Source organism: Ranitomeya imitator, chromosome 2, assembly GCF_032444005.1.
Source record: "Ranitomeya imitator isolate aRanImi1 chromosome 2, aRanImi1.pri, whole genome shotgun sequence".
Taxonomy (NCBI): domain Eukaryota; kingdom Metazoa; phylum Chordata; class Amphibia; order Anura; family Dendrobatidae; genus Ranitomeya; species Ranitomeya imitator.
Window position 1 is genome coordinate 317,248,047 of NC_091283.1, and position 72,089 is coordinate 317,320,135.

The 72,089-nt window shown below is 44.8% G+C and overlaps 1 protein-coding gene across 1 annotated transcript; it reads right to left on the reverse strand.

Moving 5' to 3' along the window:
* Positions 1–9,144: 9,144 nt before the first annotated feature.
* Positions 9,145–45,307, reverse strand: LOC138666468 (zinc finger protein 605-like). The gene is made up of 12 exons (XM_069754689.1): positions 45,162–45,307; positions 44,853–45,032; positions 44,646–44,769; positions 44,469–44,566; positions 21,439–21,629; positions 18,485–18,500; positions 18,231–18,374; positions 17,922–18,101; positions 17,715–17,838; positions 17,540–17,631; positions 17,251–17,341; positions 9,145–10,946 (listed from the first exon to the last, which is right to left on the reverse strand). The coding sequence occupies exons 1-12, from the start codon at positions 45,231–45,233 to the stop codon at positions 9,256–9,258; spliced, it is 3,003 nt and encodes a 1,000-aa protein (XP_069610790.1). The 5' UTR covers positions 45,234–45,307; the 3' UTR covers positions 9,145–9,255.
* Positions 45,308–72,089: the final 26,782 nt, after the last annotated feature.

The window sequence follows — 72,089 nt, forward strand, 5'->3', positions numbered from 1 at the left end:
ATCACACCCTTCAGACTGTACGAGTCCACGGTCATGCCCTTCGGCATGAAGAATGCCAATGCCACTTTCCAGCGGATGGTCAAGCGCCTGCTTCAGGGACTAGAGAAGTGGTGGTGTACTTGGATGACATTGCCATCTTCAGTTCCTCCTGGGACGAACACCTGCAGCATCTTCAGGAGGTTCTCAGGCGAATTCACCAAGCCAGTCTGACCATCAAGCTGTGAAAGTACTAGATGGGCATGAGAGACGTCCACTACCTGGGGCACTGGGTAGGTGGGAAATCCATAAGGCCAGAGCCTGGAAAAGTGGATGCGATCGCGTCCTGGCCCACCCCCAGGACCAACAAACAGGTGATGTCCTTCCTGGGCACTGCACGGTACTATAAGCACTTAGTACAGAACTATAGTAGCCTGGCAAAGCCCTTGACGGACCTCACCAGGAAGAAGATACCTTAAATAGTCAACTGGACCGACGGCGGTGAGTGGGCTTTCCAGGCATTGACAACAGCCCTGTTCAACTCTCCTGTGTTACAAGCAGTCGACTGTTCCTGGTGCAGACTGACACCAGCGTGTTTGACCTCGGTGCTGTGCTCAGCCAGGTCGACTCAGGGAACCAAGAGCACCCTGTGTTGTATATGAGCCTGGAAGCTTATGCCGAAGGAAGTGACCTATTCCATCATCGAGGAGTGCTTGGCCATAGTCTGGGCCCTGCAACATTTGCAGCCCTATCTGTATGGTCACACCTTCACTGTGGTGACTGACCACAACCTCTGCGCTGGCTACAAGCCATGTGCGGAACCAACGGAAGGTTGCTATTCTGGAGCCTTGCCCTCCAGCAGTACGACTTTACAGTCAAACACCAAATGGGCAAGGAGCATGGCAATGCAGATTTATTGTTCTGCCAGGGCTAACCTTCCGAAGTGCGCATGGAGGAGTACCGAGAGGTTCTGCATCAATAGCATAGTCAAAAATTGGAGATGTCAGGAAATAGAACTTCTGATTACTCAATTACCCATACAGAGCTCTCAGCTGCAGTTTCCTGTGCTGCCAGCACAAGGCTGGAATTCTAAGCCACTAGACTAGCTGACAACTCCGCCGAAGAATTTTTGTGGCCTCGAGCTGCAAGCAGGTCTCCCTATACTACTCATTCCCCCTCCCACTTGGTACTGGTTAAAAATGTTACAGAAAGCATGAGATTCTATTGTTCTCTTAAGGTTATGTCTATTGGCACAGATCAGGGCTAGAGATATAAGAATTATATATTCCAGATGTCCATCGAGGGATCGATCTATGACTCCTTGAAATCGCTAGAACCTAAATCCAACGAGTGCAAAGAACGGTTTTCTCCGTAAGTGGATCATGTAATTACACCGTGTTTACACTTAAAAGAATCCCCCTGATGTGGGGCACATCCTGATCAGAGATGGATACAGCGAGCTAGGCACAAAAATGGTGGCCATGACTCAGTAAAGGGGAGGTTTCAGACTTTAAGTGAAGTCACCACAGGGGAGTGCCTGGGTTTTAAGCTAGGAAATAAGTGAGTGAAGCAGCAGTCTTCACGTGTCTTTGTCTGGGGCCCTGCTGAGAGACAGGGGTGATGCATCTGGATATATGCTCGTCCTTCCACCCACAGCACACGGTCAGCCATAAGATGATATGACATAACGAAATGTAAGTGTTTTTCAACTTTAATCCCATTTTATTTGTAATTGTATTGTACATATGATATTTGTCTTCTTTATAATATATTTTTATACCTCTGTAAACACTGCCTACCTTTTTTGAAGCAAATTATAGAACAAGGAGAGACAAGCTAGTAATTTTTATAACGTACTGTCACGTCCTCTGAAGTGAATTACGCCATTAATCTGGGTTGGCTCCGGACCAGTTAATAATTAAGAAAATCGGAGCTGGTGGCAGCGGGATTTGTTCTGTGCGATTGGGAGGCTTTGTAGCGACCGGCAGCGTTGATAATTATTGTTCCCGCCTGAGTGGGAGTAGTCATATTGCCCTCGCTGCAGCATGGCCAATAGCCAGTACATAGCAAGCAGCCTTTCTGTTGACTAATTACCCTAGGTGAGGTATCCTGACTGGCCTGAGGGTAAGGGGGCGCCAGAGAGCTGCAAGTTCCAAACTGGAACTTGGAAGTGGGATATACATAAATCCCCTTCAGAAAGAACAAGGGGCAACCAAACAGCCCCGGTTCATGACAAATTGGTGTGAGTGGTGGAGATGATAAAAGTTATCCTCCCCATGAACCGGGACTACACATACACATACATAGTGGGCCATTTATATGGATACACCTACAAAATGGGAATGGTTGGCGATATCAACTTCCTGTTTGTGGCATATTAGTATATGGAAGGGGGAAACTTTTCAAGATGGGTGGTGACCATGGCAGCCATTTTGAAGTCGGCCATTTTGGATCCAACTTTATTTTTTTCAATGGGAAGAGGATCATGTGACACATCAAACTTATTGAGAATTTCACAAAAAAACAATAGTGTATTTGGTTTTAACGTAACTTTATTCTTTCATGAGTTCTTTACAGGTTTGACAACTTAAAAAATGTGCTCAAAGTGCTGCCTATTGTGTTGGATTGTCAATGCAACCCTCTTCTCCCACTCTTGACACACTGATAGCAACACCACAGAATAAATGCTAGCACAGGCTTCCAAAATGGCAGACTTAAAAATGGCCACCATGGTCACCATACATCTTGAAAAGTTTTCCCCCTCCCATATACAGGGTGGAGCGCGGTAATTTGCTGATTTGGGAATGAAATAAAAAAATTATGATCATTAGAAAAATTTATTTTATATTTTAATTATACTGAACAGTAATGGAATTTTTAAATTACATGGTTTTAAATAGTGTATCTGGCAAATGTCGACCTTCGCTATCCACACACTGCTGCATACGTTTTCTGAAGTTTTCATGAACTCTAACAAGCATGTCCACTGGTATTCTGCCAATTTCAGCTTCAATATTGTTCCTTAGGTCTTCCAAGGTGTTGGGACGGTTGATATACACCTTAGACTTCAGGTAACCCCAAAGGAAAAAATCGCATGGGGCTAAATCTGGTGAGCGTGCTGGCCAGTTCACATCTCCCCTCAAAGAGTACTAATGTGCCACAAACAGGAAGTTGATATCACCAACCATTCCCATTTTATTTAGGTGTATCCATATAAATGGCCCACCCTGTACACCACTTATTATTTATTAGTATCCAAGTCTGACCTCTCTATAGAATAATATACACCGCTTATTAGTATCCAAGTGTGACCTATCTATAGAATAATAATATATACCGGTTCATTTTTAGCTTAGTCTATCATAACCGCATTTTTTGGAGTCTATTATAAATGGTGTTTCTTTCCTTACTACATTGCTCTTGTTCTGAGGAATTTCTTTTTGCATGGATCATTTCACCCACAGGAATCCCTAATTTATTGTGTCTGGGGTGGTGAGAATCAGATCTTAGGATGGAGTTACCAGAAATTTATTACAATAATTAAATTTAATTATTAACAAATTAGAAATTATTAACAAATCTCTTCCTATGTGGTACAGTGATAGCCGACTACATCGGATATTACGAGATGGTTGTTTGTTCTCAGCCACAAACCCTTGACCTTTCCACAACTCCTGTCTCCTAGTTTACTTAGTTTAGTTTTTGTATGCTTTATGGCCAATGTGAACATGCGTTTATGTGCTGCATGCATACCAAGTTCAATTTTTGTATTTTTTGGCCTCCCTCTCCTTAGCTGGAAATGACGTTTAACAGGTCAGGACCCAGTCCTTTTGTCTGCCCTTAAACACACACGGATTTCAACTCTGATACATGGTAAGGTATTTAATATTAGTCAGCGTTGGACTGTCCCTATCAGGGTCACCTTGTCGACGTTGGGATGGCTTTTATGCTATTTTTGATCAAAAACAGTATTACTAGGAACTCTGTTATTTAAATGCACTTTTGCTTTTTACTTATTTAGTTACAGCAGGGTTTTTGCTCATTTTGTTTCTTGTGGGTTTTATATCTCCTAGTTTACTAGTAAGAGAAACACATAAGAGAACCCGGCTCACCCCTATGGGTTCTCACAAATGTGGCAGTGATAAATGTTCACCTTGTAAACATGAGAAACAAAAAAAATAGATTTAATCATATTAATAAAAACATTTAATTACACAATTTATTACCTGTAGTAAATGTGTAGTATATTGTATTCTGTGTGTGGGAGATTGTTTTGTAAAGTATTCACAGATTGTGAAGAATAAATAAACGTTCACAAGATAATTGAGCAATCAAAATTTAATTTACTTAATAAATAATAGGATTAAACAATAAAGTACATTATTAATACAATACATTATTATGGTAGAAGTCATCAGGCTCTCTCTATATTTCACATCTCTCCTCTGTATCTGTGTCCCCTCTAAAAAGTTCAGTTCTCTTTTATATCCTAATGCATCCAATGTATTTCAGCTAAAAGGTTTGATCCAATGAAGATTGGAGTGCCAGGGAGAAACCTCCTTAAGGGTATGTGCACACGTTTCGGATTTGGCTGTGGATTTTTCCACACAGAATCCGCATTTCTTGGCAGAAAACTAAGGTCATGTGTTTTTTGATGTGCAGATTTGCTCTCTCTCGTCCCTGGAATATGAAATCCCAAATCTACACGACAAAAACTCAAAGGCAGCGCATCCGTCATAACACTGGATGCATTGCGTATGTTTTAACACTATTTTCTACACATCCGTCGGTACGTCTTCCCGACGCATTAGGACGGGACACTGCCGATGGAAGTGTGAAAGAGGCGTTACTAACAACAAATACTGGTCAGTTACTGACAACATATACATTTACTAATAACTAAATGACCGGCCATTTGCATTCCTTGTTCAGTTGACCATCTGGTTGAACATTTAACCCTCAATGACCTTTTGCTAACCTCCCTGAAAGTATAATATATATTATAACTGATTGAATCCATATCAATATATTAGGAACTAGTATTAATTAATTGGAGTGTTAAAACTATTTAAAAATAACTTACTACACAGAGATAATGTCAGATCTGTTGGCTGCACCATCGGTAAATTACAGCAGAGAATTAATGAGCACATAGGAGACCCCACTAATCCTGAGGCCATTAACCCCTCCAATGTGTCCAAACATTTCCTAAGAGAACACAATGGTGACTTAAAGGACTTTCAGTTTTGTGGCATTGAAAGGGTAAATTGTTCATCCAGAAGGGAAGATCACAGACTGGCATTACTGAACTGTGAAGCTCACTGGATCCTCAGGCTGAATACATCGTACTGGAGGGTTTACACAGAGGACGGATCTACGACGCCAATACAGTTGAAGGCAATAATGAAGTAGAATGCGTCACATGACACTCCCTCTCCCATCATCTCCCCTCTGTATCTGATGCAGCCATGGAGCTGCTAAGGTGAGGAGCCACACTGCAGCGGGGATTGAGGAGAGAATTGCAGTTATTTATTTTTCAAATCAGTCAGTCAGTGAATACGTGGTGGCCATAATACTGAAGGACTATAGTGGCTGCTCCTTCCGTATTTCAAAAGGTGCAGTCAGTGTTCAGAGACCTGATATGGTGCAAGCGAAATACAAGGATAAAACTGCCGTCACTTCAAAGGGACAAAACTGAGGGAGGTTTGAAGAATCCAGATCCATGGATCTATTTCATGGCTTCGCAGATATAACATTTTCATGGGTAAAAAAAAAAAAGAAGAGTCTACACAAGAATGGTTGTCATGTCCTTCAAGCCAAAAAATGTGTGTGTCACCCATATACGTGCTGGAGGTGGGCACTAAGTACAGATAGAGAAACCGACCTTAGCAATGATGTACAAGGTGGGACAGGGAAAGAGACTGGTCGGGATTAGGGAATACTCTAATTTTACCCTATTATGGCAAAATCAGTGACTGGTGGAGTTTGACAAATTTACTGGTTTCTGAAGTTGGCAATAAAGGGGAATTCAGACTTCAGATCAGTTAGTAGAAAATGGAACATTTAAAAGCTTTAACAAACTATAACAAAAGTTTGGATTGCCTCACGGCCTCGTCTTTCGATACCTACAAATTAGGCATGCCTATCTGACTCAGCTTAGCGCTGCGGCACCGGATTTGCAGAAAAAATATTTACTAGACTCAATAACGGAGGCAAAATACATGACCGGTTTAACTCTCACAGTCTCGCATGGGAGACCATCCCCTGATAGCTATATTAAAATAGGAAGCAGATGTGAGACTTATGGAGGTTTTGAATCCCCGATCTCTTTCCTGAACATTGTCTCAAGCTTGCAAACTTATTGCACAACATTGGCCAGATGCTCAACCACCAACAGTTAATGAGTTAATAAATAAGCTAAACAATATTATTTGGTTGGAAATTTGACATCAGGGGATCCTGGTTGAAAGTTCCTGGCCTACCATCTGGAGTACTCCTGAGAAATAACATATGGCGATTTCTGGCTTCAGGAACACTTGTGGTATGATCAATCCAGGTTAAATGATATAAGCAGGGCCAGTACACATGCAAACTAATTATTATAACTGAACGGCAGATACTGTAAAGTATACACATCATAAAAAATAATAATATGAATACAGATTTCTCTGGAGTGTTATCGGGGAAGGGGGGTTATATTAGTTTGAATGAAAAAAAAAAAATCGAATCCTTGGAAGAAGATGACAACTTTATACTTTATTGTTATACATAAAATACAATAGTGATACCATGTAACATTGAAAATATCAAAACATCTTTGCTCTACTGATGTCTCTTTGTAAAAACTTTGTGTAATTTTAATAAAAGTGATCTAATTTAAAAAAAAAAAAAAAAAGAAAAAGGAATTCGACCTACTGGTAATTCTATTTCCAGAATTCCCTCAGGACAGCACCATGGAGGTAGTCCTTCCTTGACCTAGAGTGGGACAGGATCACAGAGAGGATGAAAGGCCCCTCCCTTCTCCACCCTCCAGTGTTTTTTCAAAGTAGCATAGAAAGATGGATGGAAATAGTATAAACGTAGAATGTAAGTCCGCAAGGACAGGGTCCTCTCCCCTCTGTACCAGTCTGTCATCTGTAAACAATATCTATAACTTTGTACGTAACCCCTTCTCATGTGCACTCAAGGGCAGTAGCTCACTTGAGATTTCTGTTCCAAACAGAAGAAATACTAAATTACTAGGCCAATCCGAGCACAGCTGTTCCCTCGTTCAAACCCAGTTGCAAAGAATGAAGCAACCGAAGCTGGATCTGTGTCCAGAAACACGAGGACTCTATAACCAGAGTTGAGGCCAGAGACAAAATGTGAAGTGGTAGGCCGACGATACAAGGTGTGGCCACGCTGCCGAAGTAACGAGGCACAAGGCAGAAGGTCTAAGCCAGAGGCCCACAGCCAGAGGCAAAAAGCCACAATGCCAGAGGTACTATGAAGTACAGAGGCACCATGATGCACTATGATGCAATATGATTCAGAGGCACTATGATGCACAGAGATACTATGAAGCACTATGATGCACAGAGGCACTATAAGGAACAGACACACTATGGCCATTCTTGAAGGTACCAAACAAGAGACCAGGCCCACAGTTACATTCTAGAGAGCAATCTATCAGAATTCAGGATAATCCTCCACTTGCCAGACTGGCCCCACCTGAAGGAGCTAAATAATGAGCTGCAGTTGGAGGGCAGTCTTCATGGAGACAATGTGCTGCATTAACACCATGTGTTCTGCTATGGCTGGAGTAGTTAGGTTTGAAAGAACAGTGAAGCACTTGTTTATTAAGCCAAAAATGGGAACCAAGCTTCACAAAAGTCACTCTAAAGCCCGATGATAAGGCCCTGTGCAGACATGACATGCAACTGAAGTCAAATCATGAGATGTAGCCCGGACATATGGCCTTACGATAGCCTAGAGGTCAAAGGCTTAGCTGCATATACTGTATGTGAAATCAAACCTCAACACATGAGGCTCTAGGCCCAGTTTTGGCACAAAGGCATGAGACCAGCATTAGCCCAGAGGCTTAGGCCATCAACACAACATTCCACCGTGCACTTTCCTGTGCTGGCTCCACACCCGCTAGAAAAACAGGGGGAGCTGGTAATGCCGAGAACCCACCATGGAGGGAAGCTGTGTCACATCAGGAATACTGCATTACTGCCAATGATGCACAGGCTGGCTGAGGGACTTCTCTCAGAGATGTGTCGGCCACAGACCGCTTGACAGGGGGAAGGGAAGGACGAGACCCCCCCCCCCCCACCCGAGTCTACACTGGTACAGCTACTGATGGCTGAGGGACCTCCATTCAGAGAAGAGGTGTCAGCCACGGACTGATTGACAGGGGAAAGGAAGGCAGAGATCCCCCTTAGCCTGTGGACATTGTACGGACTATGTTCACTCTAGAAGCAACCTCTCTCATACAACCATCCCCTGTAGGGACAGGGAAAACCACTGGAGGGTGGAGAAGGGAGGGGCCATTTAACCTCTCTGCAATCCTGTCCCTCTACAGGTCAAGGAAGGAGTACGTCTATGGTGCTGTCTGGAGGGACATAATGGAAAAGTGTGTTGTATAGTCCAAGAAATATGGTAAGTTCTAAAGTAATTTCCCTTTCTCAACCAATAATACTTATGGCTGTTCTATGTTTTTGTACAATTTTTCAATAACGAATATTGTTTCTCCGAGTTACTTTTGATGGTCAACAAAATACGATTTTTCCAGTAATTCATATTTCACACTTTAGGTATTATAATATCTTCTCCTCTGTGTGAGATTTTTACTTCTAATTCCTCATGTTTGGTCCTGTTAAAATAAAAAAAACTTGTATAAACCTCCCATGCTGGTGCGGATCCAGCAGTGTCAGCACTTGCGTTTTGGGGGCTCAGGTTATTATGTCACGCGAGCCCTGCGTACAATTAGCGCTGGCTTCACTGTTCTCACCTTCAGACAAAATCAAACAATACGAGGAAGTCAAAGAGAAATTGCAGACCTGGCTTCCAGTTGATGTTCAATACATTTCAGGGTAGGGACAGTGAAACTGGGGCTGATTGGGTACAGGGCTCGTGCTATGTAACAACCTCAGAGCCCAAGGAACATGATTGCCGATTCCACTGGAACAGCACTGACATGGAAGGTGAATATGATTTTTTTGATATTTTAACAAGGCCAAACATGATAACAACCCATTTAAGAAAATACCATTTCTGTTTAAAAGATTTTCCACATTAAGAACATACTAAAAGCTCCCCTGTGTGAATTCTCTGGCATTTAAGCAAATCTGACTTATGGTTAAAACATTTCCCACATTCTGAACAGGAAAAAGGCGTCTCCCTTCTGTGAGTTCTCTGGTGGCTAGCCAGACGCGTTTTACGGTTAAAACACTTCCCACATTCTGAACAGGAAAAAGGCTTCTCCCCTGTGTGAGTTCTGTGGTGTATAACAAAATCTGATTTCTGGTTAAACCATTTCCCACATTCGGAACAGGAAAAAAGCTTCTCCCCTGTGTGAATTCTCTGGTGCTTACGCAAACCTGATTTCTGGTTAAAACATTTCCCACATTCGGAACAGGAAAAAGGCTTCTCCCCTGTGTGAGTTCTGTGGTGTATGACAAAATCTGATTTCTGGTTAAAACATTTCCCACATTCGGAACAGGAAAAAGGCTTCTCCCCTGTGTGAGTTCTGTGGTGTATAACAAAATCTGATTTCTGGTTAAAACATTTCCCACATTCTGAACAGGAAAAAGGCTTCTGCCCTGTGTGAGTTCTCTGGTGGCTAGCCAGATGTGTTTTACGGTTAAAACATTTCCCACATTCTGAACAAGAAAAAGGCTTCTCCCCTGTGTGAGTTCTGTGATGTATAACAAAATCTGATTTCTGGTTAAAACATTTCCCACATTCTGAACAAGAAAAAGGCTTCTCCCCTGTGTGAATTCTCTGGTGCTTACGCAAACCTGATTTCTGGTTAAAACATTTCCCACATTCGGAACAGGAAAAAGGCTTCTCCCCTGTGTGAGTTCTGTGGTGTATAACAAAATCTGATTTCTGGTTAAAACATTTCCCACATTCTGAACAGGAAAAAGGATTCTTCCCTGTGTGAATTATCTGGTGATTAAGAAAATATGATTTCTGGTTAAAACATTTCCCACATTCTGAACAGGAAAAAGGCTTCTGCCCTGTGTGAATTCTCTGGTGCATACACAAACCTGATTTTTGGTTAAAACATTTCCCACATTCAGAACAGGAAAAAGGCTTCTCCCCTGTGTGAATTCTCTGGTGCTTATGCAAATCTGATTTCTGGTTAAAACATTTCCCACATTCTGAACAGGAAAAAGGCTTCTCCCCTGTGTGAATTCTCTGGTGCATACGCAAACCTGATTTTTGGTTAAAACATTTCCCACATTCTGAACAGGAAAAAGGCTTCTCCCCTGTGTGAATTCTCTGGTGCTTACGCAAATCTGATTTCTGGTTAAACCATTTCCCACATTCAGAACAGGAAAAAGGCTTCTCCCCTGTGTGAGTTCTGTGGTGTATAACAAAATCCGATTTCTGGTTAAAACATTTCCCACTCTTGGAACAAGAAAATCTGTTCTCTGCTGTGTGAATTGTTTGATGTTTAAGAAAAGACTTTTCAAGGGGAAAGCTATTTCCATATTCTGAAGGTGAAAACGGCTTCTTTGATTTAGGAGGAGCTCGTTTTTTAATGCTTATTTTAAATATTTGATTTTCCTTAGTAGTCGGTAATGAATCAGAAGACAGGACCCGTTTCAAAGGATCAGATGACAGACAGATACTGTGAAGGGATGATGGTATATCTGGAATAATTGCATTCACTTCAATTGCATCCTGTGGGATCTCAAGATTATCTGATTTAAAAATTGAAGATGTCAGCTGTCCCTCTGATCTCCTGGTACAGTCATCTGCCAAAAATAAAACCAATTATTTTTCAATTAAATATCCCCACACTTAAAGGGACACTGTCACCTGAATTTGGAGGGAACAATCTTCAGCCATGGAGGCGGGGTTTTCGGGTGTTTGATTCACCCTTTCCTTACCCGCCGGCTGCATGCTGGCTGCAATATTGGATTGAAGTTCATTCTCTGTCCTCCGTAGCACACGCCTGCGCAAGGCAAGATTGCAGCCAGCATGCAGCCGGCGGGTAAGGAAAGGGTGAATCAAACACCCGAGAACCCCGCCTCCATGGCTGAAGATTGTTCCCTCCAAATTCAGGTGACAGTGTCCCTTTAATATTTTGAACATTTCAATTTAAACTGTCAATAAAAATGGCAAGTTATGCAAACAATTCGAATTATTCACCAAGAAAATGACAGTTCTCAGTCTAATAGAAAACCTCATAGGATGAACCAGTAGAGCGTGGTGTTGAACTGATTGTTCATTCTGCCTCCCAAATATGGAATAAAAAGCCACCAAGCAATGTTTGTAGAAAAAAAAAATACTACCAATAAAAAGTTCTACTCATCTTACAAAAACAACAAGTCCCCACTCAGGTCCATCATAACAGGTTTCTACATTATTAGTGGTTCAAAGACTCATCAAAAGCAACATGGCTTCCATAAACCAATCCAGCAAAATCCACTCTCCCAAAGTCAAATTTCCCCCTCGCTTCTGAGTCTTGCAGTGTGCTCAAACCACATTTAGAACCAATGTATTTGGCATTTACAGTCAAGAAACGGGGTGCTCACTGTTGAATGGGTGCTCTGGAGTAAAAAGTCAATAGATCAAAATGGTAGAACTCCGGCACATGATAAAAATTTAACGTTTTGTTGTGCTGAAACAAGAAAATCCACAATTTCAGATAATAAACCCATATGAATACAGAGTTGTTTAAATCATCAACATTTTCGGTGCGAATCTGCCTCTCTGAAGATACATCAGTTTTTACAGGTTCAGGGTCCCCAAGTGGTGGAGTAAGGTGTCCATGTGCATTGGTATTCACATGGCACATGGAAACCTTATGCCATCACCTATACATCATCCAATTCTGGGATGTATTAACAGAAGTATACAATCTAGATCACGTGAAGTCATTATTGCCCTCTACTCCTGTTTGGTCAGACCTCACGTGGAATTCTGTGTCCAGTTTTGGGCACCACATTTAAAAAAAAGACATCAACAAACTGGAGCAAGTTCAGAGAAGAGCGACCAGAATGGTGACCAGTCTGCAAACCATGTCCTATGAGGAATAGTTGCAGGATTTGAGAATGGTTAGCTTGCAGAAAAGAAGACTGAGCGGAGACTTAATAGCGGTCAACAAATATCCCAAGGGCTGCCACATTGTAAAAGGATCATTTTTATTTTCATTTGCACAAGGAAAGACTAGAAGCCATGAGATGAAACTGAATGGGGGGAAACACAGATTAGATAATAGAAAAAACTTTTTGACAGTTAGGGTAAACAATGAGTGGAACAGGCTGCCACGAGAGGTGGCGAGTTCTCCGTCCATGCAAGTTTTCAAACAGGCTGGACAGAAATCTGTCTGGGATGATTTAGTGAATCCTGCTTTGAGCAGTGGGTTGGACAGATGACCCAGGAGGTCCCTTCCAACTATCATTCTATGGTTCTATGATCTTTAGAAAGACAGATTTGTGCCAAAACATTGAAGATTTAAACACATCTGTATTCATTTGGGTCTATTATCCGAAATTGTGGATTTTCTTGTGTCTGCACAAAAAATTGTTAAAAATGTATCTATCGTCTGCCAGAGTTCTACCATTTTAATGTATTTGGCATTACTATAGCGAGAAGAACCCACTTAATTTAAAGTGCATGTGTTTTCTGAAGAACAATCTGGGCACTATGTGTTGGTTAATAAAATGGTATATTTTCATTTTTACTCTCCAACATCCACTGCGCGCTAATTACCGGAAAGTGGCTGTGGAGTCAAAATTGTCACTACTCCTATAGATTAACTCACTGAGGGTTAGACTGTCCAAAATGGAGTCTCTTATGGAGATTTCTACTGCTCTGGTTTTCTGACGTTTTGTCATATTAGGGCTTTTACAAATGCTATGTCCCATCTCCTCTGGGATATGACGTCTGCTTATTCATTCTGCAGGCGGCGCTGCTAATGGAGGAGACATCAGAACCAGAAGCTCTGGGGGCACAGACTCTGTCCAGCCACTAAGATTAAGGAGCCTGCGACCTGTGGTACCATCCATTCTGGCAGATTGGGTGTGTACGCTGTCCAGTTAAAGTGATCTGCTCCCTACTTCAGCCAATTGGAAAGCACCACACCCTACTAAAGTTCGAATCATATTGCTGGAAGCTGAGAGATACAGGCTTGTTCTCCTCTGGTTCAGTCCTCTGTACTCAGCCTCCAGCTTGTGCATTTGTTTCCTGTTGTGACCCGGTCTGTTTACTGACTACTCTTCAGTCTTCTGATTTTGTATTTTCTCTGCCCTCCCGGTTGTGGCCAGACTACCTGACTAATCTTCTTGCCATCTTATACTACAGAAAAGCAAGTTTCAACGTGGCCCAAGCCTAGGGGTCTGTGTACAAGTCCAGATGTAGAGGGGTTAAAGAAGTTAAAGGATCGTGGGCAAAACTGTGAATATAGACAATAACACTTCTACTGAAATAATCAAGCTGAACAGTCTTTTTAAGTATATACAGTACAGACCAAAAGTTTGGACACACCTTCTTATTTAAAGATTTTTCGGTATTTTCATGACTATGAAAATTGTAAATTCACACTGAAGGCATCAAAACTATGAATTAACACATGTGGAATTATATACTTAACAAAAAAGTGTAAAACAACTGAAATTATGTCTTATATTCTAGGTTCTTCAAAGTAGCCACCTTTTGCTTTTATGATTGCTTTGCACACTCTTGGCATTCTCTTGATGAGCTTCAAGAAGTAGTCACCGGAAATGGTCTTTCAACAATCTTGAAGGAGTTCCCAGAATTGCTTCACTCTGCGGTCCAGCTCACCCCAAACCATCTCGATTGGGTTCAGGTCTGGTGACTGTGGAGGCCAGGTCATCTGGCGTAGCACCCCATCACTCTCCTTCTTGGTCAAATAGCCCTTACACAGCCTGGAGGTGTAAATGGGGTCATTGTCCTGTTGAAAAATAAATGATGGTCCAACTAAACGCAAACCGGATGGAATAGAATGCCGTTGCAAGATGCTGTGGTAGCCATGCTGGTTCAGTATGCCTTCAATTTTGAATAAATCCCCAACAGTGTCACCAGCAAAGCACCCCCACACCATCACACCTCCTCCTCCATGCTTCCCGGTGGGAACCAGTCATGTAGAGTCCATCCGTTCACCTTTTCTGCGTCGCACAAAGACACGGTGGTTGGAACCAAAGATCTCAAATTTGGACTCATCAGACCAAAGCACAGATTTCCACTGGTCTAATGTCCATTCCTTGTGTTTTTTAGCCCAAACAAGTCTCTTCTGCTTGTTGCATGTACTTAGCAGTGGTTTTCTAGCAGCTATTTTACCATGAAGGCCTACTGCACAAAGCCTCCTCTTAACAGTTGTAGTAGACATGTGTCTGTGTGGCATTGACCTGGTCTCTAATCTGAGCTGCTGTTAACCTGCGATTTCTGAGGCTGGTGACTCGGATAAACTTATCCTCAGAGGCAGAAGTAACTCTTGGTCTTCCTTTCCTGGGGCGGTCCTCATGTGAGCCAGTTTCTTTGTAGCGCTTGATGGTTTTTGCAACTGCACTTGGTTACACTTTCAAAGTTTTCCCAATTTTTTGGACTGACTGACCTTCATTTCTTAAAGTAATGATGGCCACTCATTTTTCTTTCCTTAGCTGCTTTTTTCTTGCCATAATACAAATTCTAACAGTCTATTCAGTAGGACTATCAGCTGTATATCCACCAGACTTCTGCTCAACACAACTGATGGTCCCGACCCCATTTATAAGGCAAGAAATCACACTTATTAAACCTGACAGGGCACACCTGTGAAGTGAAAACCATTCCCGGTGACTACCTCTTGAAGCTCATCAAGAGAATGCCAAGAGTGTGCAAAGCAGTCATCAAAGCAAAAGGTGGCTACTTTGAAGAACCTAGAATATAAGACATATTTTCAGTTGTTGGACACTTTTTTGTTAAAGGGAACCTGTAACCCCCATCCAGGCGTTTGTAACTAAAAGAGCCACCTTGTGCAGCACTGATGCTGCATTCTGACAAGGTGTCTCTTAGTTCGGGTCCCTGGCACTGCTGAAATAATCGCTTTTGAAATTTGTCCCTCATATATTGCACAGCCACGTAGTATATAGCAGCCACATAGTATATAGCACAACCACGTAGTACATAGCACAGCGATGTAGTATATCTACGTGGCTGTGTTATATACTACGTGGCCTGTGTTATATACTGCGTGGGCTGTGCTCTATACTACGTGGGCTGTGTTATTTTCAGCGTGGGCTGTGTTATATACTGCATGGGCTGTGTTATATACTGCAGGAAGGCAGGTCTTTCCCTCTAATCCAGATGCCTCCCAGCCATCACTCATGGCCTCTGCACGCCGGGTGCGGCCTCCTCTTCCTTCATTAGTGTTCCTGGCGCCTGCGCTGCAATTTTTTTTTTTATGGGCATGCGCAGTTGTGCTGCCCTTCGAACTTACAGAGCAGGTGCCAGGAACGCCAATGAGGGAAGAGGAGGCGGCGCCAGGCGTGCAGAGGCAATGAGTGATGGCTCGGAGACGTCTGGATTAGGGGGGAAAGACCTGCCTCCCTGGCGATTTCGAGGTATTAGGCGACAAATTTCAAAAGCTATTATTTCAGCAGTGCCAGGGACCCTAACTAAAAGAGCCACCTTGTCAGAATGCAGCATCAGTGCTGCTCAAGGTGGCTCTTTTAGTTATAAACGCCTGGGGGGGGGGCTTTTGACAGGTTCCCTTTAAGTATATAATTCCACATGTGTTAATTCATAGTTTTGATGCCTTCAGTGTGAATTTACAATTTTCATAGTCATGAAAATACAGAAAAATCTTTAAATAAGAAGGTGTTTCCAAACTTTTGGTTTGTACTGTATATAAGAGTAACTAATGATAAAACCATTTCAGGGTTAGTAAAGTGTGGGTCTCAGTAGCTCTTGGCGATATAAGCGACCGTAAAGGCCAATATTTTCTATCACGAGTTTCAACAAGAAATATACTTTTAAATAGAACTATTTATAATAGTGCAGAGCTGACGTGTGATAAATTTAGAAGAGGCAATGGAGACCTTTTTTTAAGAACTACCACGGAGTAAAAGACTCAGGCAGGGCGATCCCACCACAACTATCATACAGATGAACATGTAAAGAAAATACATTTTCTTATTCTAATACATCCCCAACAACAATGTATGTACGAGGGGAGAACTCCAACACTTAACCGGAGTTGCACTCATTTGTGGTGGACCATTGGAGCCACTATGAGTCCTGAACAGAAGAGTACAGAAAGTATTAGCACCCCCATTTCAGGAGAGATTGTGCAGTAATCTGAATTCTTCAGGATTGAAAACATAATGTAATTTATGATGTGGAGTGAATCCATGAAACCAGAGCTCAAGCCAACACATCTCCTGCAGGCAAGAATAAATGTATATTACAGCCATCAGCCACGCACAGGTCAGAGATATATCATGGAACAGGTGGAATGGATTTTATGTAGTTTATCACAATCCTCCTTGAAGTTAGTCGGTTTTAAAAGAAATTGAAAAGTCAGGATAAAGGGAAACTCTGCTGCTATCGTACAGAAATTCACATTTGCCCTCACGGCACATTTAATATTGTCGATCATAAAAGTGAAGTTTGGCCAGAAAGACTGGACCTGGTCTTGTAGGGACCATATGAGCACATTCAGCAGCACAGAAGGGAGAGAAGGGAGATTCATCCAATAAGATATCAAGGTTCTAGGAAGCCAACAGCATCATTACCCTCTGCTTTCTCTTACAGGCCCATCATAATATTTTTCTTCAAGTGATTTTCGAACTTGTCAGCACATTCTACGTATGATGTCATTTGGCTTTGTAGTTTACAGATTTACTGGATCCTCCAGGATCTACGTTCTATAAAAAGGGCTTTTAATGCCCAAAGTCATTTGAACAGTTTTGGATGGAGGATAATGTTGTGGTCTAGAGGCAAAATGGTGATCACACGATTGTGAAACGACCGGACTACACCACCGATAAAGCAGCCACAGCCGGTGACTGAGAAGAATCTGTGACTTCTCTGTATTTAGTGGTTACTACTCACCTGGGTAGTCATATGTAGGAATCTCCTCTTTACACCGCTCATCACCCCTCACATATGTCTCTGTAGTATTAATATGGGTCAGATCTTTACCCTGAAACACATATTATAAAAGTCACAGACAGATGGAGGAGTCACATCTATGATCAGCTCTAATCCTGCCATCTCCACCATTCTCATTACACAAGTATAAAACATATAATACTGGTGGATAAAACAAGACTGAGCACAAGACCTTCACAGCCGTCTACACATCATAGGGGAGATCTCATGACACCTTCTCTCCATCTACCTGATGATCCTGAGGAACATTGGAATCTTCTTGTTTACAGTCCTGTGGAAGAAGACGAGGACATCTCTCTGGTGTCATCTTACTGGATAGATCTGGAGGAAACACATACAGGGAGTGAATTCATTCTTTACATACAGATAATTATAGGCCATATATATTTAGTCCTGTCTATTACCTGGTGATGTGAGGGGCTGTGGAACCTCCATTATGACGTCCTTGTACAGATCTTTGTGTCCTTCTAAATACTCCCACTCCTCCATGGAGAAATAGACGGCGACATCCTGACACCTTACAGGAACCTGACACATACAGTGATACCGTCATCCCCCCGATCCCTTCATAGCGTTACTGTATAATGTCCCAGCATTCCCAGCAGTGTCACCTCTCCAGTCAGCAGCTCAATCAACTTGTAGATGAGTTCTAGGATCTTCTGGTGATTGATGTCCTCATATATCAGGTGGTGAGGTGGAGGCCCCGTGATTGGGCTCAGGGGTCTTCCCCATCCCTCAGACACAGGGTCCTGACAGCGCTCACTAGAGGTCTTCTTCACTACTGTGTAATCCTGGTAATGGAGAGACACAATAATAAATCTCACTACAGACATTTCCAGAGTCCTCACCTCTCCAGTTCTGTCCATCTGTTATTCCCATAGATAAGAATGATGTAATGTGACGTCATCAGAATCTCTCACCTCTCCAGTAAGCTGGAAGAGGATCTCTAGGGTGAGGTGTAATATCCTCTCTGCCATCTTGTCTCTGTCCATATCCATCTCTGATGGGTAAATCAGGAAAATTCTCTTATATAGAAGATCTTCACTGAGAGGATCCGATATTGTAGAGACCTGAATGAGAAGAAAATGAGCTGATGTAACATCATAAAATCCTGTGTAATAATACAATTACCCGAGATAATAAGGGAAACATATGAGGAGATTTATTATTTTACAGTATTTAGTTTTCTTCTTTACAGAAGAAACAGGCAGAAATTATCTGATCCCAAAGTCTCCATGTACAGTGATTTTTGGGGTTTATTTCTGGCCTTTGACTTTCCTATATTACAAGAAAAACATCAGAAAAAGCAGATATTAAAATGTTTTAAAACAAAATTGGCGCTAACAATTCCTGTAGGAAGAAAAAAAACATGAAAAAAAGGCAGAAGACACATTTTATTATTTTTTTTAACACCTAAACGTGATTTTAAAAATAATTAAATCTTTGGGCACCAGAACATAGATGTACACCGCAGGGACGGCACAGGTCTCCTGTTATTTTGTCTCCCAAGATTTTAATCTACGCATGCCTTCAGATTATGAGAGGGGCCCCTCAAATTTGGGAGAAAAAAGGGCGTCTTATAATCCTAATAATACGGTACGTCAGATAGCAGGCACAACACTTTATGAATGCTTCTTCTGCATTGTGCAGTCAGGAACTTTCCGGCTACATGTGGCGGTACATAACTTTTGTTACAAGCTTCATCAGTCCAGCAAACTTTATGGGAAGGCCCATCATCCCCTGAGGAGACCATACGGGCTGAGATGTGCCACTACGGCTCCTCAGAGCTACTCACAGCTCCCAGGTGATTTGTGAGGACTGCATAGTCCATTCGATGAGGGTCACACACTCCTTGCTGTGGTACTGCATCTTCAGCTCTCAATAGGAGAACTTGTGTCCTAGTTTGATGACTGTGTCGCTTCCTCTCCAGTTTTTAATGAAGTAGAATATTGAAAAACTAGATGGTGGCTCGATTCTAGCGCATCGGGTATTTTAGAATATGTATGTAGTTTATTTATGAAGATTTCAGAATAATGCAATGAATACACAGGATTCGGCCGGCCGGGCGCGACCAATTAGCGAAGCGTGGTTCAAATACCACGCCAATTCGCGGCCGGACTGCGCCTGTCGCTGATTGTTTGCGGCCGGCCACATAGTATATAGCACAGCCACGTAGTGTATAGCACAGCCCACGTAGGATATAGCACAGCCCACGCAGTATATAACACAGCCCACGCAGTATATAACACAGCCCACGCAGTATAGAGCACAGCCACGTAGATATACTACATCGCTGTGCTATATGCTACGTGGTTGTGCAATATACTACGTGGCTGTGCAATATACTGCGTGGCTGTGCAATATACTGCGTGGGCTGTGTTATATACTACATCGCTGTGCTATATACTACGTGGCTGCTATATACTACTTGGCTGTGCTATATACTACGCGGCCGTCCGTGACCAATCAGCGATATTGCCGCGGGATTTAAACACCTAGTTAAGTTATATGTAAATTTGGAACATCTATTTTTCATCAATAACGTTTTTTTGAAAAGTTTCCATAGGCTCTGAATATTCGTTACGGGGATGAAAATGGGATTTTTTTCTTCAGTGCAGTATGAACGTAAGGGTCTGTAGAGGAACTGGTCTGTGTTGTAGTGATAGCCGCTTTCATAAAATGCCTCTTTATGGCCAGTTTTCTCATAAAAAGTTTTATTCCTATAAAAGCCTGAAATTTATCCATTTTACTGGAGGGGGCATATTTCAAGCCTTTATTTAGTAACGCAAGCTCATTTTTATCCAGCATATGTTTGCTTAAGTTAAATATGCCTTCCCTTGATTATTATTATTTTGTTGTTTCATTAGTTTTTTCTTTTTGGTGAATTCCCCCTCCCCCCCCCTACAGCTCCTCTTACACTTTTTTGGGGACTGATTGAAAAAAATGCCTTAAGGATTGTTTCTTAGGCATCTGTGGATTTGTAGGATTGGTTTTAGTTTGTTTTTTCTTTGAAGTAGATGGTTCATCACAGTTGGAGTTAGGGTTGTTCTCTTCCTCCTCTTGGTTTGATTCAAGGACTTCAAACCTGTTATGGTTAGACAGTGGTGTGGAGGATGGATTGGTAGAAGAATTTAATTGATTTGCATTCAAATCTGTGTTTATAATGGACCTTCTGTCGGTGTCCATGGGGGGGGGATCAGGGGTTTAAACAATACTGGGCGGTGGAGTAGGGTGTATAGAGAATTGATCATCAGAGATGAGGGAAGTGGATATATTACTTCCTGTCTCATCTACTATTTCGAATAATTGTTCGTTCTGGGATGAATTTTTAAAAGCACATTCCGGGATAGCGTCGGCCGAATTTGCATTTTTTTTTCGGTCTATAATTTCCTTTTCTTTATTCTTGATTCTGATATTTATGTTTGTTGACATCTTAATAATGTCAGGATGGTTTTTATAAGGTTTAATTGTATCAAAAAGAGTTGCTATTTTTTCTTTACTGTCCATAAGTTGTTTTCATCTTTTTTCGATGATGAATCCCACTGCCTTTTTTGAGAATTCTTTAAACATAAAGTCCCATTCAGCCAAAGTGTTGGGGTCCACAATATCGCCAGATAGAGCTTTCTGGACTATGAGTCCCTTTTGGATACAGTCGTATGCTAAATAGCGTTCCAGGGTCGCAACCTCCCAAAGGTCCCTCATTTCTTTAAGAGTTATTCTAACTTGCTAAGGGATTCTTTAATGCGGATTGTCGGAGTATAAATATATAGTTCTAGTAGCAATAAGCAACAATATGCCCAAATGTTGGCCACCTAGTAATGATCGAGCTTAGATAAATGCCTACAGCGGAGTGACAATAAATTGCACCGTGTAAATAAGACAGTGATAGATAAGTCTTATCAGATGAGTCCCTAAAAGTTCACAGTCTGGGTAACCGAGTACGTAATCCTTATAGGGTAGAAATATCTCAGTCTGGTGAAAGACTTTAAAACGTCATAGAAAAAACAAAAATAAAAAAGTAAAAGAAGCAGCCCTGGCCGGTAACAATGCTTCAGTAGGTGAGGTAGTGCGGCGTGCTACAGACAGATTAACCGGGTTGGAAATCTGCTGTGCACCGCCGCCTGTTACCTTAGTTGGAGCTCTTGTCTTGCGTGAGAACGCTGTTCCTTCGTCGGTGACGCAGGCGGTGGAGATATCCAACGTCCTGTGTAGCTTGATGAGTCCCAGCTTCTGGCTGTGTTCACTGCTTCCTCGCGGTGCGCGATGAACGGAGCAGGACCTGCCGTGACGTCATCGGTCACGTGGAGCCGCGGGATAGTCTGGAGTTGAGCGTTGAGAAAGTACAGATCGCAAAAAGGACCAATATCCTACGCGTTTCTGAAAGAGCGCTTTCCTTCATCAGGGATGGTCCTAAGTGCTTAGATAGATCCTTTTATAGGGAAATGGTCAGATGATCCTATAGGAACCCAAAGAGTTCTATCTCACTGTTCAGTCCCTTTGGAATAAGAGTGTCTAGCATAAAAATCCACTTGCTTTCTGCTCTAGACATAGTTACAATGTAGTTACCTTTTCTCCGGGGTACAGGTATTTTTTCAAACCCCGTGATTTCCATGGAATTTAGATCACTGGTGTGTTTTTCCACGAAATGTTTAGACAGAGGGTGGCCCATGAATTTTTGTTTTATGTTACGCATGTGTTCGCTTATCCTCTCTTTAAGTGGGTGTTTATTCCGCCCACATATAGTTTGTCACATGGGCATTTTATGACATATTTAACCCCTTCTGTGGTACATGTAATATATTGCTTAATATCGCATTTCTTACCATATCTAACAACTGCAAGTTGCTTTTTACTTTGTGTTTTTTTTACACATTGTACATTTACAGCAGGGAAAGAAACCTTTAATAGTTGTTTCGAAAAATGTTGTATTTCGGGCATGATGGTGCTGTACTGTAGGTGCAATAAGATTGCCAAGATTGCAGGCTTTTTTATATATGAAACTTGGATGAGGGGATGTGATTCCCCAAGATTTTATCATCTTTCAAGATACCCCAGTGTTTATTCACTATATTTTTAAGAATGAAGGAATTAGAGTTGAATTGTGTTATAATCGGAACACCGCTTCGGTGATTAGTCGTGCCTGGCCAACCGCGACAAATCAGCGAAACACAGTCCAGCCGCGAATTGGTGCGGAATTTCAACCACGCCTCGCTCATTGGTCGCAGCCAGCCGGGCGAGACCAATCAGCGATATTGGCACGGAATTTAACCCCCACTCACAGCGCGACGTACATACATGCATACATATTCTAGAATACCCAATGCGTTAGAATCGGGCCACCATCTAGTAGATTAAATAATCAAGTAATGCTACTTGATCTCATCACCATTTTTCTCCTTATCTGTGAGGCTGGACTGAAGGACACTTGTTAGATCTAAAATTAGGTTACATGCCTCTGTATAAAGAGACTCAGAGACAGCCAGAGATTCTGCCAATACATTTACATCCAAAGGACCAGAGACAGATAAGCAGCCAATATCATGACACCATCACGAGGGACACGGATCAATCATTCTACAGGAAACAACTTAAGGGATTTCGGCTCCGGTTGGAAGAATACAGATCAGTTCCATTGACCATTGCTGAACCATGGATACATTTGGAGAAAGCCACAATTGGGACCCACTGGTCATCTGACTCCATGGAGACGTTTGGAGAAGCCAGGTTGTGATTCTCGGATCAATTGGCCTTGTACTTGGTATGGACTGAATGGGCTGTCATCTTCCTATGCTTATCGTTACCTTCTCTCTGTGTATGTGCCAAAGGTAAGGTAGTGACCCTGGAAGATCTGAAGTCACAGCTGTTATCCTGGCGAGTCAGCGGAAGGGTGAGGCTCTAATGTGAACCATCTTGGGCACTGTTCTGGAATTGTTTTATGTGTTATCTGCCTGTTTTTGGTTCAATCAAGCATTACCACACTGTTTTTCCCGATAAAGAGAAAGATGGGGGCACCACGGTACATAGGACTCAGACCAGGCCTAAAACTACCAAACATATACTAAGAGAGAACAGGTAGGCCTTACAAATGGGAGTCACTACCAGACCAATATGAAATCACAGCTTTATTAATATTGAAAAATTACAAAAGGCAAAACACACTAAAAAAACATTAAAAACAAGGGGATATAAAATAGCCCCATACACACAAGAGCGGGTGGCGAGCATTTATATTGGTATATGGTCTCCATCCTGGTATGTGCTGCTCCATCCTGCGTCCCCATCCTGTCATGTGCTGCTCCCATCCTGCGCCCCCATCCTGTCATGTGCTGCTCCATCCTGCATCCCCATCCTGACATGTGCTGCTCCATCCTGCGTCCCCATCCTGTCATGTGCTGCTCCATCCTGCGCCCCCATTCTGTCATGTGCTGCTCCATCCTGCGCCCCCATTCTGTCATGTGCTGCTCCATCCTGCATCCCCATCCTGTCATGTGCTGCTCCCATCCTGCGCCCCCGTTGTCATGTGATGCTCCCATCCTGCGCCCCCGTTCTGTCATGTGCTGCTCCCATCCTGGCCTCCATTCTGTCATTTGCTGCTCCCATCCTGTCATGTGCTGCTCCCATCCTGCGCCCCCGTTCTGTCATGTGCTGCTCCCATCCTGCGCCCCCGTTCTGTCATGTGCTGCTCCCATCCTGCGCCCCCGTTCTGTCATGTGCTGCTCCCATCCTGCGCCCGTTCTGTCATGTGCTGCTGCCATCCTGCACCCGTTCTGTCATGTGCTGCTCCCATCCTGCGCCCGTTCTGTCATGTGCTGCTCCCATCCTGCGCCCGTTCTGTCATGTGCTGCTGCCATCCTGCGCCCGTTCTGTCATGTGCTGCTCCCATCCTGCGCCCGTTCTGTCATGTGCTGCTGCCATCCTGCGCCCGTTCTGTCATGTGCTGCTGCCATCCTGTGCCCGTTCTGTCATGTGCTGCTGCCATCCTGCTCCCGTTCTGTCATGTGCTGCTGCCATCCTGCCCCCGTTCTGTCATGTGCTGCTCCCATCCTGCCCCCGTTCTGTCATGTGCTGCTCCCATCCTGCGCCACCATTGTATGATATGCCCCCCATAAGACGCTCCAGTGTGTATGCCCCCGTATGCTGCTGCCATATAAAAAAAAAAAAAAAATACCATACTCACCTATCGTCCGGCTCCACTGCAGGTGTGTTTTCAAGAAAATGGCGCCGGAAAGCGCGGACTGCGCAGGCGCCGATTCCGGCAGCAGGAATCGGCGCCTGCGCAGTCCGCGCTTTCCGGCGCCATTTTCTTGAAGACACATTCCGGCTCCTCTGCCTGTGACTGGTAAGTCAGAGGGCAGCGCCGGCGCGCATTAAGTGCGTCATCGCGCCCTCTGAACTGTCACAGCAGAGGAGCCGGGAGACGGAGCCGCACGCAGCGCTGGAACGGGGAAAGGTGAATATACTTACCCTCCTGGCGGTCCCTGACTCTCCGGTGGAGATCGCGGTATGCGTTCAGTGTTTACGCATACCGCGATCTCCTGGGAGCGTCACTCTGTGGGGGCCAGACTGCGCCGGCGCTTGCGCCTGCTGTTATGACCTGGTGGTTAGGAGCACCCGGAATGACCTGATAATTAAACCTCATACAGGACGAGCTCTGGGATGTGGGAGCTCTGCTGACCGCAAACCCTAATCCTATCACACACACTAGAAATAGCCGTGGAGCGCTCCTGACCAGACCTAGGCGCCTCGTCACAGCCTAAGAACTTTCTAGCCCTAGAGATAGAAAACAAAGCCTACCTTGCCTCAGAGAAATTCCCCAAAGGTAAAGGAAGCCCCCCCACATATATTGACTGTGAGTAAAGATGAAAGTCACAAACGCAGAAATGAAACAGGTTTCAGCAAAGGGAGGCCAGACTTACTAAATAGACAGAGGATAGGAAAGGTAACTTTGCGATCAGCACAAAAACCTACAAAAGACCACGTAGAGTGTGCAAAAAAGACCTCCGCACCGACTCACGGTGCGGAGGGGCCACTCTGCATCCCAGAGCTTCCAGCTAGCAAGACAAAATCATGAAAACCAGCTGGACAAGAAAACAGAGAACAAAATAAGACAATAAGGAACTTAGCTTCTGCAGGAGAAGGCAGGTCACCAGAGAGATCCAGGAGCGAACTGAACGAATGCAAAAACATTGACAGCTGGCATGGAGTAACGATCTGAGAGGAGTTAAATAGAGCAGCCAACCAAAGGATAAACCACGTCACCTGTGTAAGGAACCTCAGAAGCAGCAGCTTCACTCATAGCCACCAGAGGGAGCCCATAGACAGAACTCGCCGAAGTACCATTCACGACCACAGGAGGGAGTTCGACAACAGAATTCACAACAGCCTGCGCAGTCTATAAAGGCTTCGGACAGAGTGACGCTCCCAGCGTTATATTATAGATCTGGCGGCTAGAGAAGCCGCATGGAGTAATAAGGCGAAGAACTTGTTTAGTGAGGATACCCTGAGCACGACAGATACTGGGTCTGGGACCAGTGATTTTCATCAGGTGACTAGGGAGTTAACTAACCTGCATAAAGCATATGCCAAACCCTGGTGGAATTTAAAGACTCTAGAAGAATATAAGCGTACTGGCATTATTCCTAGGGGACTTAGCGAGTACAAATATTCCCCGACTGTGAGGTTGACGATGGGTTTCAAAGGACTTGGGAGTCTGGTCTGTCCAAATGCTCTTTCATTATATTGGACATGCTAATCGAACACGATCAGGGGGTCCTTAAATCCCTAAAAGATAAGCTTCTACTATGTGAGGGCAAATTGGATGGCTTTGACCGTAAGTCTCTGGTGGAACCGTTCCAAGAACAACTCAAGACTACCCTTGATAATTTTGAAAAAGACATTACTGCTAAAAAGAGACAGAAATTCACGAGGGATCAAATGGACTTTAAGAACGGGCAAGCCTTTAAATGGACACATAAGGGGAATCGGAGGCTGAGAAAAGGGCCGGACCATGTTGAGAATGACGTAGCCACGCTATCAGATGCACCTTCTAGTGACGGTTTTTTATCGTCGGAAATAAGCGTCATCGAAAGCGCAGGAGGAGGGGCCGGAGGAGGAGACGTATCCCAAAAGAGGCGCAATCGGAACCGCAAAGCGTGGTCGCCTCGGTACCAACGGGAGACGCGGCAGAACAGGAGACGCTAACATCTGACTTCTCTCGGGCCACTGGTAAGTTGCAAATTATTAACCTCTCTAAATATGTTTTATCAGAGCATGAAATTGCCTTATTACAAAAGGGTCTTTCTTTCTGCCCTACCAGTGGGCTCGACAAGTTTACTTTTATTAAAGACGTCTATCTGTTTTGCAGACAGCTTACCTTTAAATTGCTCTATCATCGACCTTCGGCCCTAGATGAACTACCCATGGCCGACAGACTTGTCCTAAGGGATCTCTTGGACCTTCTGGATGAGGGTGATGAGTGCCAGCCTAGAAGAACATTTACTGGTAGGCTACCCTCACAAGCCACCCCCCCCCACCCCCGTTCACCATGTTTCCAGCGGTGCAGAGTTTTTTTTAACGCTGTGTGTAGGGAGATACACGAGCTCAAGCTTGATCCAAATAGGGGGAGGAATATCAGCCAGAAAGATCAGGCTATTTTGGCTAAATTAGGTTCCAATAGGGACTTTGTTATTCGTGAAGCAGATAAGGGGGGCAACTTGGTTATTTGGCCGGTTGACCTCTATTCACAGGAGGCCATGCGCCAACTAGGTAACTCAGAGTGCTACCAAATGCTCCCCTCTGACCCTACTTCTGTTTTCCAGGGTAAATTGAGTCGTTTACTGGAGGCTGCATACACATGGAATATTATCAACAAACGGGAACGAGAGATTCTAACTAACCACCATCCCAGGATTCCCACCTTCTACATGCTTCCAAAGGTGCACAAATCTTTACAGGCCCCTCCGGGGAGGCCTATAGTTTCCGGGACTGGTGGGTTACTTGAACGGCCGTGTGTTTACATTGATTTTTGTCTTCAGCCTTTAGTCGTGTCCCTCAAGTCATATGTCAAGGATTCTACATCTCTCATTGTGCAACTTCAGAATCTTGAAATCCCGCAGGGGGTGTGGCTCGTGACCCTGGATGTGTAGTCCCTGTACACGTGTATTGGACACAAACTGGGTATACGTGCGGTATCTTTTTTTCTGGACTCTAATTCTACAGGAGATAGAGGACACGATTCGTTCATTTTGGATCTGTTGTTATTTATTTTGGATCAGAATTATTTCATCTTCGATCGTGTCTTCTACAGGCAAGTGAGGGGCATAGCTATGGGGGCTCGCTGCGCCCCTGCTTACGCCAACCTTTTTTTGTGTTGGTGGGAGGTCACTAGGGTGTTCTGTCTGGATCACTTTTCTGAATATGTCATAAAATGGTTTTGATATATTGATGACGTTGTGTTTATCTGGACAGGCACCCTGGAACAGTGCAAGGACTTTGTGGGCATTTTGAATGATAACCCCTGGAACATTCGTCTTACATCACGTTATTCCCAGACGGACATTGAGTTCCTGGACCTGAGTTTGCAAGTGAAGGATTCTAAAATTCTGACGACTCTTTATCGGAAACCCACGGCCACCAACAGTTTGCTACACTTTGAGAGTTTCCACCCTTTGCAAATCAAAGCAGGTATACCCAAGGGTCAATTTTATAGGGTCAGGAGGAATTGCAGTGAGCATGGGGAGTTTACTACACAATCCCGTGAGCTCACTGCGCGTTTCCGAGAGAGGGGTTACCCCAAACGGGTTGTTTCCCGGGCCTTCTCCGCTGCAAATAACAGTAGAAGGGAGGATCTCCTAAAAACTAGAACTAAGACCACTGAGAAACCACTGGGAATTATAACTATCTTTAATAACCAGTGGCGGGATCTACGGGGCATCCTCTCTAAATATTGGGGTATCCTACAGAGTGAGCCCAAACTTCTTCCCCATATTGCCCCACAACCCAATCTGGTAGCTAGGAGGGCTAGGAGTCTGAGGGACTGTTTAAGTCATAGCCACTTTCAACGGCCGGTCACCAAACTCCGTAGAGGGGTCAGACTTATGGGGACTTTCCCGTGTGGAAACTGTAGTATTTGCCCTTTCACCAGTTGTGATGAGAAGATCATGGTGCCTTCTTTGTTTCCACAGACTCCTACCAAGGCCTATTTCAACTGTAGGTCCCGGAATCTGTTTACGCGTTGGTTTGTCCATGCCCTAAAGTTTATGTGGGCCAAAGCACACAGGAGCTCAAGAGACGCGTACAGCAACATTTTTCCACTATCTCAACTGCTATGAGGGACAAGGCTAAAGGAAAAACCCTTACTTCAGTGGCTGAACATTTTTTGGTTGCACACGGTTCACGATTGGCTGGCACGAAAATTCTGGGACTTGAAGCAGTACGAATGAATATGAGGGGCGGAAATGTTACCCTTGAACTCCTGAAACGGGAATCTAAGTGGATCTTCGATCTGAATTCTGTCATCCCTATAGGCTTGAATGAAGATCTATTGTTCACTGGCTTCTATAAACAATGATCATGTCTACCGATAGGTGTGTGTTAAAAATTGGCCAGTGCACTACTGTTCGTCCTTCTCGTCCCTCTACGTGTTCATCTATGGGAGTGAGGCGTTAATACGCTTCGGTGTGCTGTCATTTATATGGACCTAATCAGGGCTAGTTCTTCATCTGTATTTGGATGGATCATCATGGGGCTTGCCTGCCCATGGAGGACTATACTGGGAGGTGGCCATCTTTTTGCCCCCAACTGGAGCCCCTATATTTGTTTATGTTCGTGTTCATATTTATTTGTATTCTTATTATTTTTTTCTTGTATGTTCATTTCGTTCATTAGTCTTCTATCATTATTTTTCTGTTAGTTTGCCCCCTATACATCTAGTATGTCATGGGGTGTGTTGTGAATTCTGTTGTTAAGCTCCGTCCTGTGGTCATGAATGGTACTTCGGCTGGTTCTGTCCATGGGCTTCCTCTGGTGGTTGTGAGTGGGGCTGCGGCTTCTGAGGTTCCTTCCACAGGTGACGAGGTTAATTCGTTAGCTGGCTGCTCTATTTAACTCCACCTAGATCATTGCTCCATGCCACCTGTCAATGTTCCAGTATTGGTCTAGTTCGCTCCTGGATCGTTCTTGTGACCTGTCTTCCCAGCAGAAGCTAAGTTCCTGCTTGTTTTTCTCTGTTTGCTATTTTTTCTGTCCAGCTTGCTATTTTGATTTTTGTCTTGCTGGCTGGAAGCTCTGGGACGCAGAGGGAGCGCCTCCGCACCGTGAGTCGGTGAGGAGGGTCTTTTTGCACCCTCTGCGTGGTCTTTTTGTAGTTTTTTGTGCTGACCGCAAAGTTACCTTTCCTATCCTCTGTCTGTTCAGTAAGTCGGGCCTCACTTTGCTAAATCTATTTCATCTCTGTGTTTGTAATTTTCATCTTAACTCACAGTCATTATATGTGGGGGGCTGCCTGTTCCTTTGGGGAATTTCTCTGAGGCAAGATAGGCTTTATTTTTCTATCTTTAGGGCTAGCTAGTTCCTTAGGCTGTGACGAGTTGCATAGGGAGCGTTAGGAGCAATCCACGGCTATTTCTAGTGTGTGTGATGGGATTAGGGATTGCGGTCAGCAGAGTTCCCACGTCTCAGAGCTTGTCCTGTAATATTAGTAACTATCAGGTCATTCCGTGTGCTCTTAACCACCAGGTCCATTATTGGCCTCACCACCAGGTCATAACAGTACAGGTGGCCATAAGTATTAATGCATCTCAATAGAGGGATAAGAGAAGTTCTGAGACCATTTTTTTTTCTTTGCAGTGTGTTTTGTCTCTCTTTTCCCCTTTACTTCTGGGTGGTTCAGGATACAGGTGTAGATATGGACATTCAAGGTCTGTTCTCTTGTATGGATAATCTCACTGCAAGGGTACAAAACATTCAAGATTTTGTGGTTCAGAATCCGATGTTAGAGCCTAGGATTCCAATTCCTGATTTGTTTTTTGGGGATAGATCTAAGTTTCTGAATTTCAAAAATAATTGTAAATTGTTTCTTGCTTTGAAACCTCGCTCCTCAGGTGACCCTGTTCAACTAGTGAAAATCATTATTTCTTTGTTACGTGGCGACCCTCAAGACTGGGCATTTTCCCTTGCGCCAGGAGATCCGGCATTGCGTGATGTTGATGCGTTTTTTCTGGCGCTTGGATTGCTTTATGATGAACCAAATTCAGTGGATCAGGCAGAGAAAATCTTGCTGGCTCTGTGTCAGGGTCAGGATGAGGTAGAGATATATTGTCAGAAGTTTAGGAAGTGGTCTGTACTCACTCAGTGGAATGAATGTGCGCTGGCAGCAATTTTCAGAAAGGGTCTCTCTGAAGCCCTTAAGGATGTCATGGTGGGATTTCCCATGCCTGCTGGTCTGAATGAGTCTATGTCTTTGGCCATTCAGATCGATCGACGCTTGCGTGAGCGTAAAGTTGTGCACCATTTGGCGGTATTATCTGAGCATAGACCTGAGCCTATGCAATGTGATAGGACTTTGACCAGAGCTGAACGGCAAGAACACAGACGTCGGAATGGGCTGTGTTTTTACTGTGGTGATTCCACTCATGCTATCTCCGATTGTCCTAAGCGCACTAAGCGTTTCGCTAGGTCTGCCACCATTGGTACGGTACAGTCGAAATTTCTTTTGTCCGTTACTCTGATTTGCTCTTTGTCATCCTATTCTGTTATGGCATTTGTGGATTCAGGCGCTGCCCTGAATTTGATGGACTTGGAGTTTGCTAGGCGCTGTGGTTTTTTCTTGGAGCCCTTGCTGTATCCTATTCCATTGAGAGGAATTGATGCTACGCCTTTGGCCAAGAATAAGCCCCAGTACTGGACCCAATTGACCATGTGCATGGCTCCTGCACATCAGGAGGATATTCGCTTTTTGGTGTTGCATAATCTGCATGATATGGTCGTTTTGAGGTTGCCATGGCTACAGGTCCATAATCCAGTATTGGATTGGAAATCTATGTCTGTGTCCAGCTGGGGTTGTCAGGGGGTACATGGTGATGTTCCATTTTTGTCTATTTTGTCATCCACCCCTTCTGAAGTCCCAGAGTTTTTGTCGGATTACCGGGATGTATTTGATGAGCCCAAATCCAGTGCCCTACCTCCTCATAGGGATTGCGATTGTGCTATTAATTTGATTCCCGGTAGTAAGTTTCCTAAGGGCCGACTGTTCAATTTATCTGTGCCAGAACATGCCGCTATGCGGAGTTATATAAAGGAATCCTTGGAGAAGGGTCATATTCGCCCGTCGTCGTCACCATTGGGAGTAGGGTTCTTTTTTGTGGCCAAGAAGGATGGTTCTTTGAGACCTTGTATTGATTACCGCCTTCTTAATAAGATCACAGTCAAATTTCAGTACCCTTTGCCGCTGCTTTCTGATTTATTTGCTCGGATTAAGGGGGCTAGTTGGTTCACCAAGATAGATCTTCGTGGTGCGTATAATCTTGTGCGTATTAAACAGGGCGATGAATGGAAAACAGCATTTAATACGCCCGAGGGCCATTTTGAATACCTGGTTATGCCATTCGGGCTTTCCAATGCTCCATCAGTATTTCAGTCCTTTATGCATGACATCTTCCGAGAGTACCTTGATAAATTCCTGATTGTATATTTGGATGATATTTTGGTCCTCTCGGATGATTGGGAGTCTCACGTGAAGCAGGTCAGAATGGTGTTCCAGGTCCTTCGTACTAATTCTTTGTTTGTGAAGGGGTCTAAATGTCTTTTTGGAGTTCAGAAGGTTTCATTTTTGGGTTTCATTTTTTCCCCTTCTACTATCGAGATGGACCCTGTTAAAGTCCAGGCCATTTATGATTGGACTCAGCCGACATCTGTGAAGAGTCTGCAAAAGTTCCTGGGCTTTGCTAATTTTTATCGTCGCTTCATCAGTAATTTTTCTAGTGTTGCTAAACCGTTGACTGATTTGACCAAGAAGGGTGCTGATGTGGTCAATTGGTCTTCTGCGGCTGTGGAAGCTTTTCAGGAGTTGAAACGTCGTTTTTCTTCTGCCCCTGTGTTGTGCCAGCCAGATGTTTCGCTCCCGTTTCAGGTCGAGGTTGATTCTTCTGCGATTGGAGCAGGAGCTGTTTTGTCGCAAAGAAGTTCTGATGGCTCGGTGATGAAACCATGTGCCTTCTTTTCTAGAAATTATGATGTTGGCAATCGACAGTTGTTGGCCATGAAGTGGGCATTCGAAGAGTGGCGTCATTGGCTTGAAGGAGCCAAGCATCGCATGGTGGTCTTGACGGATCACAAGAATTTGACTTCTCGAGTCTGCCAAACGGTTGAATCCTAGACAGGCTCGTTGGTCGCAATTTTTCTCCCGTTTTGATTTTGTGGTTTCGTACCTTCCGGGCTCTAAGAATGTGAAGGCTGATGCCCTGTCAAGGAGTTTTGTGCCCGACTCTCCGGGTGTTCCTGAGCCGGCGGGTATTCTCAAAGAGGGGGTAATTTTGGCTGCCATCTCCCCTGATTTGCGGCGGGTGCTGCAAAAATTTCAGGCTGATAGACCTGACCGTTGCCCAGCGGAGAAACGGTTTGTCCCTGATAAATGAACTAGTAGAGTTATCTCTGAGGTTCATTGTTCGGTGTTGGCTGGTCATCCTGGAATCTTTGGTACCAGAGATTTGGTGGCTAGATCCTTTTGGTGGCCGTCTGTTGTGAATTCTGTGGCAGAGCTCCCTCCTGTGGTCACAAGTGGTACTTCGGCTGATTCTCTCTATGAGCTTCCGTTGGTGGAGGAGAGTGGTACTGCGGCTTCTGAGTTTCCTTCCTCAGGTGATGTGGTGAAGTCGTTAGGTGCTGCTCTATTTAACTCCACCTAGTGCTTTGATCCTGGCCTCCAGTCAATGTTCTAGTATTGGACTTGCTTCCTCCTGGATCGTTCCTGTGGCCTGCTGCTCTGCATAGCTAAGTTCCGCTTTTGTTATTTTGTTTGCTGTTTTTTTCTGTCCAGTTTCCTTATTTGGTTTTTCTTGCTTGCTGGAAGCTCTGGGACGCAGAGGGTGCACCTCCGTGCCGTTAGTCAGTACGGAGGGTCTTTTTGCCCCCTTTGCGTGGTTGTTTGTAGGGTTTTGTGTTGACCGCAAAGTTACCTTTCCTATCCTCGCTCTGTTCAGAAAGTCGGGCCTCACTTTGCTAAATCTATTTCATCTCTACGTTTGTCTTTTCATCTTTACTCACAGTCATTATATGTGGGGGCTGCCTTTTCCTTTGGGGTATTTCTCTGAGGCAAGGTAGGCTTATTTTCTATCTTCAGGCTAGCTAGTTTCTCAGGCTGTGCCGAGTTGCATAGGGAGCGTTAGGCGCAATCCACGGCTGCCTCTAGTGTGGTTGGAGAGGATTAGGGATTGCGGTCAGCAGAGTTCCCACGTCTCAGAGCTCGTTCTATGTTTTTGGGTTTGTCAGGTCACTGTATGTGCTCTGACTTCTATGTCCATTGTGGTACTGAATTACCTAATCATAACAGCCGTCTTTGTCGCGGGATGTGCGTTCTTTTGTGCAGTCCTGTGGGACTTGTGCTCGGGCTAAGCCCTGCTGTTCTCGTGCCAGTGGGTTGCTTTTGCCCTTGCCGGTCTTGAAGAGGCCCTGGACGCATATTTCTATGGATTTTATTTCGGATCTCCCTGTCTCTCAAAAGATGTCGGTCATTTGGGTGGTTTGTGATCGCTTCTCTAAGATGGTCCATTTGGTACCCTTGCCTAAATTGCCTTCCTCCTCTGATTTGGTGCCGTTGTTTTTCCAGCATGTGGTTCGTTTACATGGCATTCCGGAGAACATCGTTTCGGACAGAGGTTTCCAGTTTGTTTCGAGGTTTTGGCGATCCTTTTGTGCTAGGATGGGCATTGATTTGTCTTTTTCCTCGGCTTTCCATCCTCAGACAAATGGCCAAACCGAACATACTAATCAGACTTTGGAAACATATCTGAGATGCTTTATTTCTGCTGATCAGGATGATTGCCTTTGGCTGAGTTCGCCCTTAATAATCGGGCCAGCTCGGCTACTTTGGTTTCGCCGTTTTTCTGCAATTCTGGTTTCCATCCTCGTTTCTCTTCAGGGCAGGTTGAGTCTTCGGACTGTCCTGGTGTAGATACTGTGGTGGGTAGGTTGCAGCAGATTTGGACTCATGTGGTGGACAATTTGACATTGTCCCAGGAGAAGGCTTAACGTTTCGCTAACCGCCGGCGCTGTGTGGGTCCCCGACTTCGTGTTGGGGATTTGGTTTGGTTGTCGTCTCGTTATGTTCCTATGAAGGTTTCCTCTCCTAAGTTTAAGCCTCATTTCATTGGTCCGTATAAGATTTCTGAGGTTCTCAATCCTGTGTCATTTCGTTTGACCCTTCCAGCTTCTTTTGCCATCCATAATGTATTCCATAGGTCGTTGTTGCGGAGATACGTGGCGCCTGTGGTTCCATCCGTTGATCCTCCTGCCCCGGTGTTGGTTGAGGGGGAGTTGGAGTATGTGGTGGAGAAGATTTTGGATTCTCGTATTTCGAGACGGAAACTCCAGTACCTGGTCAAGTGGAAGGGTTATGGTCAGGAAGATAATTCCTGGGTCTTTGTCTCTGATATTCATGCTGCCGATCTGGTTCGTGCCTTTCATTTGGCTCATCCTGGTTGGCCTGGGGGCTCTGGTGAAAGTTCGGTGACCCCTCCTCAAGGAGGGGGGGGGGGTACTGTTGTGAATTCTGTTGTTAAGCTCCCTCCTGTGGTCATGAATGGTACTTCGGCTGGTTCTGTCCATGGGCTTCCTCTGGTGGTTGTGAGTGGGGCTGCGGCTTCTGAGGTTCCTTCCACAGGTGACGAGGTTAATTCGTTAGCTGGCTGCTCTATTTAACTCCACCTAGATCATTGCTCCATGCCACCTGTCAATGTTCCAGTATTGGTCTAGTTCGCTCCTGGATCGTTCTTGTGACCTTTCTTCCCAGCAGAAGCTAAGTTCCTGCTTGTTTTTCTCTGTTTGCTATTTTTTCTGTCCAGCTTGCTATTTTGATTTTTGTCTTGCTTGCTGGAAGCTCTGGGACGCAGAGGGAGCGCCTCCGCACCGTGAGTCGGTGAGGAGGGTCTTTTTGCACCCTCTGCGTGGTCTTTTTGTAGTTTTTTGTGCTGACCGCAAAGTTACCTTTCCTATCCTCTGTCTGTTCAGTAAGTCGGGCCTCACTTTGCTAAATCTATTTCATCTCTGTGTTTGTAATTTTCATCTTAACTCACAGTCATTATATGTGGGGGGCTGCCTGCTCCTTTGGGGAATTTCTCTGAGGCAAGATAGGCTTTATTTTTCTATCTTTAGGGCTAGCTAGTTCCTTAGGCTGTGACGAGTTGCATAGGGAGCGTTAGGAGCAATCCACGGCTATTTCTAGTGTGTGTGATAGGATTAGGGATTGCGGTCAGCAGAGTTCCCACATCCCAGAGCTTGTCCTGTATTATTAGTAACTATCAGGTCATTCCGTGTGCTCTTAACCACCAGGTCCATTATTGTCCTCACCACCAGGTCATAACAGGGGTGCCTTTGTATGTGTTTTCATTTTTATATATATTATTTTTTTCATAATATGTATTTTTGTTCATGATTTATTATCTATTTCTCTCATATTATTTGACTTATTATTTCAGGTTTGCTTCAGTTTAGTGGCTATTCCAGTATCCATCTGTTCGATCTAGCTAGGCTCCTACTAATGCTTGGTTATTTACTTATCTGTACGAGTATATAGAGGGCCTGTACTACACGGCGCATTTAGCGTCCTTATATTTGTGCGCACATTCTCTCTGCCTCTTCTGTCTCTGCAGTTTGTCCACAACTGTCTGTGACTGTCCTAGCGCAAGCGTATTAGCGTTTGTGTACATGCTGCCTTGACGACCGAGAGCGGTTCTTGCTCTTCCGCTCTGGGACGCCGGCGCATGCGCACTGATTACACGCCGGGCCCGGCAGGTGCGATCGCCATTTGTATCTCTCCATGCGGCGCGTCTAGCCGCTACACAGCTGAGGCTGGGTAAGCTATCTATATTTTTATATTTAAACATAGGGCTGACCATGCAGGTGCTACCCCTGACGAAGCCACCAGTGCATGGCGACACGCGTTGGGTACCTGCAGCCCACACTTTCTCTGCACTGGGTAGCACGGTGGCGCAGTGGCTAGCACAGCAGCCTTGCAGCGCTGGAGTCCTGGGTTCTAATCCCACCTTGGACAACATCTGCAAAAGAGTTTGTATGTTCTCTCCGTGTTTGCGTGGGTTTCCTCCGGGCACTCCGGTTTCCTCCCACATTCCAAAGACATACTGATAGGGAATTTAGATTGTGAGCCCCATCGGGGACAGCGATGATAATGTGTGCAAACTGTAAAGCGCTGCGTAATATGTTAGCGCTATATAAAAATAAAGATTATTATTATTTATTTATTACGCATTACCTTTCTGCCCTGCCTATGACCGGGGCGCCTGGAATATTGCCATTTAAGCATGCTATTCTTTAAATTCCAGTATGGGCGCACGGTCAGACTATAGGTGGGTAGTGGACAACTAATATCTGTTCATTTGCAGTCCTAGCACATGTACATCCTCATGACTGGCTCTGAGCACCACCTTACTAGTAGTTATTAGGCTACATTGACCATATGGTGTGTGGCTGGCCATGTTGTTTTGGTTTCCCAGGCTCTAATTACGTTCATCTATGGTGTTTATTTATGGGGCTTGCTGAGACTGCTTAATTCTGTTATTATGTCATCAGTTAGGATTATCTAACCTATGGGTATGTGTCCTTCACCCTATTCAGGTCTGTGTGGGCTTTTTGCCTTATTCTGGGCTCTTGTGTGTATGGGGCTATTTTATATCCCCTTGTTTTTAATATTTTTTAGTGTGTTTTGCCTTTTGTAATTTTTCAATATTAATAAAGCTGTGATTTCATATTGGTCTGGTAGTTACTCCCATTTGTAAGGCCTACCTGTTCTCTCTTAGTACACACTGTTTTTCCCCACACTCTGTGTTGTCTGAGTAGCGTTATGCCCACGTTATAGGGAGAGCAGGCGTTAGGTGAGACAATCCCTGGTCCATGAGATTCCAGCTAGCAGACCCTGGGCGCCCGTCGACCCCCGCTTCTCCATAACCCATATAGAGCTCCACACTATAGTGGCCCCACATATTGCTTCACAGTATAATGCCCCCATATAGTGCTCCAAAGTACACTGCTCAAAAAAATAAAGGGAACATTAAACAACAGAATATAACTCCAAGTAAATCAAACTTCTGTGAAATCAAACTGTCCACTTAGGAAGCAACACTGTTTGACAATCAATTTCATATGCTGTTGTGCAAATGGAATAGACAACAGATGGAAATTATTGGCAAATATCAAGACACACTAAAAATAGGAGTGGTACTGCAGGTGGGGACCACAGCCCACATCTAAGTACCAATGCTTTCTGGCTGATGTTTTGGTCACTGTTGAATGTTGGTTATGTTTTCACACTCGTGGTAGCACGAGACGGAATCTACAACACACACAAGTGGCTCCGGTAGTGCAGCTCATCCAGGATGGCACATCAATGCAAGCTGTGGCAAGAAGGTTTGCTGTGTCTGTCAGCGTAGTGCCCAGAGGTTGGACGCGCTACCAGGAGGGAGGCCAGTACACCAGGGGATGTGGAGGAGGCTGTAGGAGGGCAACAACCCAGCAGCAGGACCGCTACCTCAGCCTTTGTGCAAGGAGGAACAGGAGGAGCACTGCCAGAGCCCTGCAAAATGACCTCCAGCAGGCCACAAATGTGCATGTGTCTGCACAAATGGTTAGAAACCGACTCCATGAGGATGGTCGGAGTGCCTGATGTCCACAGATGGGGGTTGTGCTCACAGCCCAACACCGTGCAGGACGCTTGGCATTTGCCACAGAACACCAAGATTGGCAAATTCACCACTGGTGCCCTGTGCTGTTCACAGATGAAAGCAGGTTCACATTGAGCACATGTTACAGACGTGACAGAGTCTGGAGACACCATGGAGGGCGATCTGCTGTCTGCAACATCCTTCAGCATGACTGGTTTGGCAGTGGGTCAGTAATGGTGTGGGGTGCCATTTCTTTGCAGGGCCTCACAGCCCTCCATGAGCTTGCCAAAGGCAGCCTGACTGCCATTAGGTACCAAGATGAGATCGTCAGAACCCTTGTGAGACCATATGCTGGTGCGGTTGGCCCTGGGTTCCTCCTAATACAGGACAATGCCAGACCTCATGTGGCTGGAGTGTGTCAGCAGTTCCTGCAAGATGAAGGCATTGAAGCTATGGACTGGCCCGCCAGCTCACCAGATCTGAATCCGATTGAACACATCTGGGACATCATGTCTCGCACCATCCACCAACGTTAAACCACAGACTGTCGAAAAGTTGGCGGATGCTTTAGTCCAGGTCTGGGAGAAGATCCCTCAGGAGACCATCCGCCGCCTCATCAGGAGCATGCCTAGGCATTGTAGGGAGATCATACAGGCGCGTGGAGGCCACACACACTACTGAGCATCATTTCCTTGTCTTGAAGCATTTCCACTGAAGTTGGATCAGCCTGTAATTTCATTTTCCATTTTGATTTTGAGCATCATTCCAACTCCAGACCACCGAGGGATATTAGAGGAATGTGTTGATAACAATAAAACCTAAAAATGATCAACGTAAATCACAACTATGTAATGAATAAAGATTTACAACTGGAATATTTCATTCAGTGATATCTAGAATGTGGGATTTTAGTGTTCCCTTTATTTTTTTTGAGCAGTGTATATTGGCCAGATATAGTGCTCCACAGTATAATGGCCCCATATAGTGCCCTAAGATGGCTACATCTTGGCATATGGCATTCAATCCTGGTATATGGCCCCCATCCTGGTATATCACCCTCCATTCTTTTACACGGTTCGTCTATTCTGGTATATGTCCCTCCATCCTAGTACACGGCCCCCATCCTGTTATATGGCCCCTCCATCCTGGTACATATGTCCCAATATATTACAATACATAGAAAAAACAATAACTTGTACTTACCTTCTTTGTGCGACCACACAGCACTGCATCCTGTTCATTGTGTTAGAGCACAGCAGATGAATGATCTCCCTGCTGTGCTCTGAACAGGTAGGCGGTGAGCGGTGATCAGCAGCCTATAATGTAATACTGATAACAGGCTGGAATCACCGCTCTCCGACACGTCTGTAGATACTCACCTCACACAGAACCTCCACTCCCCAGCAGCTCCAGTCATCGCACTGAGGAGTCTGTACGCTATGCCCGCAGCATACACTAGGAGCTGCACAAATATGGCCGCAATCTCCTCCCACAGATGTGACCTGGACAGCCCGGGGGGCGCTCTCAGGTCAAAGCTAAGAGGCAGGAGAAGCAGCTTCAAAGCAAGAGATGTGATCAGACGGTGACCACAGCTTCTTATGCCCACGGGCTGCTGTATTTGACGTGTGTAAGTGTCATTTTTTTTTTTAATTCAAATAAATTTTTATTAAGAATAACAAGGCAATTAACATGTTACATTTACAATATAGAGTATTTCCCCCCCCCTCCCCCTTCAAACAGCCCCCTTCGATCCCAAAGCCCCCCACCCCCACCCCACAAAGCAGCTCATCTTGTAAATTACTACCATCATTAAAACAATAGAGTATCTAATCCCTCAACCATTCGTATAAGCCACACTTCACATTACTATCCCATAGCAATCCATGGAGACCACATTTTATTGAACGTTTCAGTTTTCCCTTTCTTCTTATAAATCCGTGTGTAAGTGTCATTCTCACACACACACACACACACCAAAATGCAAAAGGCAGCCCCAAATGGATGAAATAAAAAATAATTTAAAAGAAACTATTAAAGTTGTACATTTAATTTTGTATTTAAACTAATTGATTATATAATATAACATTAAAAATCGAGGCACCTTCCCTTTAATCAGGCCTCCTGGTTTGAGCTAAGGACCTCGCCCTGCTGTTTGTCTCTGCTGTGCTCCCTGTCTGGAATCCCATTATGTCTTTGCTTTCCTTTAGAATGTACTAGCACAGTATGATGGCCCTCATAGACCCCACACGGTATTATGGCCCACACAGCCCCTCATACAGTATTATGGCCACCGCAGTCTGTTACACAAAATAAGTACCCCCACTCAGTATGGAGACCCTAATAGTCCACCACATTCCTTTATTCGTTATAACGGTCCCCACAGCCCTCCATTTAATTTGATGCCCCCACAATTCCTGATATTTAAAAAAAAACAAAAAACAACATACACTACTCACCCAACCCTGTTCCCGAGGTGCGCTGCTCCGGTCTGCAGTAGTACTGATTCTCCACACTACAGGTGTGATGTAATAACGTCATTGTGTCTGCAGTGCAGGAGTCTCAGACTCACAAGTGAAGGCTGAATGGTGGATCACGAGCTTTTGACTCTCTGCTTCACTATTCTTTTCAATGGTATCACAGTCATGGTAGTGTGGATATCGCTGAAATTGTGATGATGGGAAGGAGAGGGTGACCAGTGCCAAACCGCACAGAGTCCTCTCAATTCATGGACATTATAGCGGCCACATGGCCTGCCGCTAGTGATGATACGCCCCTGACTATCCAAATATTGTGTTTTAAATATCTTATAGCCTCTGGGTTGGTTAGTATCTGCACCAAGAATGGGGCTAAGGGAGTATTTATTAATTAGTTCTGGGGTAGCTGGTGCAGTGGATGGTATCATATTGTGTGTGTAGTATTGCTGGGACATTAGAAAGCGATAGGATGTATTGAGGGAACATTATACTGTGTGTGGTGGAATGGCGGTACTGTGAGAACATCATTCTGTGTGGAGGGATATCAGTACTGTGGGAGCATTATACTGTGTGGAGGGAATGACAGTACTGTGGGAGCATTATACTGTGTGGTGGAATGACAGTACTGTGGGAACATTATACACTGTGTGGGGGGATATCAGTACTGTGGGAACATTATACTGTGTGGAGGGAATGACAGTACTGTGGGAACATTATACTGTGTGGTGGAATGGCGGTACTGTGGGAACATCATTCTGTGTGGAGGGATATCAGTACTGTGGGAACATTACACTGTGTGGAGGGAATGACAGTACTGTGGGAGCATTATACTGTGTGGTGGAATGACAGTACTGTGGGAACATTATACACTGTGTGGGGGGATATCAGTACTGTGGGAGCATTATACTGTGTGGAGGGAATGACAGTACTGTGGGAGCATTATACTGTGTGGAGGGAATGACAGTACTGTGGGAGCATTATACTGTGTGGAGGGAATGGCAGTACTGTGGGAGCATTATACTGTGTGGTGGAATGACAGTACTGTGGGAACATTATACACTGTGTGGGGGGATATCAGTACTGTGGGAGCATTATACTGTGTGGAGGGAATGACAGTACTGTGGGAGCATTATACTGTGTGGAGGGAATGACAGTACTGTGGGAGCATTATACTGTGTGGAGGGAATGGCAGTACTGTGGGAGCATTATACTGTGTGGAGGGAATGGCAGTACTGTGGGAGCATTATACTGTGTGGAGGGAATGGCAGTACTGTGGGAACATTATACTGTGTGGAGGGAATGACAGTACTGTGGGAACATTATACTGTGTGGAGGGAATGACAGTACTGTGGGAACATTATACTGTGTGGAGGGAATGGCAGTACTGTGGGAGCATTATACTGTGTGGAGGGAATGACAGTACTGTGGGAGCATTATACTGTGTGGAGGGAATGGCAGTACTGTGGGAGCATTATACTGTGTGTAGTGGAATGGCGGTACTGTGGGAACATCATACTCTGTGAGGGGCATCATACATACTGCAGAAGTGGTGTAAGAGTGTGTGCTATTAGAAGTAAGAATCCTCAGCATGGTGCAGCATTTATACAAGAGGACTGCCAACTGGAGTCCAGGCAAGACCCTGCGGAACTGATGGGAAGTGGGAGATTTTCAGAAAGGAAGAGTCTAGATGGTACCCTGGGAAAGGTGATTTTGATGACACAAGTACCTGACATAAAAGGCCAACCTGCCAAAGCGGGAGCAGATTTCGCATCAAGCAAAGGAACGGGCAGGATGTGTGCAGTGGAATAATCCGAGGTCAAGTGACTAGGAAAGCACCCGAGGCAGCAGGTTGTGGCACACCAGAACCAGAACCTGTGTGGTGCCAGATAAGTCCTAGAGTCCAAGCTATGCCAGCCAATGCCTGAGAACCAGACCGGAACCGGTCAAGACTCAGACCAGATTACGCCAGGTAAGAGCCAAGTACCAGCCCTCACTACTTCAGATAAAAGAGACATATGCCATTGGTCAAGCACCAACGATTCGTGAGAATATACCGCTTGGGAGCATCTGCTTCCAAAGAAGAGCTGGTGTCTCGATTAAGCCGGGCTGTTGCTTCTAGCACTGATGTACGGTACAGAGGTTGGTCCAGGATAGTACAACAGAAAAGAGGACAGTGGACAGTTAAGCATGTTGATGATGAAATGATCTCTAAAAGGCCTAAAGTTAAAAATGACACATTCCCTTTGTATTTTACGCAAAAAATATATATATTTTACATTTAAATAATTACAAAATAGAAAAGTGGGCCGATGCAAAAGTTTGAGGACCCTGCATGGTTAGTACCTAGTAGCACCCCTTTCTGCAAATATCACAGCTTGTAAACAATTTTTGCAGCCAGCGTCTTTAAATTTTTGTTTAAAGGAATTTTCCTCCATTCTTACTTGGAAAATTCTTCCAGTTCTTTGAAATTCCTGGTCATCTTGCTTCCTCTGCTATTTTGAGGTCTTGCCACAGATGTTCAATGATGTTCAGATCAGGGGACTGTAAGGCCTATTGTAAAACCTTCAGCTTGCGCCTTTTTGAGGTTGTCTATTGTGGATTGTGATGTGTGTTTAGGATCATTATCCATTTGAAGAAGACAATATTTTCAACTTCAGCTGTTTTACAGATGATATGTTTGCAACAAGAATGTGTTGAAATTTCATTGAATCCATTCTTCACTCTATCCGTGAAATGTTGCAACACAGCCCCCAAAGAATGACTGATCTACCCCCATGCTTAATGATTGGCTAGATTTTCTTCTGCTGAAATTCTGTGTCCTTTTTACTCCACACATACCTTTGATCATTGTGGCTAAACAGTTATATTTTAACCTTATTGGTCCACAGTATTTGTTTCCAAAATGCATCAGGCTTGTTTAGATTTTTTTTGCATACTACTAACACTGAATTTTATAGTGAGGATGCAGGAGATGTTTTCTTCTGATGACTCTCCATTGAAGACCATATTTGTGCAGGTATCTCTGAACAGTAGAACAATGTATCGGAACTCCAGAGACTGCTAAACGTTTCTGAAGGTCTTTTGCAGTCAAGTGGCGGTGGGGGGATCTGATTTGCCTCTCTAACAATCTAACAAGAAGCTCTCACAGATATTTTGCTCAGTCTTTCAGACATTATCTTGACCTCCACTGTTCCTGTTAACTGCCATTTTTTGTTACATTTTGATCTGAGGAAAGGGCAACTTGCATGCACTTTGCTACCTTCTTATAGCCTCCTCCTGCTTTGTGGGCCTCCACCATTTTCAGAATGCTACGAGGCTGTTTAGAAGAATCCATGGCTGCTGTTTTTGGCACAAGGTTAGAGGAGGCTGGGTTTTTATAAAGATGGGAAATTCGCATCACTTGGCCTTTCCTAACGATGATAGTGAACAAGCCATAACCCTAACAGGCTAATTAAGGTCTGAAACCTTGGTAAGCACTCAAATCTTCAGGGGTGCCCAAACTTGTGCATCAGTCCATTTTCCTTTATGTAATTTTTAAAGTGTGAAAGATGACAATTTTGGGGGCCTAAATACAAATGAAATGTGTCATCTTTACCTGTAGGTCTTTTAAAGATCATTTCATCTTCAATTTGCTTAACTGTCCACAATAACATTAATTTTGACTATGGGTGTCCAAATTTTTACATGCCACTGTATAAAACATAGAAGAATGGGGCTAAAATAAGACTGAGCACAAGACCTTCACAGCCGTCTACACATCATAGGGGAGATCTCATGACACCTTCTCTCCATCTACCTGATGATCCTGAGGAACATTGGGATCTTCTTGTTTACAGTCCTGTGGAAGAAGAGGATGGGGACATCTCTCTGGTGTTGTCCTCTTACTGGATAGATCTGGCGGAAACACATACAGGGACTGAATTCATTCTTTACATACAGATAATTATAGGCCGTGTGTATTTAGTCTTATTACCTGGTGATGTGAGGGGCTGGGGAACCTCCATCATGACATCCTTGTACAGATCTTTATGTCCTTCTAAATACTCCCACTCCTCCATGGAGAAATAGACAGCGACATCCTGATTCCTTATTGGAACCTGACACATACAATGATACAAATTATCCTCCGATCACTTCTTAGCGTTACTGTATAATGTCCCAGCATTCCCAGCAGTGTCACCTCTCCAGTCAGCAGCTCAATCATCTTGTAGGCGCGTTCTAAGATCTTCTGGTCATTGATGTCCTCATGTATCAGGGGGTGAGGTGGAGGCCCCATGATTGGGCTCAGGGGTCTTCCACATCTCTCAGACACAGGGTCCTGACAGCGCTCACTAGAGGTTTTCTTCACTACTGTGTAATCCTGGTAATGGAGAGACACATTAATAAACCTCACTACAGACATTTCCAGAGTCCTCACCTCTCCAGTTCTGTCCATCTGTTATTCCCATAGATGATAAAGATATAATGTGACGTCATCAGAATCTCTCACCTCTCCAGTAAGCCGGAAGAGGATCTCTAGAGTGAGGTGTAATATCCTCTCCGCCATCTTGTCTCTGTCCATATCCGTCTTGATGGGTAAATCAGGAAAATTCTCTTATATAGAAGATCTTCACTGAGAGGATCCGATATTGTAGAGACCTGAATGAGAAGAAGATGTAACATCATAAAAATCCTGTGTAATAATACAATTACTGGAGATAATAAGGGAAACATATGAGATTTATTATTTTACAGTATTTAGTTTCCTTCTTTACATCTACTAATAAAACCTATATATTTAGGCCACAGACAACAAGCAGTTTCTTCCTCGGAGTCGGCAGCTGAATAAGTTTCTCATAGACTCATCTTCCATAACGCTAATTCTCGTCTCATTTACCGACACTGGAATCGGCATTAGCAATACTGCAGGAGATATTCATTACACGTGACAGGAGAAATAACTACTTCATGATGAGGACGACATCTTCATCTTCTACTACGGCTCTACAAACAGATTTGTCCAGAGTCCGTCACTGACTCCATCACCACCGGCCGTCTATATGAAGGTTTCCCGTCTTCCCCGCACTGTAATCTTCTATCACGTTAGATCTCATGTTTGATTCACACACAGAAGTTTGAGGCTTTTATAAAAGATTTTTTATTTCCTCAAACACCGCGGACAGAAATGATCTGATACCAAAGTCTCCATGTACAGTGTTTTTCTTCTCTGGGTATGATGTGTTTTTTTTTAGCATTTTCCTGTAGGCTTCCAAGTATTACATGAAACCCCCCCCCCCCAAAAAAAAAAAAAAAAAAAAAAAAAAATTGGGAATGGCAGTACTGTGGGAACATTATACTGTGCGGGGCCTCGTACTATGGGAGTAATACAGGTTTCCTTGGTTCCCGTCTTTCATAGTTGGGTCGTTTGTATCTATCAGCGGAAAAGGAACAAAACCATTGTGATTCCTATAAGGAGACAACACAAACCCCCTAAATATAAAATTTTATAACACCCCACAATCTGTGACTCTTCAGGGTAAATCGCTCTCTCCCCATTGGATTAGAGCTGATACTATGAAGCTAAAGTGACTAAACAGACTTTCTGTCACCTCCATAAAGGGGCACTTTACTGTGTTTGTCAGAACTGTCCGAGGATTATTAGAGGGGATAGTTCCCCCAATTAGAAGGGACACCTGTGGATAATGGGGTCTTTACCTGCTACGGTTCTGGTGTGGACCCTCCACCCACAGAGCAGCACTCCACATAGAGAATAATGGAGCCTCCAGCACCGACCTCCACCCGCAGAGCCGCACTCCACATAGAGAATAATGGGGCCTCCAGCACCGACCTCCACCCGCAGAGCCGCACTCCACATAGAGAATAATGGAGCCTCCACCACCGACCTCCACCCGCAGAGCCGCACTCCACATAGAGAATAATGGGGCCTCCAGCACCGACCTCCACCCGCAGAGCCGCACTCCACATAGAGAATAATGGAGCCTCCAGCACAGACCTTCACCCGCAGAGCCGCACTCCACATAGAGAATAATGGAGCCTCCAGCACCGACCTCCACCCGCAGAGCCACACTCCACATAGAGAATAATGGAGCCTCCAGCACCGACCTCCACCCGCAGAGCCGCACTCCACATAGAGAATAATGGGGCCTCCAGCACGGACCTCCACCCGCAGAGCCGCACTCCACATAGAGAATAATGGAGCCTCCAGCACCAACCTCCACCCGCAGAGCCGCACTCCACATAGAGAATAATGGAGCCTCCAGCAGCGACCTCCACCCAGAGAGCCGCACTCCACATAGAGAATAATGGAGCCTCCAGCACCGACCTCCACCCGCAGAGCCGCACTCCACATAGAGAATAATGGGGCCTCCAGCACCGACCTCCACCCACAGAGCCGCACTCCACATAGAGAATAATGGAGCCTCCAGCACCGACCTTCACCCGCAGAGCCGCACTCCACATAGAGAATAATGGAGCCTCCAGCACCGACCTCCACCCGCAGAGCCACACTCCACATAGAGAATAATGGAGCCTCCAGCACCGACCTCCACCCGCAGAGCCACACTCCACATAGAGAATAATGGAGCCTCCAGCACCGACCTCCACCCGCAGAGCCGCACTCCACATAGAGAATAATGGGGCCTCCAGCACGGACCTCCACCCGCAGAGCCGCACTCCACATAGAGAATAATGGAGCCTCCAGCACCAACCTCCACCCGCAGAGCCGCACTCCACATAGAGAATAATGGAGCCTCCAGCAGCGACCTCCACCCACAGAGCCGCACTTCACATAGAGAATAATGGGGCCTCCAGCACCTACCTCCACCCGCAGAGCCGCACTCCACATAGAGAATAATGGAGCCTCCAGCACCGACCTCCACCCGCAGAGCCGCACTCCACATAGAGAATAATGGGGCCTCCAGCACCGACCTTCACCCGCAGAGCCGCACTCCACATAGAGAATAATGGAGCCTCCAGCAGCGACCTCCACCCGCAGAGCCGCACTCCACATAGAGAATAATGGAGCCTCCAGCAGCGACCTCCACCCGCAGAGCCGCACTCCACATAGAGAATAATGGAGCCTCCAGCACCGACCTTCACCCGCAGAGCCGCACTCCACATAGAGAATAATGGGGCCTACAGCACCGACCTTCACCCGCACTCTACATAGAGAATAATGGAGCCTCCAGCAGCGACCTCCACCCGCAGAGCCGCACTCCACATAGAGAATAATGGAGCCTCCAGCACCGACCTCCACCCGCAGAGCCGCACTCCACATAGAGAATAATGGAGCCTCCAGCAGCGACCTCCACCCGCAGAGCCACACTCCACATAGAGAATAATGGAGCCTCCAGCACCGACCTTCACCCGCAGAGCCGCACTCCACATAGAGAATAATGGAGCCTCCAGCACCGACCTCCACCCGCAGAGCCGCACTCCACATAGAGAATAATGGAGCCTCCAGCACCGACCTCCACCCGCAGAGCCGCACTCCACATAGAGAATAATGGAGCCTCCAGCACCGACCTCCACCCGCACTCCACATAGAGAATAATGGGGCCTCCAGCACCGACCTCCACCCGCAGAGCCACACTCCACATAGAGAATAATGGAGCCTCCAGCACCGACCTCCACCCGCAGAGCCGCACTCCACATAGAGAATAATGGAGCCTCCAGCACCGACCTCCACCCACAGAGCCGCACTCCACATAGAGAATAATGGAGCCTCCAGCACCGACCTCCACCCGCAGAGCCGCACTCCTCATAGAGAATAATGGAGCCTCCAGCACCGACCTCCACCCGCAGAGCCGCACTCCTCATAGAGAATAATGGAGCCTCCAGCACCGACCTCCACCCGCAGAGCCGCACTCCACATAGAGAATAATGGAGCCTCCAGCACCGACCTCCACCCGCAGAGCCGCACTCCACATAAAGAATAATGGAGCCTCCAGCACCGACCTCCACCTGCAGAGCCGCACTCCACATAGAGAATAATGGAGCCTCCAGCACCGACCTCCACCCGCAGAGCCGCACTCCACATAGAGAATAATGGAGCCTCCAGCACCGACCTCCACCCGCAGAGCCGCACTCCTCATAGAGAATAATGGAGCCTCCAGCACCGACCTCCACCCGCAGAGCCGCACTCCTCATAGAGAATAATGGAGCCTCCAGCACCGACCTCCACCCGCAGAGCCGCACTCCACATAGAGAATAATGGAGCCTCCAGCACCGACCTCCACCCGCAGAGCCGCACTCCACATAAAGAATAATGGAGCCTCCAGCACCGACCTCCACCTGCAGAGCCGCACTCCACATAGAGAATAATGGAGCCTCCAGCACCGACCTCCACCCGCAGAGCCGCACTCCACATAAAGAATAATGGAGCCTCCAGCACCGACCTCCACCCGCAGAGCCGCACTCCACATAGAGAATAATGGAGCCTCCAGCACCGACCTCCACCCGCAGAGCCGCACTCCACATAGAGAATAATGGAGCCTCCAGCACCGACCTCCACCCGCAGAGCCGCACTCCACATAGAGAATAATGGAGCCTCCAGCACCGACCTCCACCCGCACTCCACATAGAGAATAATGGGGCCTCCAGCACCGACCTCCACCCGCAGAGCCACACTCCACATAGAGAATAATGGAGCCTCCAGCACCGACCTCCACCCGCAGAGCCGCACTCCACATAGAGAATAATGGAGCCTCCAGCACCGACCTCCACCCACAGAGCCGCACTCCACATAGAGAATAATGGAGCCTCCAGCACCGACCTCCACCCGCAGAGCCGCACTCCTCATAGAGAATAATGGAGCCTCCAGCACCGACCTCCACCCGCAGAGCCGCACTCCTCATAGAGAATAATGGAGCCTCCAGCACCGACCTCCACCCGCAGAGCCGCACTCCACATAGAGAATAATGGAGCCTCCAGCACCGACCTCCACCCGCAGAGCCGCACTCCACATAAAGAATAATGGAGCCTCCAGCACCGACCTCCACCTGCAGAGCCGCACTCCACATAGAGAATAATGGAGCCTCCAGCACCGACCTCCACCCGCAGAGCCGCACTCCACATAAAGAATAATGGAGCCTCCAGCACCGACCTCCACCCGCAGAGCCGCACTCCACATAGAGAATAATGGATCCTCCAGCACCTACCTCCACCTGCAGAGCCGAACACCACATATGGCTGCACTGTGCGCACAGGACCTGTGATGATGTCACAGGAGGGGAGGAGTCAGTGGTCACATGATCAGGGGCCTCAGTGTATACAGGACTCTGCTGTGCTGGTTGTCATGGTGCTGGATGAGGGGAAGATTATGTGTGGGGTCAGGAGGGGTTTACAGTGTGGATGTAGCAGCAGAGCCATGTGTGTATGAGGCGTATGGAGCAGAGCCGTGTATGTACAGGGTGTACGGAGCGGAGCCGTGTGGTTATGAGTTGTATGTAGCAGAGCTGTGTATGTACGAGGTGTACAGAGCAAGGCTGTGTGTGTACAAGGTGCACGGAGCGGAGTCGTGTGTGTACGAGGTGTACGGAGCAGAGCCATATGTGTATCAGGTGTACGGAGCAGAGCAGTACCATGTAAACCTATGGAAAACAAAATCCGCAGCGTACATGCTGCGGAAAATACAGCGCGGAAACGCTGCATTGTATTTTCCGCAGCATGTCAATTCTTTGTGCGGATTCTGCAGCGTTTTACACCTGCTCCTTAATAGGAATCCGCAGGTGTAAAACCGCAGGTGAAATCCGCACAAAAAAATGCAGGAAATCCGCAGGTAAAATGCAGTGCGTTTTACCTGCGGATTTTTCAAAAACAGTACGGAAAAATCCGCACACGAATCCGCAACGTGGCCACATAGCCTAATAGACCTCCAGATTTAGCAGACTCAAGTTGTGGTACATTGTTCTACATTTCAGAGACACCTGCACAAATATGTCCTTCATGGAAGAGTCATCAGAAAAAAAACTCTTCTGTGTCCTCACCATAAAATTCAGAAGAACATCTAAACAAGCCTGATGCATTTTGGATACAAGTTCTTTGGACCGATGCGGTTAAAATAGAACTATTTGGCCTCAATGATCAAAGGTATGTGTGGAGAAAAAGGACACAGAATTTCAGGAAAAGAACATCTACCCAACCATTATTTATGGGGGTGGATCAATCATGCTTTGGGTTGTGTTGCAGCCAATAGCATGAGGAACATTTCCTGGGTAGAGGGAAGAATGGATTCAATGAAATTTCAACAAATTATTGATGCAAACATAACAGCATTTATAAAAAATCTGAAGGTGAAAAGAGGAAAGCTTCTACAAATGGATAATGATCCTAAACACACATCACAATCCACAATAGACGTCCTCAAAAGGCACAAGCTGAAGTTTTTACAATGGCCCTCACAGTCCCCTGATCTGAACATCATTGAAAATCTGTGGCTAGGTTTCAGTTAGTGAACTAGCTGGAACTCGAAAGTTTTGAAAGGAAGAAAGGATAAAAATACCTTAAAAAAAAGAGGAAGACTCTTGTCTGGCAACAAAATGCATTTACAACCTGTGATTCTTGCAAAAGAGGGTGTTACCAGGGCTGTGGAGTCGGTAAGCCAAACTTCTGACTCCTCAATTCCCATGATACAGACTCCAACACCGAGTCCGACTCCTTCATACATGGATCATGTTTAAGTTTAAGTGATAAATTTACTGTAGTAAAATGGTAACATCAGGCTTTTAATCTTTATTATGATACAATAATCAAGCCATTTAGATAGAACATAAAATATGTTTATTGGAATGCAACTTTAGAACAAAAAAACTTTGCATATTTACAATTTATTATACACTCTGCATTAAGTGGAAAAAAAACAGTTTTCAACAAAAACGTACTTGTACTAAATAACATTTTTGCAGTCTATGAATGTGTTCTGAGAAATAGTATCGCCTCCATCAGATCCTCTCTACACTAACTTGGGTTGGTGGCAAAGCAGTAACCACACGGGCAAAATCTCTAACAATTTCAGGGTATAACGGAATTGCCTTGTGCACAGTCAGTTTGGATGAATTATTGAACTCTTCCACTTCTTTGAGAGCAAGTGAAAAATTTTGCTGAAATATGGTCAATCTGTTTTCTATGGGAGTGGAATCTTTTTCCCTGCAGCAACGCTTTGCCTGCTCCATGTCATCCAAATATTTCTTGAAATCAAACTCCTCATCTGATGAGGATGAAGGAACGGCAACAGCAGCAGTGGCAGGACTCGAGTCCTCTTGCTCTTGGTCGTCCTGAAGCCCACTCATCCTAACTGCTACCTCAAAGCTTTTCCTTTAGAAGCTGTTGATCATCCAGCAATATACAATGACTCTGGTCCACATAAACAGCTGCCAGAAGAATTTTATTTTCTAATAGCAGTGTCTCTCTCCGTATCATTGAAGCAGCAATGCCATCTGCGATTAAACCTCCTCTTTGGGACAGGCAAAACAACAAGTTCTTCTACTCCTTTATAAAAATACCACAAGTTAAATCCTCAGCTTGTAACTTTTTAGTCACTGCAAATGGGCGATGAAGCAATTCCTTCAATTCAGCCACCTGTGTCCATTGACCTACATATAGTGTTACATGAGGTTGGCCATATTTACAAGGAAGGGTTTCAGCTTAAGCAATTGCTCTAGTATTAAATAGGTAATGCCCCACCGAGTGGCTTGATCCACAATTGCAGCTAACAAAGAAAAAGCTCAGACACTGTGCACCACACATATCAGTGTGACTGGCGTCCTATGTGAGTTATATCAATGTGCATTTTTTCTGTTAGGCAGCCAAACCCTGCAATGTTTGGTTGGGGTGGTGTTGTGAGTTCTGTGATCAAGCTCCCTCCTGTGGTCATGAGTGGTACTGCGGCTTCTGAGTTTCCTTCCTCAGGTGATGAGGTTAAGTCGTTAGGTGCCGTTCCTGTGGCCTGTCTGCTCAGCATAAGCTAAGTTCTGCTTGTGTTACTTTTTGTTGCTTTATTTTCTGTCCAGCTTGCGTTTTTGGTTTTGCTTGCTTGCTGGAAGCTCTGAGACGCAGAGGGAGCACCTCCGTACCGTTAGTCGGTGCGGAGGGTCTTTTTGCCCCTCTGCGTGGTTGTTTGTAGGTTTTTGTGTTGACCGCAAAGCTATCTTTCCTATCCTCGGTCTATTCAGCAAGTCGGGCCTCACTTTGCTAAATCTATTTCATCTCTGTGTTTGTGTTTTCATCTTTCTCACAGTCATTATATGTGGGGAGCTGCCTTTTCCTTTTGGGAATTTCTCTGAGGCAAGGTAGGCTTATTTTTCTATCTTCAGGTCTAGCTAGTTTCTCAGGCTGTGCCGAGTTGCATAGGGAGCGTTAGGCGCAATCCACGGCTACCTCTAGTGTTGTTTGATGGGTTTAGGGATTGCGGTCAGCAGAGTTCCCACGTCTCAGAGCTCGTCCTATGTTTTGTGGTTTTTGTCAGGTCACTTGTTGTGCTCTGAACTTCAAGGTCCATTGTGGTTCTGAATTACCTATTCATAACAGTACTGGAGGCCCAAAGTACTATGCTTCTCAATAGAGGGAAAAAAGAAGTTCTGAGACCATTTTTTTTTCTTTGCACTGTGTTTTGCCTTTTTTTTCCCCTAGACATTTGGGTGGTTCAGGACACAGGTGTGGTGATGGACATTAAAGGTCTGTCTTCATGTGTGGATCTTCTCACTGCAAGAGTACAAAATATTCAAGACTTTGTGGCTCAGAATTCTATGTTAGAGCCAAGAATTCCTATTCCTGATTTGTTTTCTGGAGATAGAGCTAAATTTCTGAGTTTCAAAAATAATTGCAAACTGTTTCTGGCATTGAAACCTCGCTCCTCTGGTGACCCAGTTCAACAAGTTAAGATCATTATTTCTTTATTACGTGGCGACCCTCAAGACTGGGCATTTTCCCTTGCGCCAGGAGATCCTGCATTACGTAATATTGATGCGTTTTTTCTGGCGCTCGGATTACTGTACGATTAACCTAATTCAGTGGATCAGGCAGAGAAAAATTTGCTGGCTCTGTGTCAGGGTCAGGATGAGATAGAGATTTATTGTCAGAAGTTTAGAAAGTGGTCTGTGCTCACTCAATGGAATGAATGTGCTTTGGCAGCAATCTTCAGAAAGGGTCTCTCTGAAGCCCTTAAGGATGTCATGGTGGGATTTCCATGCCTGCTGGTCTGAATGAGTCTATGTCTTTGGCCATTCAGATCGGTCGACGCTTGCGCGAGCGTAAATCTGTGCACCATTTGGCGGTATTATCTGAGCATGAACCTGAGCCTATGCAGTACGATAGGACTTGGACCAGAGCTGAAAGGCAGGAACACAGACGTCAGAATGGGCTGTGTTTCTACTGTGGTGATTCCACTCATGCCATCTCCGATTGTCCTAAGCGCACTAAGCTGTTCGCTAAGTCTGCCACCATTGGTACGGTACAGTCGAAATTTCTTTTGTCCGTTACCTTGTTCTGCTCTTTGTCTTCCTATTCTGTCATGGCATTTGTGGATTCAGGCGCTGCCCTGAATTTGATGGACTTGGAGTTTGCTAAGCGCTGTGGGTTTGTCTTGGAGCCCTTGCAGTGTCTTATTCCATTGAGAGGAATTGATGCTACGCCTTTGGCCAAGAATAAGCCTCAGTATTGGACCCAGCTGACCATGTGCATGGCTCCTGCGCACCAGGAGGATATTCGCTTTCTGGTGTTGCAAAATCTGCATGATGTGGTCGTGTTGGGGTTGCCATGGCTACAAGTCCATAACCCAGTATTAGATTGGAAATCAATGTCTGTGTCCAGCTGGGGTTGTCAGGGGGTACATGGTGATGTTCCATTTTTGTCTATCTCATCATCCACCCCTTCTGAGGTCCCAGAGTTCTTGTCTGATTACCGGGATGTATTCGATGAGCCCAAGTCCAATGCCCTACCTCCGCATAGGGATTGTGATTGTGCTATCGAGTTGATTCCTGGCAGTAAGTTTCCTAAGGGTCGACTGTTTAATTTATCTGTACCTAAGCACGCCGCTATGCGGAGTTACGTAAAAGAATCCTTGGAGAAGGGTCATATTCGTCCGTCGTCATCGCCATTGGGAGCAGGGTTCTTTTTTGTGGCCAAGAAGGATGGTTCGCTGAGACCTTGTATTGATTACCGCCTTCTAAATAAAATCACGGTCAAATTTCAGTACCCCTTGCCGCTGCTATCTGATTTGTTTGCTCAGATTAAGGGGGCTAGTTGGTTCACCAAGATAGATCTTCGTGGTGCATATAATCTTGTGCGTATTAAACGGGGCGATGAATGGAAAACTGCATTTAATACGCCTGAGGGCCATTTTGAGTACCTAGTTATGCCATTCGGACTTGCCAATGCTCCATCAGTATTTCAGTCCTTTATGCATGACATCTTCCGAGAGTACCTGGATAAATTCCTGATTGTATACTTGGATGATATTTTGGTCTTCTCGGATGATTGGGAGTCTCATGTGAAGCAGGTCAGAATGGTGTTCCAGGTCCTGCGTGCTAATTCTTTGTTTGTGAAGGGATCAAAGTGTCTCTTTGGTGTTCAGAAGGTTTCATTTTTGGGGTTCATTTTTTCCCCTTCTACCATCGAGATGGACCCTGTTAAGGTCCAGGCCATTTATGATTGGACTCAGCCGACATCTCTGAAGAGTCTGCAAAAGTTCCTTGGTTTTGCTAATTTTTATCGTCGCTTCATCTGTAATTTTTCTAGTATTGTTAAACCATTGACCGATTTGACCAAGAAGGGTGCTGATGTGGTCAATTGGTCTTCTGCTGCTGTGGAAGCTTTTCAAGAGTTAAAGCGTAGTTTTTCTTCTGCCCCTGTGTTGTGTCAACCAGATGTTTCGCTTCCGTTCCAGGTTGAGGTTGATGCTTCTGAAATTGGTGCGGGGGCTGTTTTGTCGCAAAGAGGTGCTGATTGCTCGGTGATGAAGCCATGCGCCTTCTTTTCCAGGAAGTTTTCGCCTGCTGAGCGAAATTATGATGTTGGCAATCGAGAGTTGCTGGCCATGAAGTGGGCATTCGAGGAGTGGCGTTATTGGCTTGAAGGAGCAAAGCATCGCGTGGTGGTCTTGACTGATCACAAGAACTTGACTTATCTCGAGTCTGCCAAACGGTTGAATCCTAGACAGGCTCGTTGGTCGCTGTTTTTCTCCCGTTTTGACTTTGTGGTTTCGTGCCTTCCGGGCTCTAAAAATGTGAAGGCGGATGCCCTGTCTAGGAGTTTTGTGCCCGACTCTCTGGGTTTGCCTGAGCCGGCGGGTATTCTCAAAGAGGGAGTAATTGTGTCTGCCATCTCCCCTGATTTGCGGCGGGTGCTGCAAAAATTTCAGGCTAATAAACCTGATCGTTGCCCAGCAGAGAAACTGTTTGTCCCTGATAGGTGGACGAATAAAGTTATCTCTGAGGTTCATTGTTCGGTGTTGGCTGGTCATCCTGGAATCTTTGGTACCAGAGATTTGGTGGCTAGATCCTTTTGGTGGCCGTCTCTGTCGCGGGATGTGCGTTCTTTTGTGCAGTCCTGTGGGATTTGTGCTCGGGCTAAGCCCTGCTGTTCTCGTGCTAGTGGGTTGCTTTTGCCCTTGCCGATCCCGAAGAGGCCTTGGACACATATCTCTATGGATTTTATTTCGGATCTCCCCGTCTCTCAAAAAATGTTGGTCATTTGTGTACTTTGTGATCGCTTCTCTAAGATGATCCATTTGGTACCCTTGTCTAAATTACCTTCCTCATCTGATTTGGTGCCATTGTTCTTCCAGCATGTGGTTCGTTTACATGGCATTCCAGAGAACATCGTTTCTGACAGAGGTTCCCAGTTTGTTTCAAGGTTTTGGCGAGCCTTTTGTGCTAGGATGGGCATTGATTTGTCTTTTTCCTCGGCTTTCCATCCTCAGACAAATGGCCAGACTGAACGAACCAATCAGACCTTGGAGACATACCTGAGATGTTTTGTTTCTGCTGATCAGGATGATTGGGTGTCCTTTTTGCCGTTGGCTGAGTTCGCTCTTAATAATCGGGCCAGCTCGGCTACCTTGGTTTCACCGTTTTTCTGCAATTCTGGGTTCCATCCTCGTTTCTCTTCAGGGCAGGTTGAGTCTTCGGACTGTCCTGGTGTGGATACTGTGGTGGACAGGTTGCAGCGGATTTGGACTCAAGTAGTGGACAATTTGACCTTGTCTCAGGAGAAGGCTCAACGTTTCGCTAATCGCATACGCTGTGTGGGTCCCCGACTTCGTGTTGGGGATTTGGTTTGGTTGTCATCTCGTTATATTCCTATGAAGGTTTCCTCTCCTAAGTTTAAGCCTCGTTTTATTGGTCCGTATAGGATTTCTGAGGTTCTTAATCCTGTGTCTTTTCGTTTGACCCTTCCAGATTCTTTTTCCATCCATAACGTATTCCATAGGTCATTGTTGCGGAGATACGTGGCGCCTGTGGTTCCATCTGTTGATCCTCCTGCCCCGGTTTTGGTGGAGGGGGAGTTGGAGTATATAGTGGAGAAGATTTTGGATTCTCGTGTTTCGAGACGGAAACTCCAGTATCTGGTTAAGTGGAAGGGTTATGGTCAGGAAGATAATTCCTGGGTCTTTGCCTCTGATGTCCATGCTGCCGATCTTGTTCGTGCCTTTCATGTGGCTCATCCTGGTCGGCCTGGGGGCTCTGGTGAGGGTTCGGTGACCCCTCCTCAAGGGGGGGTACTGTTGTGAGTTCTGTGATCAAGCTCCCTCCTGTGGTCACGAGTGGTACTGCGGCTTCTGAGTTTCCTTCCTCAGGTGATGAGGTTAAGTCGTTAGGTGCTGCTCTATTTAACTCCACCTAGTGCTTTGATCCTGGCCTCCAGTCAATGTTCTAGTATTGGTCTTGTTTCCTCCTGGATCGTTCCTGTGGCCTGTCTGCTCAGCATAAGCTAAGTTCTGCTTGTGTTACTTTTTGTTGCTTTATTTTCTGTCCAGCTTGCGTTTTTGGTTTTGCTTGCTTGCTGGAAGCTCTGAGACGCAGAGGGAGCACCTCCGTACCGTTAGTCGGTGCGGAGGGTCTTTTTGCCCCTCTGCGTGGTTGTTTGTAGGTTTTTGTGTTGACCGCAAAGCTATCTTTCCTATCCTCGGTCTATTCAGTAAGTCGGGCCTCACTCTGCTAAATCTATTTCATCTCTGTGTTTGTGTTTTCATCTTTCTCACAGTCATTATATGTGGGGGGCTGCCTTTTCCTTTTGGGAATTTCTCTGAGGCAAGGTAGGCTTATTTTTCTATCTTCAGGTCTAGCTAGTTTCTCAGGCTGTGCCGAGTTGCATAGGGAACGTTAGGCGCAATCCACAGCTACCTCTAGTGTTGTTTGATGGGTTTAGGGATTGCGGTCAGCAGAGTTCCCACGTCTCAGAACTCGTCCTATGTTTTGTGGTTTTTGTCAGGTCACTTGTTGTGCTCTGAACTTCAAGGTCCATTGTGGTTCTGAATTACCTATTCATAACAGGGTGGCTGTTTTTATCAAGTAGTTTACACCTGTGCCGCTCCTAGCCTTTATCAGTGGAGGCCTGCTGCATCCTGCTATGTGTGCATTTGTCATCAGACAGGGTTTTGGGAAGGCCATATCTCATGGTATTTGATCCACAATTGCCCCTTTTCCAGCATGTCTCTTCAAGATGGAATCAATTTTAGGGGTTCTGGCAGCAATAGGAAATTTCTTCACTTTGCTAATCAGAGTTCCAGCATGTCGCTCTGTAAAATATAAATATATCAATAATAAAAATATAGAAGATTACTTAACGTGTACAGAGTCTAACAAGCGAGCAGAGACTCTGATTAGTTTGTGACTGAGTTATTGTGAGAACCTTGCTAGATACATCTGTGCTCTGTATGTCATAGTTAAAGGACACTTGTCAAAACTGCCAAAATGTGGCTATATGGAAATAATAAATGGTTCTTTTAAAAGTCACACAAGCTATAGGCTTAAGGATTTTAAAATCAGGTAATGTACAGAACTAATATGCATATTCTGCAAGTTCTTCTAATATGGTAAAAGCCTTGAATATAGCGATAGGTCACCATATGTAGTTATGAGATAGAAAAATAGAAACCAATGTAAGTCTATGGGTCAAAAATGGTATATGTCACGGCCACTCCTTCTGTGGCCATGCCTGCTGCTGGGACCACCGCCGCTCTCCCCGCTCATACTTACCCGCTTCTGCGCGCTCCTCCTGCAGGCGCGCATCCTCTCCATCATTCTTTTCCGCTCCCTGGTTCTCGTCGGGTGCACATACGCACCGCCCACTCCAGCACTTCCTCTTTCTGATTTACAGGCGCTCTGTATCTCCTCTCTGTGATCCTGGAGGGAAATCAGGGACCACCTTGATATATTCCTATAATTCATATACATGTTTCTTAGTCTGGTAGAATATGCCCGGACATGCCTAGCTTTGCTAAGTCATTCTAACTATTGATTACCAATTAGAATTGCTGACAGGGTAGGGCTAATCAGATAGAAGCTTAGCACCCTGCCCCCAAGTTACCTCTTATGTAAGGATTACCGAATGAATTGATGATGAATTAATTATGGTCACATATGTAATAAACAGCTGCTTCACGCACGAACCTAATGTACTCGCCTACTCAAAAGTGTATATAACTGAATGTCCATTTCCAGTAAACTTTATGGCATCTGAACAGATTACGTCTGTCTCTGTCCATCATTGCTTAAGCATCCTTATATCTGGCAGCCATCCAATATCCCTGAGGGTCTGGCTTGCAGACCAACCTAACATTCTGGCGTCCTTTGGGCAGGTGGCCAAAAAGAAAGACCACCAATATCTGAAACCCGGCAAGCCGCAGACCTGAGACCAAGGACACACAGACAACATCACCGGTGAAGGTAAGAACCTTAGCTTCTTACAATCTCTCTGTGTCTCCAGATGTCTCACAATCTGCAGCTGAGGTCTAGGCATGTTATAGTCAGGTCTTTCTACAAGGCCGCTCACATTGTTTGACAAAGAACCATAGAATATCCTAAGTGATACTTGAAAGGCATATTGGATTGCTCAACTGAAATAAATAGAAAGACCTGGCTATTTATTGCTTGTGTTTTGATCTCCCCGAGGTCATTCATCCTTATGTTTATAGTCCTTTTACTAGGCACTGCTCCTAATAGCCAGTTTCCTACTCCACACTGATGAGGGGCAAATACCCCGAAACAGCTGTCTGTGGATGGATACCATGTTTTGGCATAGGTGATTTTCCTTTTTGGATGCTGCCCTTCCCATGGTTCTTCCTTCCCGGTGAAAGACCTGGCTATTTATTGCTTGCGTTGAGAAACACGTGATGGTGTCTCTGCGGCTTTTCTACATGCATTTGCATATTTCCCATAAGGGATGGGGGCAGTGTTCTGGATCACTGTGTTGAGAAACACGTGATGGTGTCTCCGCGGTGTTGGATGTTTTGATCTCCCCGAGGTCATTCATCCTTATGTTTATATTGTACACCGGGACTGTCAATATCTTTTTGCTTTCAATTTCAGGGGCCAGCAGTATACTTGGAAGGTGCTACCGCAGGGGACTCACAACTCTCCAACCTTGTATACGGCTGCGCTGCAACTTGTTTTGCAGGATTGGATCATTCCACATGCTGAGGTAGTCCTACTCCAGTATGTGGATGACCTGCTCCTTTGTGCCCCAAACAGAGATGTATGCTGTGAAGCTACAATCTCACTTCTCCTCCATCTTGCTTCAAAAGGGTGTAAGGCTTCGAGAGAAAAGTTACAGTTTTGTCAACTAAAGGTTGTATTTCTGGGACATTGCGTATCACAGGGAGCTCGCCACCTGACTGAGGACAGGAAAAAGGCAATTCAGCTGCTAACGCCTCCCATAGGGATTCAACATCTACGCACTTTCTTGGTGTTAGCATCATATTGTAGGCCTTGGATTCATTCTCATGCAGCCACTCTATGATTCTCTACCCACACAGCCTTTTCACCTCAGTCAGGAAGCATTAGACAGTTTCTACTCACTCAAACTAGCAATTGTCTCTGCTCCAGCCCTAGGTACCCCAGACTATGCAAAACTTTTTCTTCTGTACTGCACCGAAATGCAGGGACATGCTACAGGGGTCCTAGCCCAGAAACATGGTCAACAGAACAGGCCTGTTGCATACTACTCTGCCCGGTTAGATCCTGTTGCCAGAGGAGCCCCATCATGTGTTCGAGCAGTAGCAGCCGTCTCACTTCTGCTAGACAAGGCATCAGAGATTGTGCTTGACTACCTACCAAGTAACTGTCTACACTCCACATGATCTACACAGCCTACTCAGCAAGGTCCAACCTAAGCACATTGCTGTAGCCAGACACCTCAGATTTCAATGTGCACTCTTAATGCCTCCCAATGTCACCTTAAAAAGATGCATGACTTTGAACCCAGCTACTCTCATTCCAATTGATGTAGTGGATTCAAAGGGGGGGGAGGAGGCAGGCCAAGGGAAACCACTATTTTTTCAAAATTTGACAGAAGATGAGCTATTTGATGCATACCATGAACATGACTGTATAGTCCTTATGGCTCAAGAAACTGTAGGGTTTTCACATGTTTCTGATGTACCTCTCATTAATCCAGATGTTGAGCTTTTTGTAGATGGTTCAAGGAGCATCGGTGAGGATGGCCGGTTCTACACTGGGTATGCAGTGGTCACACAGCATGAGGCAGTAAAAGCAAAACCACTCCCTCCTCATATGTCTGCACAAGAGAGAGCTGACGGCACTCATTGAAGCACTTATAGGGGCTGAAGGTAAACGGTACACCATTTACACAGACTCCAGGTATGGTTTTGGAGTCGCACATGACTATGGCCCCATATGGAGGGCAAGAGACTTTCTTACATCAACAGGTACTCCTATTAAGCATGGGCACCTCATCAAGCAGCTAATGGACGCACTACTACTTCCTAAAGAGGTTGCCATAGTTAAGGTAAAGGCACACACCAGGTTCGCGACCAATGAAGCACTAGGCAATGACAAAGCGGACCAAGCAGCCAAGGAAGCTGCAAGGAAGCCACGGCAACACGAGACCCCTGAGGCCACTCCACTGATTATGGTAAGCACTGAGTGTGACCAGTTGGACTTAAGTATCTTACAGGCTCTGACTCGGCAAGCCACCGGGGAAGAGAAAAAGATCTGGTCGAAAGCTGGAGCTTGGGAGCATGAAGGTTTGTGGAAGGTGGGAGCGGGTGTGTCTGCCAAGATCTCTGTATCCTGCAATGGCCCAAGTGGCCCACGGTCCAACGCACCTGTCTAAGAATGTCATGTGTGCTCTGGTGGAGAAGCAATGGGTTGCACCTGGTTTCACAATGGTTGCTATTAGGTTTACACAGGCATGTCTCACATGTGCCCAACACAATCCAGACAGTGTAGTGAAAGTACCATAAAAACACACACCTAAGCCCCTCTACCCATTTCCACGACTGCAGATTGACTTCATACAGCTTCCGAAGGTAGGAATGTATGAATATTGTCTTGTGTGTCGACCTCTTCTCAGGGTGGCCGGAAGCTTTCCCGATGCCAAAAGCTACTTCATGAGCCACTGCAAAGAAATTGATGTCAGAAGTCTTCTGTAGATTCGGACTGCCTGAAACCATAGAATCTGACAGAGGTACCCACTTCACTAGAGAGGTAATGCAAAATGTCATGCAAATGTTAGGGGTCACACAGGCGTTTCATACCCCCTACAGACCACAAGCTAGCGGCAAGGTAGAACGGCTAAATAGTACACTTAAGCTAAAGATCCAGAAAGCGAGTGAGGAATTGGGGAAACCATGGACAGAGTGTTTGCCTTTAGCTCTGTTCTCCATCAGGTACACGCCTAACAGAAAGACAAAGGTGTCCCACTTTGAGGTTTTGTTTGGGTCAGCACCAAGACTAGGCCTGTACTTCCCACAGACACTGCAGCTTCAGTGTGACAGCCTCGCCAGCTATGTCCAGGGCCTTCAAAAGAGGCTCTCATTCGTGCATAAACAAGTGTTTGATTCTATTCCAGACCCAGAGAGCCGAGAGAGAACCCATTCTCTCCAGCCCGGAGATTGGGTGGTGGTCAAGAGACATACATGGAAGCCTCTGGAGCCGAGGTTTGACAGACCCTTCCAAGTCCTCCGCACCACAGCTACGTCAGTAAAGCTTGAGGGAAAGCCCACCTGGATCCATGCAAGTCACTGCAAGATCCTGGAACAGAAGAGCGATCGTCCTGCTCCTGATGATGCTGATGACCCTTCCCCAGAGAAGACAGACGGCTCAGACAAGCCAAAGCGACACTTATAATAAAGTAGCCCCGCTTAGACTTGATGTTGTGAAAAATGTGGACTGGATACACTATATTTACTATAGTCAAAAGAGATTTATAAAGTATTCTAGGGAAGCACTGACAAACCTTGTAGATCACTCCACTGACAAATAAAGATGCCATCAGTAAAATCACACACATAAAATTTAACACTCAGTAATGAATATATGAAATGTAATGACTGAGAATAGGATATGATCTCCCCATCCTATGGGGGATTCGGACGAAGAATTGACAAGAAAGTCCGACACTGGCATTAGGCCCGTGAGAGCACCTGTGGGTTAGGGGTAGAGTCATATCTAATCTCAAAAGGGGGGACTGATGGGGAAATCAGGGACCACCTTGATATATTCCTATAATTCATATACATGTTTCTTAGTCTGGTAGAATATGCCCGGACATGCCTAGCTTTGCTAAGCCATTCTGCTGACTATTGATTACCAATTAGAATTGCTGACAGGGTATGGCTAATCAGATAGAAGCTTAGCACCCTGCCCCCAAGTTACCTCTTATGTAAGGATTACCTAATGAATTGATGATGAATTAATAATGGTCTCATATGTAGTAAACAGCTGCTTCACGCACGAACCTAATGTACTCGCCTACTCAAAAGTGTATATAACTGAATGTCCATTTCCAGTAAAATTTATGGCATCTGAACAGATTACGTCTATCTCTGTCCATCATTGCTTAAGCATTCTTATATCTGGCAGCCATCCAATATCCCTGAGGGTCTGGCTTACAGACCAACCTAACAACCGTGACCCAGAAGTCCTTCAGCACGCCATGTATTTAAGGTGATTCCTTCCTCTGCTCCTTGCCTGTCTGTCATTTGTGCTTCTGTGACTCAAGTCCACCTTTGTCTTTGCACTGCCTGTTCTGAGTCTCCACTCTGTCCAGCCAGTTCAGCTTCTCTGCCTTTCCCAGGCTTCCTTGTCTCCTAGTCCAGTCCAGCCTTCCCAGTGTCTGCTGCGTATTCTGCTAGTCTGGTGTCTCTGTCCTGTCCTGCTTCCTTTGTGTCTTCCCCTTCCCAGTGCTCCTTTGGTCTCGCCTGTACTCAGCTCTTACCAAACTGTACTTCATCTTATCCCGATCTGTCCGTCCTACGCCCAGCTTCTCTATTTTGTACCTCCTACTACCTGTCTCCGGGTTCCAGCTTCTGCGGCAATAGTCTCCCTTGGGTCTGCCCCTAATGCTCTCTGTATAGGGGGTGGTCTACCTGGTCAGCTCACCCTTGGGAGGTTCATTGTCGTGGATCTGCGGGTCCACTCTAGGTGTTCCAAAAGATCTCACAGTATATAAAGGAGACCCGACTCTGTTCAGCAGATCCTTATACCTCGAGAATCTCCACACGGACCACATCATATGTAAGATCAATGAATGCTTGATTTCTCTTCTATAATTTAATACTTAATTTTGTATGCTATGAACTTATGAACTATTCTTCATTTTTGTAATCACTTTATGAATGGACATTAAACAAGATTTGTTTTATCCACATAATTCAATATTGCTTTCCTTTCTATCCTCACCGTGCTGTTACTTGAAAAAGTAAGGAAGTGTTATTTTTTCTAACAATATGGCAAGCTTCAGCCAAATCTGATTTGTGTACTTTTATTGTGTGGATTCCTTTTCCTGGCACATGGGGGGCGGGGGGGAGAGCTCCGATAAACACTTGTTGTTCAAGGCGAAGGAATTCCACTATAACACCACGTCACAAGAGTCAGAAAGAACCTAAAGATAAGAGAGGATTCGTGTCTTCAAAGAGCTGTGTGTCCCATCCAGACGGAGGTCCGAGGAATCAGTAAAAAGACACAGAGGACCATCCATTGACGGTTGGATCAATCCAGGAGAGGAAAAGATATTCCATAGGTAAGAAAATGGATTATATTCATGATTATTCTAAGAAAAGTAATATAGAGTTTAAATTTGTTCATAGCCATACAGATTCACAATTATGGTCTACAGTAGTTTGTATAGCCAATGTGAAGCAGAGAATCTTAAAATTGATAAGAAGTTTTTTTCAGTAAAGAAGTTACAAAGGAAACTTCAAAATGTGATGCACATGGTCCGAGTGTACAATAATTTAGTCTTTAAGAAAACTGGAACACAAACGCATAAAGCCTGTACTATCACACAAGACATTGGTCATACTGACACACAAGGTGAAACACAAGAGTTGAACAATTGGAAGATCAAATTGATACTCAAACAGAATTATTGTTCAAATTGCGCCAAGATATAAAAAAGGCTTCTGTTGTTACACGATCAAACAAACAGGAAGACAATGCCGCCACATCATTTGTACCAGACACACAAAATCCAGATGTTTCAATAGAAAATTAACAGGCAGATGAACTACAATGGAAAAAATTACATGACAGAGCAGCACGCATTAATCTGAAAATACACGATCAGTTTATGAAAATTGCAAAAGACATTTCAAACGTCAATGACAAGATGGCTGCCTTTTATAATGCGGACATTTTTGAATCAAACACAGGTAAATTTAATCTTAATGAACAAAAAACAAGATATTCAAAGTATGGTTACCCTCACATATGGGAAAAAGTTTACAGACCACACCCAGATTAAACGAGGATCATGAATTGACAAATAGTACAAAATTAGATAGAATAAGACAATTAAATTTGTTCTTTACAGGCAAATCCCCTCCTACAACTGATGTTCTTCGAAGTCTGTGAACTAATATTAATGATGACCCATTTGCATTTTTTGGTAAAATTTGTACAGACCTATAGGATGGTGATGGATCTTAGGCCTCATCAGGAGCCAACATCCATGATCAGATCTTCTGTAAAAAAGTTCAAATTTTTAGATCCTGCCTCAGAGCAATTGGCTAATGTTCAGCCATCATTGGAAGAAGCAACAGTTTTTATTGACAAAGTAAGGAGATCCATGAAACAAAATCAGGTTAAGGCTAAAACAGCTGTAGTTCATGAGAAAGAAGACAATCAGCTGAAACCTAGACCCACAGTAACTTCCAAGAAAAGAGATTACATTGATCATAGAGGTAAAAATACTACAGAAAGGAACAATATCCATTGTTATTTTTGTGGTATACCTGGACACTTAAAGTGGCAGTGCAGAAAATTCTCGAGAGCAGAATCAGAGACAGGTACACAAGGAACAGGTAAGCTTGGAAGGGAAAATGGACTCGTGCCAAAATCATCCACCAAAAATTCCGAACCTCCATTACATTCTTCTGCACCCACTCACACTGACAACAGACAAACGCAATCACCGTATGCACCATTAATCAGACAGATCAGAGAGATGACAGTGAAGGAGACTGAATCCAGGGACAGAATTCCAAGTGCTTATAAAAAGCACATTGGTCTTCTCCCATCTTTCTGACAATCACAGACTACTCCTGCACCCCATCCATTGGAATTTGTGACTTGAGTTACATTGGATGACTGTGGAAGACCATTTATCAAAGGAAATTTAGCAGGACAGAATGTAGTATTTCTTATTGATGAGAAGGAATATAAACCAGCTCACCCGTGATGTATAAGCTGAGTTTCGGGAGCACGGACCCGCTGTGTCCAGGCATGTAGAATCCAAGAGAAGAAACTGTCCAGCTTTACCGAATCCATAAAAAAAAGTTTTCTTTATTCACAAAGTTAAACATGGAGGATACAAACTTCAGCACATACCATATGGGTAACAATCTCAACGTGTTTCTGGAGACTAAGCTCCCTTAATCATGTCATGATTAAGGGAGCTTAGTCTCCAGAAACGCGTTCAGATTCTTACCCATATGGTTTGTGCTGAAGTTTGTATCCTCCATGTTTAACTTTGTGAATAAAGAAAACTTTTTTTCACGGATTCGGTGAAGCTGGACAGTTTCTTCCCTTGATTTCTTATTGATACAGGGGCTCAATTAAGTGCTACAAATCTTGATTTGAAGCTACAACCAGATTCACCAGTTTGTACAATTGTTGGTTTTAGTGGAAAAGGTGGAACTAAAGCAACCTTAGTTACCAATGTGGCATTGGAAATACCTAGTGTTTTCAAAACAGGAATTGTCATTTGGTATTGTCGTGATCCGAAAATATACTTGGCACAGATTTTGTGCAGAAATTCGGACGGGTAGTCAATCTTGGAAATCAAGTGATCTGGAAAGATTCTAATGGTTGTAAACCTGTAGTCATTGATCCTAGTGACTATAGCCATGTTGGAAGCATTTGCTTAAATGATGTTGTGTCAACAGATCATCTGTGGCCTGAAACTGGTGATGATGAGGTACTGACAGAAATTGTACAGTTTTTCCTTCTCTTTGGGCTCAGTTCAGGAATGAGGTTGGTACAATGAAGGATGTTGTTGTAAATGTGGAAGGGCGAGATCCTCCTCCTCAGCATCAGTATAAATTGCCTCCAGAATCAATTGAGTCTATGTAAAAGATCATACAGGAATTGTTAGATCAAGGTGTCATCCAAAAGGCTAATTATGTAAGTAACAATCCTTTGTGGTGTGTTTTGAAATCTGATGGTTCTTATCGAATGATATTGGATTTGCGGATGTTTAACAAACATATTCCCAATGTAGCACCCAATGCTGCAGATACTCATGACATGATGGCAAGGTTGAATGCAAAGGCAAAATACTTCTCTATACTAGACATCAGTAATGTTTTTTTCAGTATACCTCTTGAAAACAGTTGTCAGTACAAGTTTGCATTTACTTTCTTGTATAAGCAATATCTGTTTTGCAGGTTACCTCAAGGAGCACATTTGTCATCTAGTGTTTTCCATCAGGCGTTGACAAAGGTATTATCAAGATTTTCAAGGCCTGATTGTATTTTGCAATATTTTGATGATATCCTGTTCTCTACTGAGGATAAAGAGTCACATGTTTCTCTTCTGACAGAATTGTTTGAGCTGCTGCATGATGCAGGGTTGAAGGTGAACACAAAAAAGGTCAAATTGATGCAGACCGAGGTCAAGTTTTTAGAAGTGTTGTTGAGTCCAGGAAAAAGACAGCTACTGCAGGAAAGAATACAGGCAATTGCTTCTCTACCAATTCCAACATCACAGAAGGCATTGTGACATTTCTTGGGTCTTATGAACTATTCAAGGGACTTCATTGAAAATTTTGAAGACAAGGCCAGACCTTTGAATGATGTTTTATAAGGTGAAAATAGTGATTACTTTGGTCCTCGGGGTGATGAACAACAAACCTCATTTGAACAATTGAAAATGAATTTAGAAAATGCACCTGCTTTGTCCACAGTAGATCCTTCTGCTCCATTTGCTTTGCAAGTACACACATCAGAGACATCTGTGTCTACTGTGCTGTTAGGGTTGTAGGGAGAAGAGTGGAGAATTTGGGGTTATTTTTCTAAGCTTCTCTCACCTGTTGAAAGAGGGTTTGAGACATGTGGAAGACACCTGGTAGAGGTGTACTTTTCAGTCAAAGCAACTGAACACATTGTTGGGTTCAACAAAATTACTTTGCAAACTCCTCATTCTACACTAAAAATTCTCTTTGAGAACAATATCCCAGGTGTGTCACAGAGATTTGCTCATTGGTTATTGTCATTGTCTCCCAAACAAATTGAGGTAGATTATAAGGCCAAATATGTTCTTCCTCAGTTGATGCAATATGAGGGACAAACTCATGATTGTTTACAGTCTTTTCAGGATCCTAGTCCATCGCTTTTCAGACGGAAAGCAGAGGCAACAGATGAACCAATTTTTGTAGATGGTTCCAGATTTTATTCAGATGGGCACTACTATTCAGGATATGCCTTTTTTTTTTTGTCCCAAAAGAGGACAGATTGTAAAACACAAATTACCAAGTCATTTTTCAGCTCAAAGGGCAGAACTATAAGCAATAAAAATGGTACTACAGCTGAACAAAGCTGATGATCAGTGTCCAATTGTAATCTACAGAGATAGCTCCTATGTTGTTAGATCACTGACAGATTATTTGCCAGTTTGGGAAAAAGAGGCTATGTAGATTCTTCTAATAAGACTCTTGTACATAGTGACACGCTGAAAACAATTTTTGAAATAGCATCAAAAACCCCTAATGGTTTTGCTATTGTCAAAATCCCTGCACATAAAAAAATCTGATGATGAATTATCTGTTGGAAATGCCACTGAAGATAGGTTAGCCAAAGAGGCAGCCCTGACAGGAGAAGAAGTGTTTCAACCTGAAACTTTTGAGATTTTAGCAGTTCAAAGAACAGACACACATATCTCTTCTTTTGCGGAAGAACAAGAAAAAGACACATCTCTTGTTGCTTCCCAGGTTGATCCAAAACCTCCCTTCTTTTGTGAAAACGGGGTTTTGTGTCATGACTTAAATGGGGAGTTGCGTCCTGTTGTACCAAAACATCTACAGGCTGCGTTCACAAAATATAATCATGAAAGTTTGGGTCATTTGGGCCAACAGAAATTGTTAGGCATTCTAAGAGAGAAATTTTACTGGGAAAAGATGGAAGAGACAGTACAAAGTAATGCTCAATCATGTCTCATTTGTGCCCAAATTAATCCAAGACCAAAAGGACAGAAACCGCCACTACTCCGAACCGCACCTGCAGATGGTCCATGGTCTACGTTACAAATCGACTACATTGGTCCGTTACCATCAGGTAAAAATGGTCTCAGGTATGCATTGGTTGTAGTAGATCTTTTTTCTAAATAGGTTGAAATTTTACCTGTCAGGAAAGATGATGCTTTGTCTACAGCTAGAGCATTAGTTAATCATGTCTTTTGTACTTTGGGGATCCCAAGAATGATCTCCTCTGATAGAGGAAGTCACTTTACAGGAAAAATCATGCAAGCAGTTTGTACTATTCTAGGGGTACAACAACAGTTCCATGTACCTTACCATCCACAATCTGCTGGTATTGTGAAAAGGATGAATAGAACAATATAATCCAGAATTGCCAAGATGCTATTGGACAAAGGCAATACTTGAGTTGTTGCAGTACCTTTTGTACTGTTGAGTGTGAGAGCAACAACTTCTTCCACAACTCAGTTTACTCCTTTTGAACTTATGACAGGAAGAAAAATGCCATTGATTTTTCCACATGAACCATTTTTGTTCACACCTCAAAAAGATGCTGTTGCAAGGTCCAAATGGTTGCAATTAGGGTTGTGTTATGAAAGCAATCCAGTGACACAGTGTGCCAGCAATCAGAGCACATACAGTGATCTGACAATAACCAAAAACAATAGAACGAGCTCTGAGACGTGGAATCTCTGTAGACCGCAATACCTGAACCTATCCTAACACAACTAAAGGCAGCTGTGGATTGCGCCTGTCACTACCTATGCAACTCGGCACAGCCTGAGGAGCTGACTAGCCTGAAGATAGAAAAACAAGCCTGACTTGCCTCAGAGAAATACCCCAAAGGAAAAGGCAGCCCCCCACATATAATGACTGTTAGCAAGATGAAAAGACAAACGTAGGGATGAAATAGATTCAGCAAAGTGAGGCCCGATATTCTAGATAGAGCGAGGATAGCAAAGAGAACTTTGCAGTCTACAAAAAACCCTAAAGCAAAAAACCACGCAAAGGGGGCAAAAAGACCCACCGTGCCGAACTAACGGCACGGCTGTACACCCTTTGCGTCTCAGAGCTACCAGCAAAACGAATAGACAAGCTGGACAGAAAAAGTAGCAACAAAAGCAAAGAAGCACTTATCTAAGCAGAGCAGCAGGCCACAGGAAAGATCCAGAAGCTCAGGTCCAACACTGGAACATTGACAAGGAGCAAGGAAGACAGAATCAGGTGGAGTTAAATAACAAAGTAGCCAACGAGCTCACCAGAACACCTGAGGGAGGAAGCTCAGAAGCTGCAGTACCACTTGTGACCACAGGAGTGAATTCAGCCACAGAATTCACAACAGTACCCCCCCCTTGAGGAGGGGTCACCGAACCCTCACCAGAGCCCCCAGGCCGACCAGGATGAGCCACATGAAAGGCACGAACAAGATCTGGAGCATGGACATCAGAGGCAAAAACCCAGGAATTATCTTCCTGAGCATAACCCTTCCATTTAACCAGATACTGGAGTTTCCGTCTAGAAACACGAGAATCCAAAATTTTCTCCACAATATACTCCAATTCCCCCTCCACCAAAACCGGGGCAGGAGGCTCAACAGATGGAACCATAGGTGCCACGTATCTCCGCAACAACGACCTATGGAATACATTATGTATGGAAAAGGAGTCTGGGAGGGTCAGACGAAAAGACACAGGATTGAGAATCTCAGAAATCCTATACGGACCAATAAAACAAGGTTTAAATTTAGGAGAGGAAACCTTCATAGGAATATGACGAGAAGATAACCAAACCAGATCCCCAACACGAAGTCGTGGACCCACACGGCGTCTGCGATTAGCGAAAAGTTGAGCCTTCTCCTGGGACAAGGTCAAATTGTCCACTACCTGAGTCCAGATCTGCTACAACCTGTCCACCACAGAATCCACACCAGGACAGTCCGAAGACTCAACCTGTCCTGAAGAGAAACGAGGATGGAACCCAGAATTGCAGAAAAATGGAGAGACCAAGGTAGCCGAGCTGGCCCGATTATTAAGGGCGAACTCAGCCAACGGCAAAAAGGACACCCAATCATCCTGGTCTGCAGAAACAAAACATCTCAGATATGTCTCCAAGGTCTGATTGGTTCGTTCGGTCTGGCCATTAGTCTGAGGATGGAAAGCCGAGGAAAAAGACAGGTCAATGCCCATCCTACCACAAAAGGCTCGCCAAAACCTCGAAACAAACTGGGAACCTCTGTCAGAAACAATATTCTCAGGAATGCCATGCAAACGAACCACATGCTGGAAGAACAAAGGCACCAAATCAGAGGAGGAAGGCAATTTAACCAAGGGCACCAGATGGACCATTTTAGAAAAGCGATCACAGACCACCCAAATGACTGACATCTTTTGAGAAGCGGGAAGGTCAGAAATGAAATCCATCGAAATATGTGTCCAAGGCCTCTTTGGGACCGGCAAGGGCAAAAGCAACCCACTGGCACGTGAATAGCAGGGCTTAGCCCTAGCACAAATCCCACAGGACTGCACAAAAGTACGTACATCCCGTG

What these genes read in the sequence shown, in the direction of transcription:
- LOC138666468 (XM_069754689.1), bottom strand. Translation starts at nt 45,233, where the DNA reads ATGGACAGAGACAAGATGGCGGAGAGGATATTACACCTCACTCTAGAG. An exon ending in TCTTCCGGCTTACTGGAGAG is followed by an intron (nt 45,033 to 45,161) that starts GTGAGAGATTCT and finishes CTCCATTACCAG; the next exon opens with GATTACACAGTAGTGAAGAA. An exon ending in CCAGCCCCTCACATCACCAG is followed by an intron (nt 44,567 to 44,645) that starts GTAATAAGACTA and finishes TGTTTCCGCCAG; the next exon opens with ATCTATCCAGTAAGAGGACA.